General features: G+C 39.3%; 9 protein-coding genes across 9 annotated transcripts; 8 read left to right on the plus strand and 1 right to left on the minus strand.

Annotated features, from left to right (window-relative positions):
* The first annotated feature begins 2,167 nt into the window (after positions 1-2,167).
* LOC143478027 (olfactory receptor 52D1-like) lies at positions 2,168-3,103 on the plus strand. Its single transcript, XM_076976946.1, has one exon. The coding sequence runs from the start codon at positions 2,174-2,176 to the stop codon at positions 3,101-3,103; it is 930 nt and encodes a 309-aa protein (XP_076833061.1). The 5' UTR covers positions 2,168-2,173.
* Positions 3,104-4,788: 1,685 nt separating this feature from the next.
* LOC143477956 (olfactory receptor 52D1-like) lies at positions 4,789-5,721 on the plus strand. Its single transcript, XM_076976853.1, has one exon. It carries the CDS (start codon positions 4,789-4,791, stop codon positions 5,719-5,721), a length of 933 nt encoding a protein of 310 aa, XP_076832968.1.
* A 3,187-nt stretch (positions 5,722-8,908) lies between these two features.
* On the plus strand, positions 8,909-9,847 carry LOC143477958 (olfactory receptor 52D1-like). Its single transcript, XM_076976855.1, has one exon. The coding sequence runs from the start codon at positions 8,915-8,917 to the stop codon at positions 9,845-9,847; it is 933 nt and encodes a 310-aa protein (XP_076832970.1). The 5' UTR covers positions 8,909-8,914.
* Positions 9,848-16,977: 7,130 nt separating this feature from the next.
* On the plus strand, positions 16,978-17,919 carry LOC143477375 (olfactory receptor 52K1-like). Its single transcript, XM_076975957.1, has one exon. It carries the CDS (start codon positions 16,978-16,980, stop codon positions 17,917-17,919), a length of 942 nt encoding a protein of 313 aa, XP_076832072.1.
* Positions 17,920-20,750: 2,831 nt separating this feature from the next.
* Positions 20,751-21,683, plus strand: LOC143477376 (olfactory receptor 6K3-like). Its single transcript, XM_076975958.1, has one exon. The coding sequence runs from the start codon at positions 20,751-20,753 to the stop codon at positions 21,681-21,683; it is 933 nt and encodes a 310-aa protein (XP_076832073.1).
* A 1,324-nt stretch (positions 21,684-23,007) lies between these two features.
* On the plus strand, positions 23,008-30,557 carry LOC143478422 (uncharacterized). Its single transcript, XM_076977386.1, has 5 exons — positions 23,008-23,034; positions 25,504-25,673; positions 27,596-27,771; positions 28,160-28,261; positions 28,392-30,557. The coding sequence occupies exons 2-5, from the start codon at positions 25,512-25,514 to the stop codon at positions 29,188-29,190; spliced, it is 1,239 nt and encodes a 412-aa protein (XP_076833501.1). The 5' UTR covers positions 23,008-23,034; positions 25,504-25,511; the 3' UTR covers positions 29,191-30,557.
* On the minus strand, positions 30,348-38,026 carry LOC143478423 (transcription factor AP-2-epsilon-like). The gene is made up of 13 exons (XM_076977387.1): positions 37,962-38,026; positions 35,760-35,792; positions 35,439-35,557; positions 35,084-35,116; positions 34,487-34,576; positions 34,256-34,327; positions 34,090-34,178; positions 33,894-33,996; positions 33,627-33,726; positions 31,814-31,868; positions 31,418-31,608; positions 30,821-30,950; positions 30,348-30,723 (listed from the first exon to the last, which is right to left on the minus strand). Exons 2-13 carry the CDS (start codon positions 35,764-35,766, stop codon positions 30,555-30,557), a joined length of 1,158 nt encoding a protein of 385 aa, XP_076833502.1. The 5' UTR covers positions 35,767-35,792; positions 37,962-38,026; the 3' UTR covers positions 30,348-30,554.
* Positions 38,027-40,337: 2,311 nt separating this feature from the next.
* LOC143477377 (olfactory receptor 1D2-like) lies at positions 40,338-41,276 on the plus strand. The gene has a single exon (XM_076975959.1). The coding sequence runs from the start codon at positions 40,338-40,340 to the stop codon at positions 41,274-41,276; it is 939 nt and encodes a 312-aa protein (XP_076832074.1).
* A 3,662-nt stretch (positions 41,277-44,938) lies between these two features.
* On the plus strand, positions 44,939-45,880 carry LOC143477378 (olfactory receptor 51I2-like). The gene has a single exon (XM_076975960.1). It carries the CDS (start codon positions 44,939-44,941, stop codon positions 45,878-45,880), a length of 942 nt encoding a protein of 313 aa, XP_076832075.1.
* The last annotated feature ends 10,116 nt before the right edge of the window (positions 45,881-55,996 follow it).

Raw genomic sequence — 55,996 nt, forward strand, 5'->3', positions numbered from 1 at the left:
CGGAACCTCAAATGGGCCCCTCCCCACACACAGTGAAGAGAGGTGCAAGAGAGGAATTACATAAAACAAAGCACGCTAGGACAAAATGAACACGCAAAGACAGAGAACACAAACAAACGGACAGGACCCACCGATGCACGCGCTCTGTGGAGTGCGACACGCCCACTCCAGCTCTCTCTCTCTGACCGTTTTCACAATGGGATCCGCAGATCTTTGGAGAGAGAGAGCTATGCGCGAGTGGCTTGCGCGTCATGCCCACATGCCCGACGCATCTCTCTGGTTCGCAGTCGCTCACCCCCGTCACCACGGGATATCGGGTGAAAAGGAGCAGAGAGACTCTCGCGTCTCACGCGTTCCAGCGCGCAGCACGCATCGGTGGACCTGTCCACACACACACACAAACACCACCAGCGAGACACACACAACAGCACACTCACACACTCGCTCAAGTCCGCGTCGTTATTCATACAAAACAAAACAACGTACACACACACATACACACACACCGACGATAATGAACAACGGACGAGCGTACTGTGAGGTACCGGTGGTCTCGCTGGGCGAGAGCGGAGTCTACTGGTCCCCAGCTCTAGTCACCGCCGTGTGACTTACGGGTCTTACACAAACAACATTTAAACACGGCGGGACGAGTGGGGACAGACTCAACACACTCTCAGACAATACACAACAAACACACAGCACGTAGACAAACACTCACCACGAGACATGACCACGAACAAAGGAGAAAGTAAAGGAGACTGGCGGCTTCCGAAGGGTGGCTGGTTATTCTGTGACGGGCAGGGGTGAGCAAATAAAAAGGAAGCGATCACGCCAAGTCTCGGATGGTTTAATAGAAAGTGTGCAAACCAAAAACCCGTGCATTGTTCCAAATGTAGGAAATAATAACCAGCAGTCAACTGGTACAAAGACAAGACATATATAGACGAACAAACGACCCTCAGGTGAGACGGATCACGGGTCCCGCCCACCTGAGGGACGAACATCACGTGACCAAAAACAGGACCGCTGCAGCTGTAACCGGGGGCGACCGGCAGGGGGCCCCCTCACAACGTGACATATTGACAGTAAGTCCTATACTTTTAATGATATATTGATTGAAATTCATGCCACAAAACTTGATTACTTTTACTCTTTACTTAAATTATGTAATAAAATAAGCCAGATTATCTCTATTTTCTATATTTAAGTATATATATATATATATATATATATACTTAAATATAGAAAATAGATATATATATATATATATATATATATATATATATAACCTAGTTTTCTTCTGGGAGTACAGTAATCCAAAATAAGCTTTCTCCTAGTAATTAGCATGATACCAATGGTATCAATCAATCAATCAAATTTTATTTATATAGCGCTTTTTACAACAGTTGTTGTCACAAAGCAGCTTTACAAGTGCCGAGTCCTAGCCCCCAGTGAGCAAGCCAAAGGCGACAGTGGTATATAAATAGACACTGTAAGCAAGTTTCACTGTACACACCCATGTGAAGGTGATATGAGAAGATGGTATAATACATTTTCTTATTTTTCTTAAATATGTGATATTTTCATTTATACATTGTATAATTATGTTAGTTTGGAATTATTGAGTTTGTTAATCAGACTGACATCTTGCTAAGGAAATATGTGATTTAGAAGTTCTTTAGAAACTTTCTTTCTAAAGATTTATTCTACATCATTACGGTTAGGAATCACGATTCCTAATGGGGCTGATGTTCTCTGTTTGAAGTTGCAGTCAGAGCTCTGTCTGTGCATCAGAGAAAATCAGCATGCTCCAAAACTGCTTTGTCTATTTAAAACAATTCTGCATACAAGCTGCTTTTTATTGTTCAGACATTTCTGATTGTGCTGCGGAAAATAAATCTAGACGTAATTAAGATAAAATGTAATTACCAAACCTTTCTATTATACAATGTAAAAAAAGCTGGTAATTATTTTTATGTGGATTTATGCTGTGCCTTTCGGAGAAGCAAACAGATATATGTTTATGTAAAGGAACAGACTGTTCTGGAACCAAATCACAGCTACAGGCTCATAGACAGATCCTGTCTTAAAACGAAATGTGCAGCACCTGGCTATAAGAGACTGCTCATAATTAACCTTTATTACCTGTTTTCCATTACAGATAATATCCTCAATGGAGAATGCTTCCAGCATTTTAATGTTTACTCTAGTGCAATTAGATGAAACAATGGAAAACAGATATATGCTTTTGTCTTTGACTGCCTTGTGTTATCATTTTATTTTGCTGTGTAATATCACAATAATCGTTTGCATTGCCTCAGATAAGGGGCTTCATGAACCCATGTATATATTTTTATGTAACTTGTGTGTAAATGCGCTGTATGGCACTGCTGGCTTCTATCCTAAATTCATGTATGACTTACTGTCCCAAATTCCATCAATTTCATATTCAGGATGTATGTTTCAAATATTTGTTATTTATTCATCTGTTTTATGTGACTATTCAATTTTAACAGTTATGGCATATGACAGGTATGTGGCAATATGTAGGCCTCTGGAGTACTACTCAGAAATGACAAATATCAAAATTGTAAAATGTATTATTTTTTGCTGGCTTGCGCCATTGTCTTCCATGGGTATTCTAGTGTTGTTAACATCAAGACTCACTCTGTGTGGATCAAATATTGGCAAGCCATATTGTGAAAACTGGGCAGTGGTTAAACTGGCTTGTTACTCTACAACAGTCAATAATGTGATTGGATATGTAGTTATTATCATATATTTGGGGCATGCAGTATTGATCTTGGTTTCATATATTCAGTTGATTGAAAAATGCAGAAAATCAATAGAAGGTAGGTACAAATTTATGCAAACATGCATGCCACACCTGCTTGCACTGTTCAATATTACAGTTGCATTGTTGTTTGATGTGCTTTACAGCAGATATGGTTCAACATCTTTCCCTCAAAGTGTACGCAATTTTTTGGCCCTAGAATTTCTTTTTATACCTCCAATTTTAAATCCCATTATATATGGACTAAAACTGACCAAAATCCGAAAGAAGTTAATTGGATTAATCTCCAGTAACAATGCTGTTGCATAACATGGACATACACCCATACCACCACCTCAGCACCGAATTCTTATATTTACAAATAGGCACATCATGATATTTTGGTGCTCTTGGGGGCCCACTGGTGGTGCGGGGACCTTATGCAGCCATGTAATTCGATACCTTGAGCTGGCTCTCTGGAAGTAGCTTGAGTGCTGTGTACTGTACTGTTCAAAAGACTTTGTAGTAGCACTTATTAACAGGTCTCTATTAAATTGTGAAGATACTCCATTTTTAAGGAATCTACAAAATAAAACATTTTAGAAAACAGATGTCATTGGTCAAGTAAAAATACCCCTGAAATTTGTACATTATTTTGGACACCATCCATACCATGCTCAGTTAATGTCGTCAGGCCTGTTTGAAACCTTTTTGTCTCCCGGCTCCACCTTTTAATGTCCTTCAATAACGTGTGTAACATAATGAAATGATATAGACTACGCAGGCGAGATGCATTTTCAGAAGAGTCAGACAGTTTCAAGAGAGGTGGACGATCGATTATTTATTTGTGGAGTTCAACGCGACCACAACTTGTCTGATATGCAAGGAGAAAGTTGCCGTGCTTAAAGAGTATAACCTTAGGCGTCAATATACAACCAAACATGGAGAGCAGTATGCTAGTTATGAAGGACAGGAGAGGGAGAGACGAGTCGCTCAGCTTCGAAAGACACAAGCACTAAACAAACACAAAGCAACCACTGAGCAAACCCTGAACTAAATGTATTTGAATTACTGTATGTGTACATTGTTTTTATATATTAAAATAAATATTTTATATATAAAAATAAAAGATTTTTCCTTTTCTCACTGCTGTTTGTCACAATCATTTAATTTGGCCCCTCATCAAAAAAACACAGCCTGGTTAGTTGCCCCCAGGTACTTTGAGTTTGAGACCATGAGAATCACCTTTGGGAAAAAATATTGTTATACATTATCTTTTGCCTCACAAAAGAAAAACTGCCTGTTACAGAGTTAAAAAAATTTCTTGGCCACATTTTTTCTTGAAACACAGTTTGAAAACAACAACAAACAACAACTGGCAAATAAAGAGTTTGTTGGCTCTTTTAGCTCAGGGGACTCTCGAGGAACTTGAGGACAGTCTCTTTAGAACAACACCAACGTATATAAATATCCTCCCGTTAGAAGGACATGCAGTTGAATGGACAAGATTGTACAAATTATTAATGTATATTTAAAGGCTTTATTTTGACAACATTTTATGTCACTGAATACTAAAGCATTGTTTAAATATGCAGATGACTTTTGTTCCACCTGATCTAAAATCAGGAATAAACATTAAATTAGACTGCTAGTGTTATTTCTTGAATTCAGAGTGTTTCTGTTTCATTTAGTGCTTTACACATTGAAGTGCAGGAACTAAAATTAAAGTTTAAGTAGTTTTTTTAAATTATAAATACTTGAAATGCCTGTCCTGAATAGCATTATCATAATCTGCAAGTTCCACTTGAGAGATATATAATCTGAAATCATTTATACTACTTTAATAGGTGAAGTGTAATACATAAAGGTGACCTTAATTTCGTAATATATAAACATTAATCTGTGACTATAGATAAAATTCAAATAATTCTGATTTCTAAAGCAAGCAAATTAATAAAATGTTATACTTTAATCCAACTAATAATCCTATTTACTTCCATTCCAGATTTTTCCAAATGGCGAATGTTTCCAGTGTCTTAGAGTTCACACTCTCTGGATTAAATGAAACAACTGAAAACAGATACTTTATTTTTGCTTGGACAGCCCTGTGGTATTATCTAACCTTAATGTGTAACATCACTGTAATTTTTGTTATTGCTTCAGATAAAAGCCTTCATGAGCCTATGTATATATTCTTGTGCAACTTATGCATAAATGCACTTTATGGAACTGCTGGCTTCTACCCAAAGTTCTTGTATGACTTACTCTCCACGATTCACGTGATTTCATATGCAGGATGTATGATTCAAATATTTGTTATTTATTCCTCTGCTTTGTGTGATGTCTCAACTTTAGCCATTATGGCATATGACCGGTATGTGGCAATATGTAGACCCCTAGAGTACCACTCAGAAATGACAAGTTCAACAGTTCTAAAATGTGTACTGTTTTGCTGGCTTGCACCTTTGTGTTGTATGGCTCTTGTAGTCTTTTTAACATCAAGACTAGACTTGTGTGGCTCAAGTATTGAAAAGTTATATTGTGAAACTTGGGCAGTTGCTAAATTGGCCTGTTACTCTACAACTGTGAATAATATTGTTGGGCAAACAATAATAATTATTTATTTTGGACATGCAGTGTTGATTGTTGGCTCATATATTAAATTAATTGGAACATGCAGAAATTCAAAAGAGAGCAGACATAGATTCATGCAGACATGTATGCCACACCTGGTTGCACTGTGCAATATTACTATTGCACTGTTGTTTGATGTGTTTTATAGTAGATATGGTTCAATCTCTATGCCACAAAGTCTGAGAAATTTCTTGGCATTGGATTTCCTATTCATACCTCCCATTTTAAACCCTTTAATTTATGGATTCCAGCTTACTAAAATTCGAAAAAGAATCACAAGACTGTATTTTAGAAATAATGTAGGCATATCCTAAACTGTCATTAAATATATAATGCAGAAGAGTTTTCCAATAAATCCATTTATTGACAGCATTTTTAAATACATTAAATTAATTTGCTAAATGGCCATAAGCTTCAAACTGAAAAAGTATTTAGTGTTTCAGCTTAACAGTGACACACATAAGTGGAGTCAAATGCAGGTTTGCAAGCAAAATAAAATATTTCTATTTTTATGATTTCTTCTTTTCATGTACTATGACTGAAGGGCCCTTGAGCAAGGCACTTAACCCCAAGTGCTCCCCTGGCACTGGGCTAGGTTACCACAGCCCCCTAGTGATCACTAGTGTGCACTTTGTAAGTTGCTTTGGATTAGAGTGTCTGCTAAATGCCCTAAATATAAAATGTAAATGTCCCACCATTTGTTATAAACAGGTTTCTGTCACTGTGCCTTCAAGAAAGATACAAGATAAATAGAGGCGGTATTCTATTGTCCATAATTTTTCAGTGCTGAAAAATACCTGATAATTGAATATTAGTAAGTAAGTAATTTTTTTATATAGCACATTTAAAACCAAAGTGCTATAGAGATTACATGTTAATACTGTGTACACTTCATTCAGTACATAAAACATAACATGCACAAAAAAGACATTAAAAACATTAAAGAGAAAAATAATCATCATCTAAAGTGCTCCAATTGTCTAGCTAGTGCTGAATGCAAGTTTATAAAAGTGTGTTTTTAATCTTATGTGAAAAATGTTGGCAAGTCTGATGTGCATAGGGAGATCATTCCAGAGTTTGGGAGCAGCCCAAAGTAGACACTCTGTACTAACACCGATTGGTTTCGATGTGGCAGAGCGACAAACCACCTTTATTTTCATAGTACATCACATCAGGATTTGTGGTGTCACTGGATATTAGAACTTTAAGCATTTGCTTTCAAACCATAAATTATTATAGATTCACTTGCACATAATGTTTTAAGGAACTTGGCAGAGATGTTCCAGACATCTTGAACTAACCACAGATCTTATGTGGATATAACCACAAATCCTTCTATGTCTTCATGTAATCCCAGACAGACTCAATGATGTTGAAATCTCTGCTCTATGGTTGCCATATCATCACTCCTTGTTGTTTTTTAAGCTGAAGATAGTTCTGACACTGGTAATAGGTTTTGGATCATCCTGCTGCAGAATAAATTTGAAGTCAATCAGATGCCTTCCTTAATGGTTTTGCTTTGTGGCTAAATATCTGCCTGTATTTCTCAGCATTGAGGACACCATTAATCCAGACCAAATCTCTAACTCCATTTGCTGAAACGCAGCCCAATATTTGCAACGAACATCCACCATGTTTCACTGCAGGCAAACATTATTGTACCACTCTACAGCTCTTGGGCTAAATTTCAGTTTCAGCCAAATATTTCAAATTTTGATTCATCATTCCAGAGCACCTGATGCCATTTTTTTGCACCCAGTTCCAACGTTTCTTATATAATTGTGTCACATGGCCTTGTTTAAAAATTGAAGATATGGCTTTTTGGTTGCAATTCTTCCATGAAGAGAATTTCTGGCCAGACATTTCCAAACTGTAGATGAGTGTACCTGGGTCCTACTGGTCTCTGCCAGTTCTGAGCTGATGGCAAAGCAGGACATCTTTTTTATTTGAAGGGAGTTGAGCATGAGTTACGTTTCATTAGCTGACCACTACATTTATGGTCCTCAATGTCACCCATGTCTTTCGGACTTTTCAGATGAGCTTGTACAGTGGATCTTACAACCCCAGTCTTCTTTGAAGTCTTTGCCTGGGAGAGACCTTGCTGATGCAGTTTAACTACCTCGTGTCTTGTTGCTATGCGCAGTGTTGGTAGGGTATATGACCTGTGATATGAAAATATATTCCACATGCTTACCTTTTTAGCACAGTTTTGCTGTTCCTTGCCCAGTTTTAAGACTCCTACACAGTTGTTTCTCTTTTGGTTATTGACTGTGTTTCAATCTACACATGACAGTAATGATCATTATCACCTGTTTAGTGTAATTAGTTAATCACACCCCTGACTATAATCCTATGGAATCACTACCTAAGTTTACCTAGAAGAATTGATGTTGATTTGTAGATAAAGGATGGTCACACCAAATGCGAATTTTATTTAGATTTCTCTTTTGTTAATTCACTTTGTTTTTTTGTTAATTGACAACATTTTATTGAAAAAATTGACAAAACCATTAACTCTTTAGTTTAGTCCTCAAATTAACCAGTTTATGCCCCACAGTGTGAGTCTGCCATATGGAAATTGGTTAAAATAGCTTTATTATAGAATCTCAGGGACATCCAGGCACTAGGTGTCAGTATAATGACTTTCATAATGTAAAGAAGAATAATTGGAAAAACACTAATTGTTTCTTTAATACATTATCATTAGATTTTTTTTTATTTATTACCTATTGTAATAGGTTTTCGTGAACTATCTGGATTCTTGAAACAGAATTTGCAAACCACACTTGGCAAATATTAAACAATTAGAATTTCATCTTTTTGTGTATTCTTTGTTTTTAACTGGGGGCAGTCTCAAGTGAACTTTAGAAGAGCACCAAAGTATATAAATGTCCTGATCCAACCATCCCCTCTTTATACAAGGACATGCATTTGAAGGTACAAGTCTGTGCAATGTATTAATGTATATTTAACAGGGCAGTTCATACTTTATTTTGAAAAATGTCACTGAATACTAAATCAACATTATTGTTGTCAGATTAGTCACTGTTTAAATTTGCTGATTGTTGTTTTCCTGAAATCTGAAAACCTGAAATCAGGTATAAACAGAATAAATATAAACAGACTGTTGTTTCTTGAATTCAGAGCTCTCTCTGTGAACAAGTGTCTCTTACTGCTTAATTCAGTGCAGGAACTAAAACTAAAGTCTAAGCAGTTTTAAAAAATAAAAGTACTTGAAATGCCTTTACAGGATAGCATTATTATCATATGCCAGTTCCACTGGAGAGATCTATGTTCTGCAATCATTTAAACTACTAAAAGGGCAAGTAGCCTAATTTATAAATGTGAGATTTATTTCTGAATGTACACACATTAATCTTTGTGACTATATTTCTGAGTAGCTATAATTCAGTGCCAAAAGTTTCAGATTTCTAAAGGAAGAAAGCAAAGTAATAACAAGTTACTCTTAAATAATCCTACTTATTTCCATTCTAGATTCTGCCCAAAATGGCAAATGTTTCCAGTGTCTTAGAGTTCACACTCTCTGGATTAAATGAAACCACTGAAAACAGATACTTTATTTTTGCTTGGACAGCCCTGTGGTATTATCTAACCTTAATGTGTAACATCACTGTAATTTTTGTTATTGCTTCAGATAAAAGCTTTCATGAACCTATGTATATATTTTTGTGCAACTTATGCATAAATGCACTTTATGGAACTGCTGGCTTCTACCCAAAGTTCTTGTATGACTTAGTCTCCACGTTTCACGTGATTTCATATGCAGGATGTATGATTCAAATATTTGTAATTTATTCCTCTGCTTTGTGTGACTTCTCAACTTTAACAGTTATGGCATATGACCGATATGTGGCAATATGTAAACCACTAGAGTACCACTCAGAAATGACAAATCCAACAGTTCTAAAATGTGTCCTGTTTTGCTGGCTTGCACCTTTATGTTGTGTGGCTCTTGTAGTCTTTTTAACATCAAGACTAGACTTGTGTGGCTCAAGTATTGAAAAGTTATATTGTGAAACTTGGGCAGTTGCTAAATTGGCCTGTTACTCTACAACTGTGAATAATGTTGTTGGGCAAACAATAATTATTATTTATTTTGGACATGCAGTGGTGATTGTTGGCTCATATATTAAATTAATTGGAACATGCAGAAATTCAAAAGAGAGCAGACATAGATTCATGCAGACATGTATGCCACACCTGGTTGCACTGTGCAATATTACTATTGCACTGTTGTTTGATGTGTTTTATAGTAGATATGGTTCAATCTCTATGCCACAAAGTCTGAAAAATTTCTTGGCATTGGATTTCCTATTCATACCTCCCATTTTAAACCCTCTAATTTATGGATTCCAGCTGACTAAAGTTCGGGAAAGAATCACAAGGTTGTATTTCAGAAACAATGTAGGCGTATCCTAAACTGTAAACATTTATCATGTAGACGTTTTGCAATAAATCCTTTTATTGTCATGTCTAGAGATTTTTTAAAGAAGTCCAAAATAGTAAGGTAAAGGGCCATATGCTTTATTTAGTCAGAAAAAGTTATTCCTCTTAAAATGGTTACATGTACATTCAGAGTCAGCAATAACTCATCTTGGTGCATTTACGATGTATACAAGATAAATGTGATGAATATTGGCTGCCCTCCACACCCAATTTCCATCACACTAGAAAATATGTTGCATGGAACAGCATTTTTCAGCTCTGACCTGCCACACTTGTGTTAGTTCAGCATGGACTGCACATTCACATTCAACCGTGAAGTGCTCAATAGTAGTGAGAGGAGAGACCTCAACTATCTCCAGCACTACTGGACCTTCTGAGGGGAACATGTGAAAGGTCGTCTGCCAAAATATTTTGGCTACATGGGCAGGACCGCACATCTTACATCACCACACACAATGGCTACCTATATGAAATGCATGGTCAGTGTGGCATTGTTGATTGACTAAATAACATATATTGGTTTAAAATTACTTAATGTTAGACTGTTTTTCTAATAAACAAACATAGCAAGGAGATTAATGTACAAGGGGAACTATGGTCTAGACCAGGGCTATTCAACTACGGGGGCCAGATCTGGCAGAGAGCTCTGACCTGTGGGCCAGACAATTTTCCGACCTATACCAATACTGTCATAGAAGTGTCATGAACTTAATTTGTTGGGGGGGGGGCATGGTGAACTTAATTTGTTGGGGGGGGGGGGGGGGGGGTGCCGAATGTAATTTGTTGACATGGGGGTGGGGTGGGGGGTGGTGAACGTAATTTGTTGAGGGGGGTGGGGGTGGGCGGCGAACGTAACACTCGTGACCAGGGCCGGCCCTTCCATTAGGCGACATAGGCAAATGCTAGGGGCGCCAGCTGTCCAGGGGGGCGCTCGCGTGCATGCATTTTTTTTTTTTTTTTTTTTTTTTTTTTAACAAATGAACAATTAATAAATGTGAAAACAAGCAAAGTCCACATAATCATAATTTCATTGTTTAATAATATTAGTCAAATTAATAATTCTTATAATAACAACACACGACACCTATCACCCGCGCGCCAACCCGCCCTCCCCCGCACGCTCTGCACACCTCGTTACTGTTTCTCTGTACACCGGAGAGTGAGTGACATCTCCCTGTAAAGACCTCAAAAAGGCAGAAAAACAGGTAATATAATGGTAATATGTGGTGAATTAACACTATACCATTGGCGAATCATCAGGGACTTCAACGCCTTCTCTGAAGGTTAATTGATCTTAAAAAGGATGCTTTATCTATTATATGTAATATATGTTAATAACGCTTCACTAATAATTTGTATTTTTCCTATAAATTGGCTTTCAAATCCACTTTTCGTACTTGTGCTGGAAAAAAACCTCAGCAGTGTGTCACGTCCAGCCCCTCCCTCCTCCCTGGTCCCGCCTAGCTCCTCGCTCCCATTCGTTCCTACCCCTGTCTGTCACGCCCTCGTCATTAGTACACACACCTGAGTCTTGTTTCACCGTCTTGTTTTCTGTGTATATAACCCCCCTAGTGTTTCACTCCCGTGTCGGTCATTGTATTTGTGTTTGCCATGTTTCCTGCACGCTCCGGTCTATACTTCTCTCTGCGCTCAGTAGCCTGTACCCTCCCTTCGTTTCTCCTGTGTGCTGGTCTGGTTTGTTCTGTCTTGTCTTCCCTGTTTTAGTTCTCATATCTCTTTGCTGGTTTTTGTAGTTGTTCCTTGGTAGTTGTGTTTTCCTTCACATCTTGTATATTTCTCCCTGTTATTCTGTTCCCCTTAGTAGTTAGGTTCTGTTGTAGCCTTTGTCTTTCGCTTCTAGTTTGTGTATGCATTCCCTGTGTGTTCTAGTCTTTTTGCCTTTTAGTCTTTCAGTTATTTCAGTCCTGTTTGTGTTATGGTTGTCAGGCTTTAGTATTGTTTGTTCATCCATTATTGTAGTAGTCCTTCCTGTAGTGTGTCTAAAGTTTATACTTCTTGCATTGTGTTTTAAGTAGCGCTTCTATTAGTGTGTTTGCTTGGTTGCCGTGCTGTCTAGCTTGTTTGGTCTAGTGTGTATTCTCCTGTCCTTAGTTGTTCTCTCTTGTTCCTTTTGGTCTTTGTTTAAATTAATAAATTACATAGATACTTGCGTTTGCGTCACACCCGCCCTCCTTTGATTCGTTACAAAATGACCGACCCTAGTAACGTGACGCAGCAAGAGATGACCACCCCTGAAAACCAGCAGGATTACTTCCATACCCTATTGGATAATCCACAGTTGTTATCGGTCAAGGACACCAACAGCGACCCTGTTGCTCTGCCATCTCGTGCTCCTTGCCCGGAGGTTTATGATGGTGAAACCATGCCAGCTGAATGTTTTGTTTTAGAAAGCAAAAGGTATATTCGGTTGCTCACCTGTCCATCACCCCCGGATGACGTACTGATTTTATTTTTGAGATCCAGGCTCAAAGGCAAGGCGTTAGAATGGGCCAACATTATTCGGACCACCCACCGAGAGGAAGCATGGAGGGTAGATGGGTTTTTTAACCTAATGCGCCTCAGGTTTAGTGGGGTTATCCCTCAGTTCTCCTCTCCACGTAGTGGAAAACGCCTTCCTGGTGCACACCGCAAGAGACTTTTTGGGGGGAGTTACATCCCAGACCTTGAAACCCTCAGGTCCCAGCTGACAGACCCCATCAGCCATGTGGGAAAGGTTATGGGCAAGAGGGCTGGCATCCACTCGTCTGGCAGAACCTCCAGTGTCGCCAAGGTCTCCACGCCTACCGGCTTCGCCCAGGTTTCTATACCAGGTGGTGTCTGCCCGGCGGCTCCGCCCCCCGAAGACGTCAGCCCGGCGGCTCCGCCCCCCGAAGACGTCAGCCCGGCGGCTCCGCCCCCCGAAGACGTCAGCCCGGCGGCTCCGCCCCCCGAAGACGTCAGCCCGGCGGCTCCGCCCCCCGATGTCGCCTGCTCAGTGGCTCCGCCCCCCGATGTCGCCTGCTCAGCGGCTCCGCCCACTGACGACGACGTCATTCTGGTTGCTCCGCCCCCTGACGACGACGTCATTCTGGTTGCTCCGCCCCCTGGCGACGACGTCATTCTGGTTGCTCCGCCCCCTGTCGACGACGTCGTCCCTGCGTCTCCGGCTCCTGCCGACGACGCCTGCCCGGCGTTCCTGCCTGCTCCAGACGGCGCCTGCCCGGCGTCCCCGGCCCCAGACGGCGCCTGCCCGGCGTCCCCGGCCCCAGACGGCGCCGTCTCCTCTGCCCCCGGTGACGTCTCCTCTGCCGCCTCGGCCCCCAGGCTCCCCAGGGTCTCTTCAGCGGCCGAACTCCCCTGGGTCCCGTCTGCGTCCCGGCTCCTTATGACGCCCCTTGTTCCTCCTGTTCCCGCGACCCGGACGTGGTCGTCTCTGCCTCCTGTTTCCGTGACCCAGAAGGGGTCGTTGCCTGTTCCCGCTGCCCGCCAGGGGACCCCGCCTGTTCCCGCTGCCCGCCGGCGGACCCCGCCTGTTTCTGCTGCCTGCCAACAGACTCCTCAGGTCCCCATGCCTCGTTGGCCTGACCTGTTGGTCCCTGCAGTCCCTGACCTGACTCCTCCTGCTCCCATGAACAATTTCCTGACTGCGCTGGTCTCCACTGTGACTGCTTTGCCCACCAGTGGGCCTGTGACTCCTGCAGCCCCTCTCTGTGTTGATGTTCCCCGTGACTGTTCTGTTTTGCGTCTGCCTGTGCTCCCTTTTTTGCCCTGTCCTGTGCCTGGTTTCCTGTTGGTCCCTGTCCCTGTGTGTGTGTCCGTTCGTGTCCACGTCCACGTGCCCGTGTCTGTGTCTACTGGTTTCCTCCGGGTCCCTGTGCCCGTGTCTGTTCCCCACGTCGTCACCCACTTTGTTCCCGTCCCGATCTCCGTTGTCCTCCACCTGTTGTCGTCTGCATCCCGGTCCCCCCTTGTGTCCTGCCCTGTGCCCCTGATCCCATCTGGTCCAGCCCCCTCGGTTCCGCCTCCCGTTTCTGTTCCCAGACCGGCCGCTTCCAGTCCTGTTCCCATGCCTCGTCCCGTTCCTCGCCCCAGTCCTCCTTTGAGCCTGGTCCGTGGTCCCTTGCGTCCGTCCTGTCCCGTGTCTGTTCTCCCTGCCCTGGCCCCGACTGCCGGTCCCCCTCTGCATTGTGGTGTTCCTGTCCCCAGCGTCTGTTCCTCCCTCCCTGTTTGGCGTGCCCCGGTGTTGCACGCCTTGAGGGGGGGTTCTGTCACGTCCAGCCCCTCCCTCCTCCCTGGTCCCGCCTAGCTCCTCGCTCCCATTCGTTCCTACCCCTGTCTGTCACGCCCTCGTCATTAGTACACACACCTGAGTCTTGTTTCACCGTCTTGTTTTCTGTGTATATAACCCCCCTAGTGTTTCACTCCCGTGTCGGTCATTGTATTTGTGTTTGCCATGTTTCCTGCACGCTCCGGTCTATACTTCTCTCTGCGCTCAGTAGCCTGTACCCTCCCTTCGTTTCTCCTGTGTGCTGGTCTGGTTTGTTCTGTCTTGTCTTCCCTGTTTTAGTTCTCATATCTCTTTGCTGGTTTTTGTAGTTGTTCCTTGGTAGTTGTGTTTTCCTTCACATCTTGTATATTTCTCCCTGTTATTCTGTTCCCCTTAGTAGTTAGGTTCTGTTGTAGCCTTTGTCTTTCGCTTCTAGTTTGTGTATGCATTCCCTGTGTGTTCTAGTCTTTTTGCCTTTTAGTCTTTCAGTTATTTCAGTCCTGTTTGTGTTATGGTTGTCAGGCTTTAGTATTGTTTGTTCATCCATTATTGTAGTAGTCCTTCCTGTAGTGTGTCTAAAGTTTATACTTCTTGCATTGTGTTTTAAGTAGCGCTTCTATTAGTGTGTTTGCTTGGTTGCCGTGCTGTCTAGCTTGTTTGGTCTAGTGTGTATTCTCCTGTCCTTAGTTGTTCTCTCTTGTTCCTTTTGGTCTTTGTTTAAATTAATAAATTACATAGATACTTGCGTTTGCGTCACACCCGCCCTCCTTTGATTCGTTACACAGTGAAATAAAAAATCAACCAATGAGAATATTTTACACCGTTGTTTCTAGGTAAAAGAGAGAAAGGCCCTTTTACATTGAGAACTTTTATTATAGATTGGCAGTTTTATCAACCAATCATATTATCGAATTAAAATCGTGGGGGCGTGCTCCAATGGTCTCCTTTTTATTTGAAACAAATCCAAAATGTTGCCAATCTGTAGCTGTTGTGTTTTTCTTTGAAACCAGCTCGCTTGACTCACAACACTCAATCGTCATTGTGGCTTTTTCCCCTCTGTATGATCTTAGTGAAAAGAGTCATCATACTGCCCAATCCTAGTAGGTGCTATGATTAGCTTAGCTTAAAATAAATATATACTAAAACACACATATGCTCCTCTGTTCATTGCGAATGCACTTTTGAAATAATAATGTTGCAGTAGGCAAATTGCCCTGATTTGCACTGGTGGTAGTTGTTGTTTTTTTATTTTTATTTATTATTTATTATTAATATTTAAAAGTTGTTCTTTGCACTACGTTATGTAAAATAGTTTTAAAATATTTTTGTGCAACACCTTTATTTATTGCTTGTTATACATAGAGCATGTCTTACATTCAGTTTATTAACACATGCAATCATGTTGGCTGCAGCATCTGTCACTAGACATTTAGCTTTGTCCTGTATGCCCCACTGCTCCATGAATCTTGTATGAGCCAATGACAAATTCTCAGCAGTATGAGTGCTTGGAAAATGCTCTATCCCAAGCAAAATTGTCCCAAGCTGGTCCTCTCCATCAATGAAATGACAGGTTACGGCAAGGTATGCTTCCATGTTGATGGAAGTCCACATGTCTGATGTGAGGCTGACAGACACAACTTGTTGGAGTTTCTCCTTGGCTTTCTCATTAGCCTCTTCATACTGCTTGTCCACCATTGCCTTCAGAGTCTGTAAACACAAATATGAATATGTACCCTATTATTCTTATTAGTGTAATGTAATGTAATGTAATCTGGTTATTGTTACTACTAAGTTGATTACCTCCTCAGCTCCAGTATGGTGAGCTACTGTTAAGTCATAGATGGCTTTAGAAGTATGAATACTATTCAAATGCCTTAACTAATATTTCCTGACAAATAAATTCTTCGTTATTCATATGTGATGTACCTTTAGGAAAAGTATACACTTTTCCATATCCATTGATAATGTAATTTAACTTTTTCTGTCTTTGCCATGGTTAGTTGTTGCATTGCTTTTATTTCCAACTGGAGGGAAATGCCTTAACTTTGAATATGCATAGGCATGACAGCTAGTCCCTCCCTTCTCGCAATGTCCTTGGATCAATACTAAAATGCCGTAATCTAGTAAGAAAAATTAATGAAGTGGAAGTCAGAATTAGGAGTTGGAAAGAAACCAAAACGTCGCTACAACAAATATGCTTGGATTTCTACGAAAACGTCAATCTCAAGGAATCCAAGAACTAAGTACATAAGTATAGAGCCGGAGTGGCTAATCGGGAGATTCGGGAGGATTCCCGATGGGCCGGCTCATGTCAATCTGTAGTTTGGGCCGATTGGGAGGGAAACCTTATTTGGCCCTGTATAATTATATTAAGTAAAGCCTAACATCTGTTTAGCCTTGAGTTTGTTTAACCTTGCTCTAACGTGTGTCACTCAGTTATTTTGCCTCACGCCTCCGGTTGTAGAGTTAGGATTAGTTCTGTCTTTGGAAGAAATTAATACAAAATCTATAGCGCATAAAGTGACCACGCAGAACATTTTCTTTATACTGTTGAAGATAATTTGCTTACAAAAGGGATGTGTTTTAGTGTTTCTTAATGGCCAGGTCCAGTTGAAAACTGTTGTTGAAGAAAAAAAAAAGTATTAGTGACCATTTTCATAATAAGCCACACCTACAGATGACCAACGTAGACCAGAAATGTAATGAGGTGGCAGATTGCAATGTGGTTGGATGCTATATATTTCAGGTAGATCTAAGGCACTCAAGTTCTTTTTGCAGAGACGCACTTTATAGCTCTTTCCTACAGTCATTTTATCACTGATTGTATATTGATACAATGGAAAATGGAACCTACTTTTACTTCACTATGTTTGAAGATATGGGAAACTTAAGATATGTTTTCTTCAGTTTGAGTTTCATTGTGTACTGTTTAATCATATCATTCAATATAATCATAATTTTTGCAATTGTTCTGGAAACTGTGCTTCATCAACCTATGTACATTTTGATTTCATGTTTAGCTGTAACTTCTCTTTATGGAACTGCTGGTTTGTTTCCGAGATTACTATCTGATTTATTGCTATATTCACACTCAATCTCTCGTTATGCATGTCTGGTGCAAGCTTTTGTCATTTACTCGTATGCATCATATGAATACACAATCTTAACTTTAATGGCATATGATAGATTTGTTGCTATTAGTCAACCATTACAGTATCATAGCATAATCACTACCAGGACTCTTTCTTTTATGATTGCTCTGGCATGTATATTTCCACTGCTTTCTATTGGCAGTGGAATAATATTAAGTGCTAAACTGAAACTGTGCAGACATGAGTTAACAAAGTTGTATTGCAGTAATTGGGGAATTGTAAAACTCTCCTGTGAGAATACTGTCTTTAATAATTTTTTTGGTTTTGTAGTTCTCATAATTACAGTACTCATCCCCTTGAGCTTCATTTTGTTTTCTTATATTAAAATTCTCATAATTTGTCAGAGAAATTCATCAGAGTTCAGAAGAAAAGCTTATCATACCTGTTTACCTCACATGGTGACCTTTGTAAATTACTCAATTACTACTGTGTGTGAGGTGACTTTTAGCCGCTATGATGATGGAATTTTTCCTCAAGCAGTTGCTGTTATTTTGTCACTGGAGTTTTTGACAATACCTCCACTTTTAAACCCTCTAATTTACGGCTTAAAATTCCCAGATATTCGCAGAAAAATTAGATGTATTCTAAGAACACCCAAATTGTGCTTTAAATGTGAATTGTTTTAAATGTGAATTGTTTGACATATTTTACTTCACTGGCATATGACATTGGTGATATTGGTAATGTCACGGTGAGGGGGCCGGGTCGCCACCAGAGGGCGCGCATCCCGGCCAGCAGCCGATCCCAGCACACACCCCCGCGCACGCAACCACTCCCACAGTCGCAATCACCATCATACTGAGCACCTGTTTCTTGTTTACTTTGCTCTTCTTAAGCCCGCAGGTCGTCTGGTCCAGTGCTGCACATTGCCGGTACATGAGTGTCTCTGGTCTCTGCGTGTCCGTCACTGCGGTCCCTACCTGTGTGCGCGCTACGAGCTTTACCTTGCATCACTTGCAGTGCGTGCTTTAGGAGCCTTACTAGTGTGCGCTACGAGCTTTACCTTGCATCACTTATAGTGTGTGCGCTAAGAGCTTTACTGGTTTGGTTGCCATGGACAATAAACATCCTTCTGTTCAACCTCCATCTCCGGCTGCCTCTGTCCCGACGCCTCCGGCGTCACAGGTAATTTGTTTGTGAATATGCTTCTTTTTGAGAGAGATATGTTGATCATCCAGTAATCAATATGCTTACTCTGTGTGTGTTCAAAGAAAGTTCAATAAGAAATATAAATTACAATAGGTTTCCCACACTACGTGTATGAACCCTAAAAATATTCACAATTTCTAGCTTAATCTGTTTGCCCAAATGTATTGTTCCAAAGAGACACAATATCCTCATGCGCTGATGGAATGGAATTTCTAATAGTATGGCTAAACACCTGATTCTCATTTGTGACAATGTTTGCTAAAATGACATCTGAATAAAAAAAGTTTTCCCTTTAACTGAGCATTTGTTCTCCCCAGAATTGTAGGTCATGTGTGCATTTCCCATTTTCTATGAAAGATGTGTCACAGGCTTTTGTAGCCTTACTTTACCATCTCTCTGCAAATGCTGAAATGAGGCAAAATTCGTTTCCTATCAAAAACTTGTTTTGACAAACAAGACTTTCCAGCTACAGCAGTCTTGTCTCCTCCCAGTTCCAATCACAGGCTATGCGCGCATGAATTATTTATTTTTCCCTATAAGAATTATGTCTTTTTTCACCTCATAGGTATCAACTAATACTTTACTACAACAATTTAACTGAAACATTTGATTGTGCAATTTGCAACATTTTAACACACTACCTCAAATGGCAATTTCCCTTACAAAAATGTACATGCTGGTTCCAAACATGGCATAATCACATTTGTGCGTCTTCCATGAGCTTTCGAAAACTGTACATCCCCCCCCCCCCCCCCCCCCGCTTAATTCACCCGAGGAAAAGTTCCTCTTGCGATACTGGTTTGCCATATTTTGTTATATATGATATGTCAGAAATGCAAATGTAATGGTTTTAAAAAGGTTTTTCTGGGTTTCTGAGAGATATCAATACTTAGTTTTTATGATATTTTCTTCCAATGTATGGTACAATTAGGAAATTAAGTAAATCAATGGCTCGATTTTCGACTGACGGAGTGCAGATGCAGAGTCAACAAAAACTAATCTCGTTTGTAAATTTGGAGATCAAGTAGGCTGTTGGAAAACACTTGCACAATTGGCATTCTTAAAAGTTATGCTGTTCTTAAATCTACAAGATCATTCATTGTCGGTAGACACACCCCTGTTTAACTATACTGGGAGTTAGATAACAAACATACCAACATGAACGAGGAACCGAAACCAGGGAAAATTTTGAACAGCTACTTAGAAAAGGGATTAATGAGCGACCATAAACTAGAGCACTGTTTTACGCAAGCAGGCATTAACAAACAAGAGTAGGCCTACATGAACTAGAACGGAAAACTACACAAACATTACCCATGAGACAACCGAGAGCCCCGAACAGAGTACAAAGTATCTGTACTGTAGAACCACTAGAGCATAGAGCATAGACTAAATAACAGGGGTGTACTGGCATGGGCACAGATGGAAATTCTTAAGTGAGGGGGACCAAGCTGTACAATATATATACATATGCTTGTAGATGCTAGATTTCGGATGGGGTCAATATAAATCTGGAGGGGACATGTCCCCCTCGTCCCCAGTGCCATCTGCGCCCCTGTTTACTGGGACAGACTCCCTTCTGTGGTCCTGTTGTTCCCAGCACATCTAACGGTGGCAAGTGTGAATGTTGTTGGGCCTGGCTTCCTTTGGTGGACTACAGAGGTGTCAATTCCATGTTCAGAAAGTAAAAGTCCTCACCAGGATTTTGCTCAAGCTTGCTAGATTTTCTAATTAGTGCCATCCAGGTAAAATTTGTGGAATCAACACAAACCAGGAAGCCTGAGCAAAATCCTGGTGAGGACTTTTATTTTCTGAACCTGGAATTGACACCTCTGGTGGACTAGCTTAATACCTTCGAGGTATGGCATTTCTTTTGGCGTCTGAATATTGGTGAGTGTTATGGGCTGAGAACTAACGTGCTCTGCTGTTAGGTATTCGTGTAACGGACTTAGCATTGGAGTTCAATGGTTGAGAATGGATTCATCCATTTTCAGTTACTTCTTATGGGGAAAATTTTTTCGACTGCATCGCTTCTCGACACTCCTTCCGGAACAAATTAGCATTGAGTTCCGGGGTTCTACTGTATTTGATTACATTTTTATTAAAATGTTAAAGCTGTTGCATTACTGTCCATAATAAGCCACACCCACAAATTGCCAATGTAGACCAGAAACGTAATGAGGTGGCAATTTGCCTGTGGTTGGATGCTATATAGTTCAGAAACATGTAAAACACTTGCATTGTTTTTGCAGAGGAGCACGTTGTGGCTTTTTCATAGTCATTTTGTCTCTGACTGTATATGGATACAATGGAAAATGGAACCTACTTTTACTTCACTGTGTTTGAAGATTTGGGACACTTGAGATATCTTTTCTTTTTTTTGAGCTTCACTGTGTACTGTTTAATCATATCATTCAATGTAATCATAATTTTTGTAATCGTTCTGGAAACTGCACTTCATCAACCTATGTACATTTTGATTTCATGTTTAGCAGTTAATTCTCTTTATGGAACCGCTGCTTTGTTTCCAAGATTACTATCTGATTTATTGCTATATTCACATTCAATATCCCGGAATGCATGCCAGTTACAAGCATTTGTCATTTACACATATGCATCATATGAATACACAATCTTAACATTAATGGCATATGACAGATTTGTTGCTATTAATAAACCATTACAGTATCATAGCATAATCACTCCCAGGGTTCTGGCTATTATGATTGCTCTGGCTTGTATACTTCCACTGCTTTCTATTGGCACTGGATTCATTTTGACAGCAAAACTAAAACTGTGTGGATACGAGTTAACAAAGTTGTATTGCAGTAACTGGGTAATTGTAAAACTGTCCTGTATCAATACAGCATTAAATAATATTTTTGGTTTTATGGTTCTCATAATTACGGTATTCATACCCTTGAGCTTCATTTTGTTTTCTTATATTAAAATTCTCATAATTTGTCAGAGAAACTCATCAGAATTCAGAAGAAAAGCTTATCACACCTGTTTACCTCACATGGTGACCTTTGTAAATTACTCAATTACCATTTTATGTGAGATCATTTTTAGCCGCTATGAAGACGGTGTTCTTCCTCAAGCAGTGACTATTATTTTATCTATGGAGTTTTTGACAATACCTCCACTTTTAAACCCTCTAATTTATGGATTAAGATTCCCAGATATTCGCAGAAAAATACAACATTATTCCAAGAACATCCAAACAATCCCATCTAACTAAACATGCATCTTATTTTAAATGTGAATTTAATGGCATCAAATTTCATTTAAATTGTATATGATATAGTCATGTTTATTATGTTTTTTTCTAATTTATTGCTTAACATTTGCAGATATTCACAGAAACATTCAACATATTCTCAAGTCTATATACTTTTATATATCTAGACTTTCACCTGGTTGGCTTAATTACAATTTGACTTAATTGTTGCATGCTATAATCATGTTGATTTTGTTTTGCTGAACATGTATGTATTGTTTCATCAGAGAGATGGCAAGCATTGTGTAGTTTATGTGTTTCTAAATTATAAGTATTTAATTGTTGGTGGCAATGTTTAAGCCAGGTACATTTTTACTTGCTGCTAAATTGGTATTTTTTAAGGTTTAAGATTTTTATGATATTCTGGGGGGTATAAGGCCTATGGACAATTCTTTAAAGTTATAGGGTGTATTTCCTATTAGAAGGGTTGAACAACTTTACATTTCTGGAACATATAGTGATTTGTTTTCTGCAAATTCCTTCCAAGTCTATGAGCTAACTGGAAGGTGTTATGTACAAGTTTGACAAATAAAATGCATTTCAGGTTAGTTCAGAGAATATCCTTTGTAAAGATGTATAATGCTACATAGTGTCATGTTCTGCATGATTACAGCACCCGTATAAAGCACCCGTGACTCTAAATGTTGGTAAATATAGGCCCTCTATGCCTCTGTATATGCCTGTGTGTCTGTGCTCACATCTGGTGGAAATCCCATGTGTTCATTGGAGACAGTGTGTTCCAGTTTTGGGAAATTTCTTAGGCTAAATGCTACCACAACAATCTCTCTAATTATTCAAAAAATCACTAGCATAAGTGAAATTTCTTACTGCGAAGGACATCACCCCTCTTTCTTCCCAACCATCAGAGGGCCATTATCCAACTTTTTAATGTACATTTTTGACAGAGTCCCTGTGATTACAGTGAGCCAAGGGGTGGCTACACAACCGAGGGCATTACTACTGAAACAAAAGAACAGAGCTCATGGAGAAACAAAAACAGAAAAAAATCTACAATAGATCAATAGATGTTGCTGTGGGAACTGCAATGCAATTGAAGGGAAGACAGGGAAACATTGCAAATCTGGAAAACCCATTTCCACCTCAGCATGGTGTATTCTGCCGCAGATGGGAGTTTTAGTTACTCAAAAGTGTTCTGAGGGCAGAACGAAAAATGATTGGTTCGGAGAGATAACCAATCACATTGTAGAGGAGGCGGGAGCGAAAAAGGCGGGCGCGCCCCCAAAAATCGAAAACCGACGGGACCAAAAAAAAAAAAACAAAGAACTGTTGCGCCTGAGAAATTTACCAAAAGGTAAGAATTTTTCATTTCGATTTGTTTTAATTGCTTATTTGGGCTTATATCGATGAGTTAGGTTGAATCAAGTAAGGTAACCTTATAAGGCTAACGAGGTAAACACTAGCTAGCTAATTTTTAACCTCGATTAACAGTAGTTTCACTAATGTTAGCTAGATAGCTAGCAATTTCAATTACGTCTGAACGCCAACATTATTTACAGACTAATAAAAACATAGTTAGCTAGCTTGATATAGTAGATGTAGTTAGGGAATTAGCATGTAACACTTGCATTTTAGTGCTTGGCTAGCTTCCTAGCTAGATTTCCTATTTGTCATTGACAGTGAAAAATCCCAGTGTTGACTCGCCAATAGCTTTTCTAGCTATTTTAAATATGCGTTAGCAACGGGTTTTTTTTGCTAAACGAGCCAGATAAATGTAGCGTGTAGTGTAGTGCTGCTCTTAAGGCAGGAGAAATGTTCCGTATAGTGTAGTGCTGCTCTTAAGGCAGGAGAAATGTACTGTATAGTGTAGTGCTGCTCTTAAGGCAGGAGAAATGTTCCGTATAGTGTAGTGCTGCTCTTAAGGCAGGAGAAATGTACTGTATAGTGTAGTGCTGCTCTTGAGGCAGGAGAAATGTACCGTATAGTGTAGTGCTGCTCTTGAGGCAGGAGAAATGTACCGTATAGTGTAGTGCTGCTCTTGAGGCAGGAGAAATGTACCGTATAGTGTAGTGCTGCTCTTGAGGCAGGAGAAATGTTCCGTATAGTGTAGTGCTGCTCTTAAGGCAGGAGAAATGTACCGTATAGTGTAGTGCTGCTCTTAAGGCGGGAGAAATGTACCGTATAGTGTAGTGCTGCTCTTAAAGCGGGAGAAATGTACCGTATAGTGTAGTGCTGCTCTTAAAGCGGGAGAAATGTACCGTATAGTGTAGTGCTGCTCTTAAGGCGAGAGAAATTTTCCGTATAGTGTAGTGCTGCTCTTAAGGCAGGAGAAATGTACCGTATAGTGTAGTGCTGCTCTTAAGGCGAGAGAAATTTTCCGTATAGTGTAGTGCTGCTCTTAAGGCAGGAGAAATGTACCGTATAGTGTAGTGCTGCTCTTAAGGCAGGAGAAATGTACCGTATAGTGTAGTGCTGCTCTTAAGGCAGGAGAAATGTACCGTATAGTGTAGCGCTGCTCTTAAGGCAGGAGAAATGTACCGTATAGTGTAGCGCTGCTCTTAAGGCACGAGAAATGTACCATATAGTGTAGTGTTGCTCTTAAGGCAGGAGAAATGTACAGTATAGTGTAGTGCTGCTCTTGAGGCAGGAGAAATGTACTGTATAGTGTAGTGCTGCTCTTGAGGCGGGAGAAATGTACCGTATAGTGTAGTGCTGCTCTTAAGGCGGGAGAAATGTACCGTATAGTGTAGTGCTGCTCTTAAGGCGGGAGAAATGTTCCGTATAGTGTAGTGCTGCTCTTAAAGCGGGAGAAATGTACCGTATAGTGTAGTGTTGCTCTTGAGGCAGGAGAAATGTACAGTATAGTGTAGTGCTGCTCTTAAGGCGGGAGAAATGTTCCGTATAGTGTAGTGCTGCTCTTAAAGTGGGAGAAATGTACCATATAGTGTAGTGTTGCTCTTAAGGCAGGAGAAATGTACAGTATAGTGTAGTGCTGCTCTTAAGGCAGGAGAAATGTACTGTATAGTGTAGTGCTTCTCTTAAGGCAGGAGAAATGTATCGTATAGTGTAGTGCTGCTCTTAAGGCAGGAGAAATGTACCGTATAGTGTAGTGCTGCTCTTAAAGCAGGAGAAATGTACCGTATAGTGTAGTGCTGCTCTTAAGGCAGGAGAAATGTATCGTATAGTGTAGTGCTGCTCTTAAGGCAGGAGAAATGTATCGTATAGTGTAGTGCTGCTCTTAAGGCAGGAGAAATGTACCGTATAGTGTAGTTGTAACGTTTCTCGCGCTGCGTAGCGAGGAGACGGACACAAATGCTGAGAGGAGCGAGATTTATTAAAGGAAATACCATACTCATCGTCAGATAGCCAGGCAGGGTCGATAGCAGGAGGGCAGTCCGAGAAACACGCAAAGACAGGCATTACAAGACAGGGAGCACGGGAAACAGGAGAAACACAAAAACGGTCGGGTACAGAGAACAGCAATGGGACAGACACGATCACAAATCAATTCAAAATACCGGACAAAGGACAAGGGAGACTCAGGGGCTTAAATACATGGAAACTAACTACGAGCAGGTGTAGACAATGATACAGGGGCGTGGCAATAAACAAGGGAATTACGAGACAAACGAGTGGGGCGGGATGAACAGATACGGAACACAGACACGAGGGGTTCGGAGTGACAGCTAACGGAGGGGGACACGGTCATACGTGACAGTAGTGCTGCTCTTAAGGCAGAGGATGTATATTGTATAGTATAGAATATTTAGAATAGGTCTTTGAATGTTACTTTATTTTAATTTATTTTATTTTATTTGTTTAGGGAAAGAAATGGAGAATATTTGGATTGAAGGTGTCAAACGAAAGCTGAAGAAGCTAACAGATCCTGAGATTATCCAAGACGTTGTTGTTATTTTTGAAGAGGAGAAGAACTTTATGCAGTCTTGTATCAAAAAATTGGAAGAGGAAACTCACAGCTACTTTAAATCTCCTGTATGTACTCGAAAGGGCTACTACTATTATGCCTGTGAGATCCAATAAAGCAACAGGAAATAGCAAAGGGAAACCAACCAAAACCAGGGCTAACTCTTGCAGGGCATATGTCTCTTTCAGTATAATCAAAGATGCTGGATTCACAGGTGCTGTGGTGCATAAAATGCTCAAACACAATGGACATGATGTTGGCATTCAAGAAGAAAGTGTAAAAAATCTGATTGATCCAGAGCTACAGGCTTTCATTGATATGTGGCTTGAACAAGGGCTATCAGTCTCGGAAACACTTCTGAAAAGTGTGGAATGGGCAGAACGGCATGGACATATGGACAAACACAATCGTCGATACTATGTTACACCAGATGATATAAGAACAATCAAAAAAAGCATCAATGCCCTAATTTTTCCTGACGTGAAAGACTGTGTCAGTGTTGACATTCTAGCCACATCAAAGCTAAAGGAAAACATTTGTTTTTACCAGCCTTTAAGTGATGAAAAACCCTTGATAATTGTAGTACAGACACAGTGTACAGTGTATCACAACAGTGAGTATACCCCTCACATTTCTGCAGATATTTAAGTATATTTTCATGGGACAACAGACAAAATTACACTTTGACACAATTAACAGTAGTGCAGCTTATATAACAGTGTAAATTTATTCTTCCCTCAAAATAACTCAATTTACAGCTATTAATGTCTAATACAGATACACTATCTAATGTCTATTTAATGTCTAATACAGATACACTGAATATTTATTTCATTTCATTTCTTTGTAGGTCAGTGATGATTGACAAGGACCTGAAGGAGCTCAATGCCATAAGACAGATTTTTCCTTCAGCAAAGGTCCTCATTTGCTGGTTTCATGTACTGCAGGTAGATTTCAGACCAATTTTAGAAATTTATGTTACTGCAAATTACTGCTGGTGACATAAAGGGTAAAACAGTAAATATTTTTTGTAATATTTCATAATATTCCATAAAAATCCATAAACATCACAACCATGATGTAAATCTTCTGATTTCTTTTAACATGTAGGCTGTGCATAGGTGGTTGATAAAAAGGGATGGAGGGAACCTGTCAGTGGAGAAGAGAAATATGGTGATTCAAGCAATGGTGGCAATGAAGATGTGCTTATCAGTAAGACTCTTTGACACATATACATTTAATAGGGAAACTTTGGAAAAGAAGTCACCCGTGTAATAGCCCAGATCTTAATATTTTGCTATTGTCACGCTACGGTCCCCAAACCCTTCCTTTGGGGCGTGTGTTAACGTTGTCTGCGTCTATTCGTCTGCGTCTGTGTACCTCCGTGGGTGCGGGTGGTTATTTAATTAAAATTAAATAATTTTAAATGTGTCATATTTTTCATTAATATTAGTTGAAAAATGCAAACACCAGAAATGGGTTGACATAAAAACTCTAGTCTGTAAAACAAATTTATTTAAACATTTCAGAAACACACATCAAATACAAATATATTTTTCTTAAAAAACAGCAGTCTGCTGTTCCTGCTTTTGCAGTATTTGCTGTGTATACGTGTGCAACAACTTCCTGTGCATGTTAGTTATATACAGTGTATATATATATATATATATATATATATATATATATATATATATATATATATATATATATATATATATATATATATACATGGTGGGGGAAGAGCATTCTTGCTCTCTTGATTACCTTTTCCTCAGCCTTTTAAGTGATGTCCTCCTCCCCAACTTTTACGACAAGAGGGGCCCCTGGTCGCCGTGGTGAAGTGGCCTTGCCTATCTCCACTACAACACTTTAGTCTCAATTATGTTAAGACAAACTTGCCTTAAGATTATCTACTCCTGTTTTCCCTGGCTTCAGTTTGTAAGATCTTGTAATGTTGTAAACATGCTCATTTAAAGTTTTTGTTTTTCAGGAAGAGGAGTTTAATAACACTTCTGCCACAAAGTGCAAAGAGCTGGATTCCAACCTTGGTAGTGCACATGTATCTACCTACTTGAAGACTCAGTGGATTTCTTGTGGGGAGCTGTGGTCCAGTTTTGGTAGATTATTCAATCACGAAAACAGCGAGACAAACAACAAGGCAGAGAGGTAGGATTATACCTGTTTCTTGTAAGAAGGAACATTCCTTCTCATCACTGAAGCACATTCACAATTCCATAGGCAAATGAATGTCTTTTATAAAATCAACATGCACACCCATACTAAAACACGAAATGACAAAGATAACTATTTTTAGGAAGTGTATTGCCTGAGATTCATATTTTACATTACCATGATGTGCCAACCCAGTCTGGGCACTTTTAAAAAACTTACTCCAAAATCTAGATTCTCTATCTGAAACATGCTGGTATTAAAAAACTAAATTTCATTGGTCATAGATTACTTAAAACGTAACTAATAATAATATTTCAAATGTATTTACTGTTCTGATGCTGTTGATTTACTGTGGTAATGTGGTTATTTCTTCCTTTCATAGATTCTTTCTCACAATGAAATATCAGTTCCTGAAGGGGAACGCTAACAGGCGGATAGATCAGCTCCTTTGCTTGCTGTGTGGCAATGTTCAGAAATATTACTGGTATGTAAGATTATTGTAGCATTTACTATTGTCTTAAAAAACAAAGTGTCCATATTGTATTAGATGTTTCCTGCTACACTGAATGATTTCCATTTGACTGATTGCTTCTGATTTTTTGTTTTTTCTTAAGTTACATGGATGACCTAGCAGACATTGGACGAATCAAGGGAGTCAATACCGATGACTTCTCTAATGCGGTCCAGTCTATGATTGAGAAGGGACTAGACTCAAAAGTTAACATAACTGAAACTGGAACCTGTTTTGTTCCACCTGATACGAGTGCACAGTCTCACAGTGTTGATTTGGTGATGGTCAAGTGTGACTGCAGAAGATCCAAAAGTGGTTCTATGTGCAAACATATTGTTTTCTCAAGAGTAGTGGCACAGCAGCAAGGAATAGATATTCAAGACCTCAGGACTGCTGTTGCTAGAAAAATCATTGATAATCATTCATACATCTTAGATGATAATAACCTAACAGTCTTTCATAGCGATGGGAGTGTAGGAATTCTCAATCACAAAAGTCCACAATTTTGTACATGTGTAGCTAATAGTCACAGTGAGAAATGTGTCTGTATTTTAGTTCACAACATCCTCTACCTGCCACCGACACCTTGCAAGTTGATCTTAAATGATGCAGATTGGCAGAAAAAAAACAAGCCAAATACAAAAGCTGAACTGCAGGCCATGTTGATGGACCTAATTGAATGGAGCCAATCAGACAAGTATACTGAGAACAGGGAGCTGTACAAGATGGTGGAGAGGTCACACAAACTAGTTTTTTCAAACTTCAGCATTCAGTCAAGGAAAAGAAAAACAACTGCACTACATGCCTATCGGCAACAAGTAAAAAAGGCAAGATGTACAGTCAGTATGAATTACGTTTGTAGACAGAAAAGCAGAGCGAAACAAAGGAAAAATAAAAATTAGAGCTGCAACACATTTGAAAGAATTTAAGTCCATAGTGGAACATAGTGATAGTGAACATAGTGTATTTAAATTTTCTGTACATGACAGCTGTACAGTGTGGCAGTCAACCCTTCGGTTTTGTTGACCTCACGTTTTTTACTTTAGTGTTCCCGGTCTTCAGAGACCGGTCTGTTTTAACACACAAAAAAAAATTTCACCACCTTGCAAACATAGGCATAACGTGTGTGTGTCTGTAGGTGTGTCTGTGTGTGTCTGTGTGTGTAGGTGTGTGTGTGTGTGAGTGAGTGTGTGTGTGCGTGTCTGTGTGTGTTTAGGTGTGTGTGTGTGTGTGTTTAGGTGTGTGTGTGTAGGTGTGTGAGTGAGTGAGAGTGTGTGTGTGTGTGTGTGTGTGTGTGTGCACGCGCGCATGTGAATTCATGCACATGAGTGGCATGTCACACTCAGATCAGAGTGTGCCTTGCAAACATAGGCATAACATGTGTGTGTGTCTGTGTCTGTAGGTGTGTGTGTATGTGTGTCTGTGTGTGTAGGTGTGTGTGTGTGTGTGTGTGAATTCATGCACATGAGTGGCATGTCACACTCAGATCAGAGGGGCCTTGCAAACATAGGCATAACGTGTGTGTGTGTGTGTCTGTGTGTGTAGGTGTGTGTGTATATGTGTGTGTCTGTGTGTGTGTGTAGGTGTGTGTGTGTGAGCGAGTGAGTGAGCGAGTGAGTGTCTGTGTGTATAGGTGTGTGTGTGTGTCTGTGTGTGTTTAGGTGTGTGTGTGTAGGTGTGTGTGTGTGAGAGAGCGAGTGTGTGTGTGTGTGTGTGTAGGTGTGTGTCTGTGGGGGTGTGTGTGTGTGTGTGTCTGTGTGTGTAGGTGTGTGTGTAGGTGTGTGTAGGTGTGAGTGTGTATGGGGATGTTTTCTGTCTCATAGATGAATATATTCTGAATACCCATTCACTTCCTGTGACGGTCACGCTTGACCGGCAACAACACAGATGTAAAACATTGGTTTAAAACACTCAAAATTCAATGAAAAAGATGATCATCACTTTTATATGTTCCAGTGCATAGTGTGGAGGATGGCATAAGGCCTTGTAGCAATCAGATGTAAAACACAATATTTATGAGTGGTTTAAGTTGTAAATCGGTCAGATTTGACCCGAACACGACAGGAGGGTAAAGACTAAATACAAATAAAATGGGAAGAAAACCTTGCTCCTCTTGAGTCTTTATTTAAACACTTCTTTCCACTTTAACATACATGTTTTTTCCATGTTCCTATCAACAATGTACTCACAAATTATGTAAATATGCAAGGACATAAAGTAATAAACTATTTTTGCAAATACAAAATAAAGAGGTAAAAAAAAAAACCTACTCATCTGTGTAATCAATTGATTTCAGTGCTCTCATTTTTTCTTTAAGACATGCATCAATTAATGCAAAAGTGCCTTTTATAACAGCAGGGCCAAGACCATGAGTTGACAGATCAAATGTTTCCCAATTGGCCTCTAAAGCATTCTTTACAGCATCCAACGTCTTCCTGCAATTGAAATGAAAAACAGTGTTTAACTTTAATTAATATTTAAACTGATCATTGATTCTTTCAGTTAATGCCACACATAGTATTTCTTTATTACCTACAGTCCTCTGTTTTGGCCATGGCAGCATGGACATTGCCACTTTCCATCAAGGCTTGACCCACTTTTTTCTGTGGGATGAATTTTGTTGCCAGGTACATTATGTCACCAGCTAGGTCACTGCATTCATCTAAAATGTAATAATTGCACTTAACACAAATATTTAAAATACATAACAGGTAAATAAACCATGTTGGGATGTGTAGACATAAAATTATCAAAAAGTAGGTATTGTAAAACAACCTAGGGGCTATTAATGTCCCCAAAATAGGCTGTTTTGGTATAACTGAACATCCCATAATCAGTCTTGCATGCATACCATGAAAAATGTCTTTGTTAAAGTATAAATTCTTAATATAAATAAGAATGATTACTTTGTAAAGTTCTTACACATCTCTATTATTGTTTCAGAAACTTATGTTCCTGGTTTACTACATCCACTCCAGATGTATGCCTGTAATTATACCTTAATATTAATTTAATACCAGTTAGAGTTGAGAATTAAAATGACAATTTAATTATACAAAACCACAAAAAACAAGGCTATTGGTACCATTATTCCCATTACAGTTACTGCTACTTCCACTCCACTGATACCTTCACAAAGTTTGGAGCACTGGGAAGTTAACTTTGTGCGCTTTGTGGGCTTAACCCCCAACTCTGCCAACTTCTCTTCAATGTTTCTTTTCTGTCCCTTGGCCTTCCTTAGATAAGCCACTACAGTGTTTGCAGAGTAGCTCTCTGGTAGGGAGCATCTCCTCTGCAGTTCATCTGAAGTGACCAGGTACCTAAAATACCAACACATCTATAATTATCAGTATTTCATTATATTGATAGTACAAACTATATGGGGTTCCAGGAATGCTAAGACTTCAACCTTGTAAATAAATGCACTTACTTTTGTCTTTTCAAAATATAATGGGACTGAAAAGTCCCAAGTAGCCATCTGATCATAATTTATTTAAATGCATTTCATATAACATTTTCCTTTACCTCTTTGCCTGGTGAAAGTCTGAAACCTTTAGAGCACTTTCCACCAGGAATCCCCCTGTATGGGTGAAAAAAGAGTTGGGAAACTACTAACGTGAAGTACACGACATGCTTTTATTGTGATAAAAATGAATTGCTGTCTATACATAACAAGACTCATTCTAAAATTACCAGCATGAATTTATTTATGCAAGACTTAAAGCTCTGGGGTGGGTTTCCCGAAACGTTTGTAGCGCTAAGTACTTCGTAACCTCATATGAAACGTACGAGGTTAAGAAGTACTTAGCGCTATGAACGTTTCGGGAAACCCACCCATGATCAGTACAATTATCACTTCTCAAATGTTTTAATAACTGAAGTGTGGTAGCATCAAAAATTGCAATAATTGGAGAAAGGTGATCTTTGATCTGTTTTAAATAAGACTGCTTAGCATGAAAAGAACATAAAAACCATTGGTCCCTTTGGTTGGGATAAGGAAATTGGAAGACTGATATTCATTTAAGGGATGTGGTAGGTCTGCTTTTGGCAAGTTAATATATTTGTCAAAATGAACATTTAAACTTTTACTTGTCTGATCTTGGTTGTGTTCTTTCCTGTCTCCTCCCTGAACTCTTGGGATGTCTCTGTTACTTTCTCCAGAGCTGTCTCCTCCCTGAATTCCTGGGTTGTCTCTCTTACTTTCTCCAGAGCTGTCTCCTCCCTGAATTCCTGGGTTGTCTCTCTTACTTTCTCCAGAGCTGTCTCCTCCCTGAATTCCTGGGTTGTCTCTCTTACTTTCTCCAGAGCTGTCTCCTCCCTGAATTCCTGGGTTGTCTCTCTTACTTTCTCCAGAGCTGTCTCCTCCCTGAATTCTGAATCCTGTGAGGTCTCGGGTATTGCTGTCTCCATTATTCTGCTCTAATGCATGCCATGCTTCAAAAATGTAATATTTAAACATAAAATAAAAAAAAAGAAACAGAGCATGGTACATTCCAAAAGTATGAACCTATATTCTCCATTTACAAATCATTAAAATATCAGTCACGTTTTCAATATAACTTACTATATTATATAAACATAAATGTGTACCAAAGTGGATACTATGTTCATCTGAGAAAGATAAACTAATCCAATGCTGCAGAATTCACAATTTCTAAAATCCAATACCTATGCAAAACACACACTTGTCCTCTTGATTCTTAGGCAGACATTTTTCATGGAAACTTGCTGAACAAGAAGAACATTTTTCCTGCAAAATTGATTGGCATGCCATGTGGTTAAATAAAGTTTATCCAATTCCAGTATTGAAGGGCTATACTTTCATATTTGTTTTAGTTTTTACTTGGTCAAAATGCATTATTTTAATGCCTAATTTCAATTGAATCTGGTTTATTTCAGCAAACAATAAACAAACACACACAAAATTGGCTTACAGGTTTTGATATGGATAATTTTCAGTTTAAGTACAAAATGCTTCTAATTTTAGATTAAAATAACATTTTATTTTTATTTATTATTTTATTTGCATCACTTGCCTTGTTCTTCTTAGATACCCTCTTGTGACAGATGCCACAAATTCCTGACCTGTCTAAAAGCACATAAACATGTGCTGCCTTATTACTCTTTTAACAGGGACCAATCAGTGGATTCACATTTCATTTTTTGATCTTTAATTAAGTTTAGAAAAACTCACGTTTTCACTTTGACATTAAGTGTAAATTGATGGGCAAATTTGCAATTATAAACATTCAATAATTAGCACAATAGTGTGCAAAAAGTCACATACTTGGTGACAGAATATTATCTAAATCCACTGTACCTGTGCATTTGTACTTACCAAGTGAACTGAGAAGAAGCAAGCTGAGTCTTTCTCTCTCTTCTTGTATAGGTGGACATGTTATATATCCGTCTTCCCCTCCCAGAAAGGTCTCAGCAAACTAAAGTGGTTCCAAAAAGATGATTAACTCAATCTGTCACACAATGTCACAAAATGACTTGATAGAATATGTACTGTATTAACAGAAGTTCTAGCAAAACCTGACTGTCAAAAGTGATAATGTTTCAAAGTTTCATGAAAATAAATACATCTTAAAAAATCCTTTACCACAGCTGTGAAAACACCACAAGAAACACCGTCTTTCTGAAGAGTGTGATTCCTTTTTGACCTTTTCCATGGTCCTGGATATCCTTTTGCTGCAGCAAATGTGCTAGAATGATAGCAACAATTTACATATATAAAGAACAAATGGGAAAAAGGTTTATATAGAAATACAGAAAATATAGAAATGCCTTCTCCCTACCTCCAGTGTTGTGCTATTTTATGATAGTGTTCATCCTGTTCTCCAAGTGAATTAAGGTAAGTTATCCTCCGATCCACAATGCTGCAGTGCTAGATGAAAGAAATGAGACATTTTTACAATAAAGAATTTGCTTTAAGCTGGCTGCCAATTTACTTGAGTGACTTACAAAAAAAGTCCAATGATTCCCGCCCTTCAAATAGGGACCAACAACCTCCCTTGCATTTTCAAAGATGTTTCTCTTAATAGAAGAGGAAAAAATACAAAAGCTTATTTTGAGCAAAACAATAACCATAGTGACCACCAGTAGTAGTCTAGCAAAACATATCTGATGCAATATTCTACCTATAACACCTAAGGAACGTACTCGCCAATTAAATGTTTGTCAAGTAATTCTTACCTTGACAAAATAATGGCTTCTGGCTCTTGCTCCCCCATCCAGAATATGAGTCAGGGTATGAGCATTAATTGCCACTACTCCTGGTCGCCTCTACAAAGGCAATAATGGGTGTACACTGAATGTCTTAAGTACTATAACCAAGTCCAAATAAAACAAATGTGTCTTGGTATAGAATGTAGGCAATCCACATAATGGAGAACTTTTGTATGTTCATTACAATACCAAAGAGTCTCTGAAATATACATTTAAGCAAAAATATAATATGATGATACTTGGAAGACATTTGTACACAATACAAGTTTTCTTAACTTTGCTAAATACAGACCAAAAAGGCCCAGTACTGTCACATATAAAATATACTACCAAATACTGAGAATTATTTAACATAAGCTAGGAATTCTTTAAGTACTCATAATATCCATTATGTGCTAAGAAAATCATACTGTGGAAATCACAAGGAGCATTAAAAATTTGATAGTGATTTCCACAGCATGGTTTTCACACTGTGAAATTGTCATATTACGCATTCCTACATGCGTGTTTGTTTGTATTATCTTTTGCCTTTTGAATAAAGAGATGTAAATAGCAGTCTATTACCATACTAAATAGATGAAACAAGGCATCCATGATCTGAGGAGTCATAACCCAAAGAGTAAAAAAAGAAAACAAAAATTATTAGAGAGAATGGCCAGTAAACTTGACAGATAAGAATGTTTTGAGAGTTCAGGTCAGGTTTTCAATAAATATAGATGTTTGAGATGATGAACCACACTAAGTATGATGGTAACACCATAGATCATACTCAAGCCTATACTGTGATGGGTGGCATGATTTTGATCTGAAACTGCTGGCTAAGCTAATGTTAAAGATACAAAGTAATTTACATACACTCAAGGTAATTATTTACATACACGTATAGAAACAAAAGTAGAATTATATAAACATCAGATACCTCATCAGATACTTCATTGTTGCTCTCTATAAGGGATTGAAAACTTCCCACATAAAGTGGATAGGGCCCAACACTTCCAATTTTGGTCTCCCTTCCTCCAGACATCACAGTTTGTAAGACTGCATCGGTAAAGGTTTAATGTTAAAACATTTTGCAAAGATTGTTGTATAAAATTTACAAGCCTATACATTTCTCTCATATGCCAAATAGCTCTCTTAAAATGCTACCACACTGGAAGACATCCCTTGTATTGTTTATACCTAATTAACATGGTATGTTATTAAAAGGCACATGCACTTCATGCTGCAAGTTCATGCTTACCATTCATTTTTCCCTGCAGACAGTTGACGATTCCTTGAAAATATAAAGAAATAAAAAGACGGATTAGTATTAAAAAAAAACAGTTTTCAATATAATTCTAAATCACATTGACTAAAGATCATTTTAATCAACCTCCATAAACAAATTATGACACAAACAATATAGTATCTGTGAAAACAAATATCTGTTAACACAATAGTTGGTCTCAGCTTAGCCACTATAAGCACCTCTGCCTTAAGAGCAGCACTACACTATACGGTACATTTCTCCTGCCTTAAGAGCAGCACTACACTATACGGTACATTTCTCCTGCCTTAAGAGCAGCACTACACTATACGATACATTTCTCCTGCCTTAAGAGAAGCACTACACTATACAGTACATTTCTCCTGCCTTAAGAGCAGCACTACACTATACTGTACATTTCTCCTGCCTTAAGAGCAACACTACACTATATGGTACATTTCTCCCACTTTAAGAGCAGCACTACACTATACGGAACATTTCTCCCGCCTTAGGAGCAGCACTACACTATACTGTACATTTCTCCTGCCTCAAGAGCAACACTACACTATACGGAACATTTCTCCCGCCTTAAGAGCAGCACTACACTATACGGAACATTTCTCCCGCCTTAAGAGCAGCACTACACTATACGGTACATTTCTCCCGCCTTAAGAGCAGCACTACACTATACGGTACATTTCTCCCGCCTCAAGAGCAGCACTACACTATACAGTACATTTCTCCTGCCTCAAGAGCAGCACTACACTATACTGTACATTTCTCCTGCCTTAAGAGCAACACTACACTATACGATACATTTCTCCTGCCTTAAGAGCAGCGCTACACTATACGGTACATTTCTCCTGCCTTAAGAGCAGCACTACACTATACGGTACATTTCTCCTGCTTTAAGAGCAGCACTACACTATACGGTACATTTCTCCTGCCTTAAGAGCAGCACTACACTATACGATACATTTCTCCTGTCTTAAGAGAAGCACTACACTATACAGTACATTTCTCCTGCCTTAAGAGCAGCACTACACTATACTGTACATTTCTCCTGCCTTAAGAGCAACACTACACTATATGGTACATTTCTCCCACTTTAAGAGCAGCACTACACTATACGGAACATTTCTCCCGCCTTAAGAGCAGCACTACACTATACTGTACATTTCTCCTGCCTCAAGAGCAGCACTACACTATACTGTACATTTCTCCTGCCTTAAGAGCAACACTACACTATATGGTACATTTCTCGTGCCTTAAGAGCAGCGCTACACTATACGGTACATTTCTCCTGCCTTAAGAGCAGCGCTACACTATACGGTACATTTCTCCTGCCTTAAGAGCAGCACTACACTATACGGTACATTTCTCCTGCCTTAAGAGCAGCACTACACTATACGGTACATTTCTCCTGCCTTAAGAGCAGCACTACACTATACGGAAAATTTCTCTCGCCTTAAGAGCAGCACTACACTATACGGTACATTTCTCCTGCCTTAAGAGCAGCACTACACTATACGGAAAATTTCTCTCGCCTTAAGAGCAGCACTACACTATACGGTACATTTCTCCTGCCTCAAGAGCAGCACTACACTATACGGTACATTTCTCCTGCCTCAAGAGCAGCACTACACTATACGGTACATTTCTCCTGCCTCAAGAGCAGCACTACACTATACAGTACATTTCTCCTGCCTTAAGAGCAGCACTACACTATACGGAACATTTCTCCTGCCTTAAGAGCAGCACTACACTACACGCTACATTTATCTGGCTCGTTTAGCAAAAAAAACCCGTTGCTAACGCATATTTAAAATAGCTAGAAAAGCTATTGGCGAGTCAACACTGGGATTTTTCACTGTCAATGACAAATAGGAAATCTAGCTAGGAAGCTAGCCAAGCACTAAAATGCAAGTGTTACATGCTAATTCCCTAACTACATCTACTATATCAAGCTAGCTAACTATGTTTTTATTAGTCTGTAAATAATGTTGGCGTTCAGACGTAATTGAAATTGCTAGCTATCTAGCTAACATTAGTGAAACTACTGTTAATCGAGGTTAAAAATTAGCTAGCTAGTGTTTACCTCGTTAGCCTTATAAGGTTACCTTACTTGATTCAACCTAACTCATCGATATAAGCCCAAATAAGCAATTAAAACAAATCGAAATGAAAAATTCTTACCTTTTGGTAAATTTCTCAGGCGCAACAGTTCTTTGTTTTTTTTTTTTGGTCCCGTCGGTTTTCGATTTTTGGGGGCGCGCCCGCCTTTTTCGCTCCCGCCTCCTCTACAATGTGATTGGTTATCTCTCCGAACCAATCATTTTTCGTTCTGCCCTCAGAACACTTTTGAGTAACTAAAACTCCCATCTGCTATTCTGCCTCCTATTCTACATCCCAAGCCCCACTGAGCATTTCTACTGTATCAGTTACGCATCAACAGAAATTGGACATTTCTAAAATGGTGTGTGAAACTCAAGTAAAACACAAACATAAGGCAACTTGAATGAACCAGTGATAAACCAGTGCATTACACATTTTTACTTGGACGTGATTGCATTGCATAATTCTCTGAGTGTGATATTTACACTATATTGCCAAAGGTATTCGATCACCAATCCAATTGAATTTTCAATCCAATCACTTCCATGGCTATAGGTGTATAAAATTAAGCACCTAGGCATGCAGACTTTTTTTTTACAAACATTTGTGAAAGAATGGGTCGCTCTCAGGAGCTCAGTGAATTGCAGCATAGAACTGTGATAAGATGCCACCTGTGCAACAAATCCAGTCATGAAATTTCCCCACTTCTAAATATTCCACAGTCAGCTGTATTATCAGAAAATGGAAGTGTTTGAGAATGACAGCAACTCAGCCACAAAGTGTTAGGCCATGTAAACTGATGGAGCGGGGTCAGCGGACGCGGACAAGTTGTCAACTTTCTGCAGAGTCAATCACTACAGCCAAACTTCATGTGGCCTTCAGATTAGCTCAAGAACAGCACGCAAAGAGGTTCATGGAATGGGTTCCCATGGTCAAGCAGCTGCATCCAAACCATACATCACCAAGTGCAAGGCAAAACACGCGGCCACTGGACTCTAGAACAGTTGAGGCACATTCTCTGGAGTGATGAGTCAAAAATCTCCATCTGGCAATCTGATGGATGAGTCTGGGTTTGGTGGTTGCCAGGAGAACGATACTTGTCCTGATTAATAAAGAATTATGGTGTGTGATTGTTTTTCAGGAGCTGGTATTGGCTCCTTAGTTCCAGTGAAAGGAACTCTGAATGCTTCAGCATACCAAGACATTTTGGACAATTCAGATTGGAGCTGGCCCCTTCCTCTTCCAACATGACTGTGCACGTGCTGTGGATGAACTTGACTTGCCTGCACAGAGTCCTGACTTCAAACCAATAGCACACCTTTGCGATGAATTAGAGCAGAGACTGAGAGCCGGGTCTTCTCATCCAATATCAGTATGTGACCTCACAAATGTGCTTCTGGAAGCATGGTCAAAAATTCCCATAAACACACTCCCAAACCTTGTGGACAGCCTTCCCAGAAGAGTTAAAACTGTTCTAGCTGCAAATGGTGGACCAAAGTCATATTGAACCCTATGGATTAGGAATGGGATGTCACTTAAGCTCATATGTGATTCAAGGGATGAGTAAATACTTTTGACAATATAGTGTATTTCTTTCAGAGAATTAATTCATTTAGTCAAAATTCAATTGGTATTAGAGCATGGTGAATGAACTGGTCCAGGCATGTTAACTGTGCTAGTGAGGGAGAAAGATGCAATTTATAACAGGTCCTCATAGCAAAATTTAAATAAATAAATAAATACCATGTAAAAAGGATGAAGAAAAGAAGCAAACTGAAATTTATTCATTCCGATAGTTCTATTGGCCTGAATAGACCAATGACCCAGACCAACTGGTGTGGACAAGCTTCTTTTATCACAAAATTATGTGTGTGTATATCTTTTATGAAATGTATCCCAAGTTCTAAATTCAAATGATGTCATTTAGATAATTTGTTTGCAGATCGTGAGAACAGGTGCAGTTTTTCTAGACCTCATATAATGCAAAGAAAGGTTCATATTTTTGTCAATAACAAAATATTAATGTTCTAATTAATGTACACATTACAATGATTTTTCTTTGATCTAGTGGAAGGCTTGTTTCTGTTAAATACAAAAATCAATATTTAGATAAAGCATATAAATGTGTATCCTTCATCTGTGAAATGTATTGCACAGTTATTGAATAATGATCAGTGTCTGAAAACAATCATTTGTCTCTCTCATTTTTACATTCACATAATTTCTTCGTGAGGTGTTTTCAGTATATCTCAAAGGATTTCATCCACTTAATATGTAAAATATTAAAACATCACATGACGATGAGACTGCCAGAGTGAGCATAAAAGCAGAGACCAAAAATGTCAGTGGGACAAATGGCTATTATAGAATTGGCAGTAACTATTTTATGAGTTACAGTAGAATATAATGTTTTTACTTCTTTACTTAAAAAAAGCTTTGTAAAACAACTCATGAATTATGGAAAATTCTTCTGAAAGCATCATGTTTGTGCTCCAAGGACTTAATGACACAAGGACAAACAAACAAATCTACTTTGGATTTGGTCTCTTGATTTACCTTTTGACTCTCTTTGCAAATTTTACATTGGTTATTACAATTGCTTTAGATAAAATGCTACATGAGCCAATGTATCTGTTTGTATGCAACTTGTTTGTTAATGGAATATATGGTGTCTCTGCTGTCTATCCAAAGATCCTTGCTGATTTGATATTAGATTCTCCTGTTATCTCATATACTGGATGCATAACACAAATATTCATAATTTACTGTTATGCTTTTTGTGAATTCACATGTCTTACAGTGATGGCCTATGACAGGTATGTAGCAATTTGTAAACCCTTGGAGTATCATACCATCATGACAAACCAGATGGTGGGAAAATTGCTAATTTTTACCTGGATATACACATTGATAGAGACACTTATTGGATTTGGATTAACAGTCCGACTTACCTTATGTGGTAAGAACATTGAAAAGCCTTACTGTTCTAACTGGGAGGTTGTGAAGCTATCATGCACAGATGTGACAGTTAACAACCTGTATGGGTACTTTCTAATCCTTTCTCATTTATCCCAAGCTATGTTCGTCATTGTGTCATATATTCAAATTATCAGAGCTTCTTTGCGGTCCAAGACAGAACGGATTAAATTCATGCAGACATGTCTTCCCCACTTAATAACCCTCTTGAACTTTACCCTTTCTATGCTCTTTGATTCTCTGTATTCTCGCTATGGTAAAAGTAACGGCCCACAAGCTGTTCGTGATATCTGGAGTATGGAGTATCTCGTTGTTCCACCTCTCCTAAACCCCTTAATATATGGACTGAAAGTGACCCAGATACGACACAGCTTTCTAAAATTGTGTGGCTACAAACTTAAAGCACTGAGACAGAGGTGAGATTGGTTCTGATAATACTTCTGTCTTGATGCAGGCACACTCAACAGTGGCTTTGCCTGGCAGAACACAACTATGATGTTTTCTGGTATGAACATTGCTTCATATTTGCTTAGAGTATTTTAGAAATAGCATAATATAAATCCTTGTCAAATGTTAATCCTGTAAGAGTTCTTCAGGCCAAACCCCCCCCCCCCCCCCCCCAAAATTGTCTGACCCACCTGACCCACTTATCTTAGTCTCCAGAGCTGTTAAGTGAAAACTGCAACAGTAACCTTGTTACTTCTGCATTTCAAAAGGTTATTATATTTATAAAAAGAAAAAGAATTCAGTCTTCCTGTAATATTAGTAAGCCTACTTAGACAACATGTCACAGGTGTTTGAATTTCCTTTGTTGATTTACATAACTGTGTTGTAGCTTACTTTGTTTAGTGTAATGGATAAATGTATTGGAGAGTTAAGCCACTTCTTTATAAATTCTAAAAGCTTCTGCTAAAGTTTTGATTATGATTAGCTTCCTACTAGTTGCAGATGATAGGGGGGGTGTCAGTAGGTGGGTAACTGAGAGTGAGGGAGGTAAGTATTTGTAAAATTTGTAACAACATTTGTATACTATTTGTAACAATTGCACACAAATGACGGAAAATTCATCCAGACAGATGATTGTGGCTACAGAGATAATATTATAAATAATATAATACAAGAGCATTTCAAATGTAAACCCAGGAGAGCTCTTTGCTCATTAAATTTGCTAGAACTGCAGATCTTAACAAATTCTTTCAGATACATCTGCATATGCCTTAAGGAAGTGTTAAGGAAACCAATAACAATATAGTTCAGAATATCAAACTGCTTCTCATTAAGACATGAAACAAATTTTACACAATGAAATGTTCCTAGGAATTAAACCTAAAAGCTTTCCAGTATAACACACAGTTTCTCTCCAACTTACTTACTTGTTTCAGGTTCTAGCCATGTTACATTTTCATGTGTGAGTACCAGTGCTGGGTTTGCCCACAAACAACAGTGAAGAGAGTGATTTGCAGTATTTACAGAGGTCACTTTATGTTATTATATTATTATATTAGAACATTTTGAACTAATTTATTTCACGATATGTAAGTAGTATCATTGCCCGTGGAAATCTGCTTGTGTGGAAATTGTGCCTTCAAAAAAACCTAATTTGTAAACATCACCATATAGACATTTGTACATAAAAATGTATATGTGAACATTTTAATCCAGACCAAACATCACCAAGTGCAATGCAAAGCATCGGATGCAGGGGTGTAAAGCACGCTGCCACTGGACTCTAGAGCAGTGAAGGCACGTTCTCTGGACTGACAAACCGTGCTTCTTCATCTGGCAATCTGATGGACAAGTCTGAGTTTGGCAGTTGCCAGAAGAATGACTGCATTGTGGAAAGTGGAAAGTTTGGTGGAGGGGGGATTATGGTGTGAGGTTGTTTTTCAGGAGCTGGACTTGGCCCTCAAGTTCCAGTTAAAGGAACTCTGAATGCTTCAGCATACCAAAACATTTTGGACAATTCCATGCTCCCAACTTTGTGTTCCTCTTCCAACATGACTGTGCATCAGTCTGCTGTGAATGAACTTGACTTGCCTGCACAGAGTCCTGACCTCAAACCAATAGCACACCTTTGGGATGAATTAGAGCAGAGACTGAGAGCCGGGTCTTCTCATCCAATATCAGTATGTGACCTCACAAATGTGCTTCTGGAAGCATGGTCAAAAATTCCCATAAACACACTCCTAAACCTTGTGGACAGCCTTCCCAGAAGAGTTGAAACTGTTCTAGCGGCAAAGGGTGGACCAACGTCATAAGTCCCTATGGACTTAAGCTCATATGTGATTCAAGGAATGTGAGCAAATACTTTTGGCAATATAGTGTATTTCTTTCAGAGAATTTGTTTAGTCAAATTTCAACTGGGACTTGAGCTTGGTGAGTAAACTGGTCCAGGCAGGTTAACTGAGCTAGTATGGGAGGAAGATGCAATTTGTAACAGGTCCTCTTAGAAACATTTAATAAACCGAGGCTGGTTTGGACCCATATGTAGGTTTAATATAAGAGGACAGATTAAGAAGTGGCATGGTAATACACAGGCAGTGGTCAAAATCCAGATAATCCAAAACAGTAAAGAGGTAACAGAAGGGCCAGCCAAAGGCAAGGTTGGAGAAACTAAGGCAGAGATCATACACATGAAACCGGATCAGAGAATAATTGCGTGGTATGCAAGCACAGAAGGAATGGCAATACTTTGCGGTGTGCATGAGGGCTAGGTGGGTTTAAGTATACATGCAAATTGCAATAAAGAAGAACAGCTGATATGTCTAGAACTCTGGGGAGATGGACCTTGGGAGGTGAGACAGGAGAGTGCAGGACCTGACAATGAGAACAGGTGCAGTGTTTCCAGACCTTATTTGTTCTTGTGATGGAGCAGAAGCAGCAGGAGGTGTTAAAGGCATTTGTTGAGCTTTATTGTCCATAACAGGCAAGATCAGAATATCAGAATCAGAAAGACTTTATTATCATACATTGTACAAGTACAATGCATGAAATATAGTTCCCTGGGGCCCAGTGTTAAAGCACCGGGAGCCCAGAGCAGCCGCTGCATCTAGAGCACCGCCAGCTCTGCATGGGGGAGAAATATAGAGAGATAACACTTGGAGGAGACAAAAAATATAAACACAGATTATTCTCACAACAGGACAACAGTCTGTGTGCATACAAAAAATCCCCATAGCACATACAAGCATTGATAACACAGACAGTCAAGCAGAGAGACGCGTGATTCATTCAGATGGGGAAGGGGGAGCCAGAGGCCTGGCACACAGTTTTTGTGTCAAAGTTTGTGGTGGAAGGTGAGAGCCATCTCTGACAGGGCAATTTTCGTGGGCGTTCAATAACTGACCCCACTCTTTAATTTCCCAGCAAAAACCAGGGAAGGGAGTGTAGAAGCAAGAGAGAAGTAAGAGATAAGTGCGACTACCTCTCTTGAAATCTGGAAGAAGATAGCAAACACTGTAAAATAAAGGTGCAGAAGTGAAGGACAATTAGGAGGAAACAAACACAGTGACTCGAGGTGACAGGCTCACGGCAGGAGTGGCCGTCTCCCCTGAGCCCAGGTCCTGGCCTACCGTGACAGTTCTAATTAATGTACACACTACAATGATTTTTGTTTGATCTAGTGGAAGGCTTCAAAACAAATTTGATGAATTAGGAATAGCGGACAAGAAATTCCTTTAAAATAAAAATCTTGCAGAGGCACATTTGTTAAATACAAAAATCAATATTTAGATAAAGCATATGTGTATTTTTCATCTGTGAAATGTATTCCATAGTTGTTGAATAATGATCAGTGTCTGAAAACAATTGTTAGTCTCTCGTTTTTACATCCACATGGATTTTTTTTCATTTACTGAAGTTTTAAGTAGATCTCAAATGATTTCATCCACTTAATATGTAAAATATTACATCACATGACAATGAGACTGCCAATGTGAGCATAAAAGCAGAGACCAAAAAGGTCAATGTCACAGTGACTATTATAGAATTGGCAGTGCCTTTTTTATGGGGTTTTTTATGAGTCCAGTATAATGTTTTTACTTCTTTATTAAAACAAAAAGCTTTGTAAAAAAAACTTATCAATGATGGAAAATTATTCTGGAAACATCATGTTTGTGCTCCAAGGACTTAATGACACAAGGACCAACAAACAAATTTACTTTGGATTTGGTCTCTTGATTTACCTTTTCACTCTCTTTGCAAATTCTACATTGGTTATTACAATTGCTTTAGATAAAATGCTACATGAGCCAATGTATCTGTTTGTATGCAACTTGTTTGTTAATGGAATATATGGTGTCTCTGCTGTCTATCCAAAGATCCTTGCTGATTTGATAGTAGATTCTCCTGTTATCTCATATACTGGATGCATAACACAAATATTCATAATTTACTCTTATGCGTTTTGTGAATTCACATGTCTTACAGTGATGGCCTATGACAGGTATGTAGCAATTTGTAAACCCTTGGAGTATCATACCATCATGACAAACCAGATGGTGGGAAAATTGCTCATTTGTACCTGGACCTACGCGTTCATAGAGACACTTGTTGGGATTGGATTAACAATTCGACTTACCTTATGTGGTAAGAACATTGAAAAGCCTTACTGTTCTAACTGGGAGGTTGTGAAGCTATCATGCACAGATGTGACAGTTAACAACCTGTATGGGTACTACTTAATAATTTCTCATTTTTCCCAAGCTATGTTTGTCATTGTGTCATATATTCAAATCATCAGAGCTGCTTTGCGGTCCAAGACAGAGCGGATTAAATTCATGCAGACATGTCTTCCCCACTTAATAACACTCATGAACTTTGCCCTTTCCATGCTCTTTGATGCTCTGTATTCTCGCTATGGTAAAAGTAACGGCCCACAAGCTGTTCGTGATATCTGGAGTATGGAGTATCTCGTTGTTCCACCTCTCCTAAACCCCTTAATATATGGACTGAAAGTGACTCAGATACGACACAGCTTTCTAAAATTGTGTGGCTACAAACTTAAAGCACTGAGACAGAGGTGACTTTGCCTGGCAGAACACAAGTATGATGTTTTCTGATATGAACATTGTTTCATATTTGTTTAGAGTCTTTTAGAAATGACATAATATAAAACCTTGTCAAATGTTAATCCTGTAAGAGTTCTTGAGGCCAAAAAACCCCCCAAAATTGTCTGACCCACACGCCTCTTATCTTAGTCTACAGAGCTGTTAAGTGAAAACATTGTTCGTTCTGCATTTCAAAATGTATGATTTTTAGGTTATTAGATAATTCAGTATTCCTGTATTATTAGTTAAGCTTACTTGTCACATAGATGTTGGAATTTCCTTAATTTATTTACATAACTGAGTTGTAGCTTTGAGTTTTGTGTAACGAATGAATGTGTTGGAGAATTAAGCCACTTCTTTATAAATTCTAAAAGCCTCTGCTAACATTTTCATTATGGTTAGTTTCTTACTAGTTGCACATGATAAGGGGGTGGGGGTCAGTAGGTGGGTGACTGAGAGTGAGGGAGGTGTGTATTTGTAACATTTGTAGCAACATATGTATACTATTTGTAACAATTGCACACCAATGATGGAAAATCATCCAGAGAGATGATTGTGTCTAGAGAGACTATAATATTCTAAATAATATAATACAAGAGCATTTCAAATATAAACCCAGGAGCGCTTGTTCCTTTTGAAGCGTTGAATAGTGTGAATCAGCACACTGATGGCCCTCGTAAGAGAACTCCCAACGTGAAAAGTGGCCGAAGCGCTGAGCACCAGGATGCTTAAGCACCGTCGTGGATAGAGTGGTCACTTGTAGCTGGATTTTAGGCTCTTGGTCTGGCTGCAGGACTTCAAAGGTCTGCGCCTAAGGCAGCACGTTGATAGGCTGAGTTAAAAAGGCAGGCCCAGTAAACCATATCTTGTCTTTCAAGCGGGTTCCTGGGATCCCCCGGGTTGCGATGTCTGCAGGGTTGTGCTGCGTGTGTACGTTTTTCCACTGTTGTGGCAGTGTGCTTTGCCTAATTCGTTAGACCCGGTTGCTCACATATGTATAGCAACTTCTTTTCTCATTTAAAATGTACCCAAGTACAATTCTGCTATCTGTGTAAAATGTGACCGTGTCAAACCCGGATGTCAATTTCAGACATAATGGTTTTAGCTAGTTCACTGCCATAACTGCGTCACACAGCTCCAAACGGGGCATGGTGTGTTCAGGTCATGACGCAAGTCTGGCTTTACTTGATCCGTTCACTTGGCTGGCATGGACCTGTGGGTGTAAGCTCTGAGGATCCTTAATTTTTCCAATTCTTGGAGAGAATCCCTCCAACTGTCCATGATTTCACCTTTCCTGCAGGCAGTGGAACATCCCAGTCAAAAGTGTCAGTGCGAGTTCCCGAAGGATTGTCACTGGAGTTACAAACATGAGAGGGTCATACAGGCTGTTCACTGTGGAGAGGACTCCTTGATGGGTGAAAGGCTTCCTCTCGTTCTTCATGCGGTTGGTGAAGCAATCTGACTCCATGTCCCAGTGCAGTCCGAGGCTCCTTTGCATTAGTAGACTGCCAGAGGCCAGGTCCAAGTTGAGGTCCTTTAGTTCTGTGGCGCGATCTATACCAGGAAAGGCTTCCATTATCTCCTTATTGTTCAAGGCCAGCTTGTGCAGCCTGAGGTTGGAGCAGGCCAGCATAGCTTGGGTCCTTTTAAGCAGACTTATTGAGATCTGGTCCTGGTAAGAGCGCTTGATTTCATTACGTTCAATCAGTGGTGGCAGTGGTAGCGTGACGCCGCCGTCAAGAGGTTCTACCATGAAGCCACATGCTTGTCTGCCTTCTGCTTCTATCGTTCCTGCACATGTCTTTAGAGAGTATGGCGAGGGGCATCCTGAGATGTTAAAAAGACTGAAGAACTCGGACCTTGCGAGCGATTGGTTACTTTGGTCATCTAATATAGCATACATGCAAAGTGCAGCATCAGAGTTGGTGTCTGGGTACATCTTACGAGGCATATTTTTGAACAGGAATGCCCAGAGATGCTCTTTCCACACACCTCAGTGCATAAGGCTGATACAGCAGTCTCCCCGCCATTCTTTGGGATGGAGTCTTCCGAGCTGTTGGCATTTGTTGTTGGGTTGGGGTGTAGTGCTGCGACATGTCTGTTACTTCCACACTGTGCAGCTTACCTCATCGTTACAGTTCCTTGCCAAGTGTATGGCTTTACAGCACTTGTAGCACACTCCATGTTTCTTTAAGAGTGCCTTTCTCTCCTCTATAGGCTTATCTGTAAACCCACGACACTTTTGTAAGAGATGGGGCTTGTTATGCAGGAGACAATGTTTTGCTGGGTCCTCTCTACTGGTGTACTTACTTGTGGAAATGTGAGTGGCGCAAGGAGTGAGCTAAGCATCAAAAGACACCCCTGTCTTGAGGACAGCTACTGCTCTCTGACTCTCTATCTTCGTCACCTGCTTGATATGACCAGGCTGCTTGTTATTGAGTGCTGCCTGCGTAAAGCCTGGGTCAATGCACATCCTTGCTTGTTGGCACACGAAATTCACAAAGAAGTTAAATGGAGGATAGGGAGTCCTGTATTGCTCCTTGTAGTTGAAACCTTGCGTGAGCCACTATTCCTGCAGGTAGAATGCGGGTTAACCCCACAGGGTGTGTATAGATAGTTAAGGCCAGTCAGGTCCCCATCCATTTTAGCAGCTTGAATTTCTAGTAGTAAGTCCCCCAGTTATCTTGGTTTGCGTCCGTCCTTGTTCTGCACTCTAGGGAAACTGTCCAGCCTTTTGAACAAGGAGTTTTCGATTACCTCTGGCACCCCATAGTACTCATAGAGCCAATCCCATACAGCCCTAAGTCCGGAATCTGGATAGTACACATGAACAGTTCTTATGCGCTTAGCATGTTCGGCTGAGTCTTTTGCTAACCATTTCACAAGAAGGTCAAGTTGCTCGCTAGCTGATAGGTCAAGATCTGTTGTATAGAGTCCAGTAGACATAAGCTCACACCGGGCCATGAATCTAACAAGATCTGACATTCCTCTTGTAGCAGAGTGAGATTGTTGGGGCAATCTCACTAATTCCCTCCCTAATTGTAAATTGCGGTGGAGCCGTGCGAGTCGCGGGGCAGGTTTATAAATAGCGGCGGTGTGGTTACTGGGGCAGACTCCCTTCTGTCATCCCGCTTCTCCAGCACCTTTAATGGTGCCAAGTTATTGTTGTTGGGCCTGGCTTCCTTTGGTGGACCAGCTTAATACCGTCAAGGTATGGCGTTTCTTTTGGCGTCTGATTATCGGTGAGTGCGATGCGCTGAGAACTAACATGCTCTGCTGTTTCGTCACAGTTCGGTGGGCGCGTCATGAGAATTACTGCGCTGATTTACCACGGGTGGGCAGTTGCTATATGCCCTTTGAGAACAACCTGGTTAGGTAAGGTAGGCCTGCTGATTATCGGCACTTTTAATGAAGGTATTTGTTTTTAATTCATTTTCCTTTGTTAGTCATCACGCTGTTCTGAAGAATTCGCAGTGGCTGTCGGAGCAATGAGCGGATTCCAGTCATAAGGGGGAAAGAAGACAACAGCATTATAGACTTTCGCCCAAGGATAGTTTGCTGCGTGGTTCCAGTAGCCGGCAGTGCTGCTGTTTTGTTTTGCTTTGATTCGTTTTATTCAGTTTTGTTTTGTGCTGTGTTTTGTTTGGGGGCGTTTGTGATTCACGTTGTCCGAGTGATCGTGTGTTTCGTGTTTTCTATTTGTTTTCTTGCTACGTTTTTAGGCTTAGTTTGGCGGCGACCTTTTTCTTAGTTTACATGTTTGATTTGGTTGAGTGTATGGTTTTTATTTCTTTATCCCTTTTCCGTTTGCAGTGATTTGGTGGTGTGATTTCTTTCGTGGTTTCTTTAAATAGTGTTGGTGCCAAACTGCGCTGCAAAGCGTTTGGTTTTTCGTGTTGTGTTTGTGAAGGGTGTTGTGTTGGTGTGTTTGTGAGGAACTTTTTCTTTTGTTTGTCTACTTATTGGTCCTCTCATTGTCGGGGTTTTGTTTAATTATTTGATTGTTTGTGCAGGGCAGGAGCTGCAGGCCGGACAGAGGCAGATGTCCCAGGTGGTGGAATCTCGTGTACGGGTTTGGTAGGGAGTGAAGAGTATTGAGTGTGAAGTGTGGTCACAGTGAGCGTACAGTATAGAGGTGATCCGCTAGCTCCCATCTTAATTACCAAGGCCGCAGCCCTGTTCCCTCTTGTTTTACTTGTCATTGTGAGTCTGTGTAAATTATATATTTTTATACGATCCATAAAGAGTGATCAAATTATATTTTTATATTAAAGAAATTATTGGAACTACCTCTCTGGTCCAGTGGTCTTGAACTTGTGTCCTTTTCTTTAATGGTCTTAGTTGGTGCTGAGGCTTTCATTTGCCCCAGTATAATTCCTTGGGGTGAAATTCCCCTAGGTGGCGTAGTCATGCATCTTCTTTTTGGGTTTTGTTAGTTCTGCTCGCCACACTCTGTTTTCATTAAACTGGGCATGCACAGGACTTCTTTGCTGGTAAGTAGCACTGGGTTCTAAACAGGTGTTGCCTAATAGTCTGTGTGTAGTGTCACTGTAATTGTTGTCTGGAGGTCGTTGCGCTATTTGAGAGTCGTCGGTTTGAAGCGGTCGTAGCGCACAATTCTGTAATGCCTTGAACATCAGGCGGACTCAGCATTTGGGGTTGGTGTATGTGAAATGGTGTAAAGTTCTGCCGAGGGGCGATTTACTTGTAGTATGATAAGGCCCAACAGTACTGTATGTGTGTACTCAGAATTTTGCAAATCTGGACTGCTAACAGGAACATTATTGAATATTCCTTCGGCATGGTCTTTGGTGCACGCTTTTATATCGTCAGATGGCACATCAATGTCACTGAAATCCTGCTCAATTTCCCTTTAAGCGGCAGCCTCTAAGACGTTTGCCTTGGCAGCAGTAGACGCAGCTCATTTTTCAAGGTGAACTTCATCTAGTTTCAATTCCAGAGTCAGAATTTTCTAACTCCAATTCTGTTCATTTTAATTTCAGCACATTCTCTTTTGCAGCAAATGTTATTTCAGTCTTGCCTCTGCTTCTGCGTGCGCTTGAACAGCACCTATTTTGTTAGCGGAGGGGCTCTAAGACTTTTTGGATGCACTAGGCGTGTTATACCTGGTTCTAATGGACCCTGTAGTTGAAGCCTTTCCCAACATCTTAAACTTGATCTTATTGTAACTTACTCGAAAGATGAACTAGCTTCGGTAAATCCATAGGGTGAGTTGCTCCCGTGGTGAAGCCCTAAGCTCCGAACGCAAAGATTAGCCCGCTAGAAGTCCTTTTTTTACTATGCTGTCCTGTCTCGATGCCTTGTCAGAGTCGGCAGCCAGATAACTCCTCTCCCAAATAAAACACGGGAACACAAGTCTCGATTGACCTTTTATAATATTGGGAACAAGGTGAAATGAGGGTGACTTCAAAGGAAACCTCGAAAACTCACCAAAAAGAAATCAACACCACGCTCTGCTTTTTTTTTTTTGCCACCCATCTCTATCTCATTTTTTACTAGGGCTGTGACGAGATGTCGCGAGATGTAACTCAGCTAAATTTCTCGTCGCGAGACGAGTGCCCCTGCCACTTTCATATTGTTTGTTTGGCAACATTTTGGGTACACGGCGGAAATGATAAATGGCAAGAGAGTGACTGATAACACACATACCATATGCAAACATTGTATGAAAATAATTCCGTACACCTCCACCGCAGCCCATCTCGGCAACGCAATTGCTCTTTCTCACGCTGTACGCATGGAAACGTTCGTTTTTTCTATACTGTATTTACGATTAAAGCGTATCTAAATCTAGGGTCATGCTTAATGACAAACTGCTTTACGATGGACTTTTCAGTCTCTAACCCCGTCATTAAGCGGGACTCAATGTAATATTGTTTGCGCTTGAAAAAATGAGAAATCTTTTATTTTATTAATTTTATTTTAACTTTTATGAAATTTCATTTTTATTTCAATTTGTAGAGGAAGAAGTTTATTAAAAGTTCATGCTTACATCTTGCATGTTAAGAGTTATAATAAAACATTTTAAAATGGACGTCATATAATTTGTCATTTTAGTTTTCTTAAGATCTCTTCTTGTCTTGTTCTCGTGAACCCAATATCGTGTCTTGTCTCGTGAGCTAAGTGTATCGTCACACCCCTACTTTTTACATCATCAGCCAACCCCCCACAGAAAACATCAACATCTGCCAGTAGATGGCAGCACATTATACAGGCCTAAGAAGGCCTGCTGTGACTGTCCATTCCTTAAGAGATGTTTTGGGCCGGTTTTCAGCAAGGTGGTGAGGGGTATTATGACCCCACAAGATTGCAGAACTTGTGGGGTCATAATACACACACTGCCAAAATGTTATATTCCAAGTAAAAATATTATCATATAGATAATTTATTTGCAGAAAATGAGAACAGGGCAAATTTTAAAAAGTTGCAGAGTTTTCAGAACTCATACAAAGATACATATTTAAATTATAAGCAAGACAACACAAATTTTTCAGCTAATGAACCAATTGCACTGATATTTTATTGCCCCAAATGGGAGGCATCTTAAACTAACTGGAAAACTAATTTATTTATATATTTATGCTATATTTATGTTGCTGGGGCTTGTTCACACAAAAAAAAATCCCTCTTCTGTGTATCCCTCATCTGTGAAATAATTAATAAATAGTGAAATAATGATTAATTATCAGTAGCTGAATAGTTCAACTCTCATATTTTTATTCAATTTTAATTGCTTCATCACAGCTATTTTATTTTTTTTTATTTTATTTTTTTTATTTTTATTTTTTTAAATTTTTATTTTTTTTATTTTTGTACATATAACATGACAATAACAATACTCTGGGGTGAAGAACATATGACCAAAGGGTAAAGGAGAAAAAAAGGGAGGAAAGGGGGGAGGGATTTTTTAAATATTACAGTTTTTTGTGTTTGTCCATGAGTGTATGATTGTATGTGCCCATGTGTGTATAGGTGTGGTGAGGTGAGATATATGCAGATATATAAGTTAAATATTTGCTGTTTAGTGTTCGTTTGTGTTAGTGTGTGCATTCAGGTGCACATATACATATAAGATCTTTAGTATGTTTTATGTTTACATGTATTGTATTTGTATGTAAGGGGGGGTGTGAGGCTCACAGGCTAAGGTAACAATGTCATTTCAGAAGAGAAGTTAGTGTTGAAACCCATATGGACAGAGAATCTGTATCTGTGTGTGTATTAGAAGCGGGTGTATTATCAAGAGTAATATAGTCCAGAAGAAGATTTTTCCAGAGTGAGATGTCGGTTTTATGTCTTGTTTTCCAGTTCATGAGGATTGTTTTCTTGGCGATGGTTAAAGCTATAAGAAGCATTTTCGTATTAGTGCTATTAAGATTAGTGTTGGCTACGTCATTCAGTAAGCAGAGGGAAGGGGATAGTGGGATGTGGGAATCAAAGATGACTGATAGGGATTTTATAATTTTTTCCCAGAACTGTTGAATGGGTGTACAATGCCAGAAAGCGTGGATGTATGTGTCAGGGGTATTTTGAGAGCAATTAGTACAGATGTTAGTAGTGAATCCCATTTTTGATAATCTCTCATTAGTATAGTATATTCTGTGAAGGAATTTTAATTGTAATAATTGTAAGTTTGAGTTATTAGACATACTGTAAATATTTTTGCATATCTGGGTCCAGAAGTCGGCATCGGGGGTGATCAATAGGTCCACTTCCCATTTGGATGTGGGGATGTAGAGAGAGTTATCGGCTTTGGAAATTGTTTTGTATATTTTAGATAGTAATCTAATCTAGTAATTTTTTGGGAGTTAGGTTCATTAATGCAGATATTAAAGGTGGATGGTTTATGTTTATAGTTAATTTATTGTACCCTGCTTGTATGGCTGATTTAACTTGTAAATATTGAAGGAATTGATTACTCTTGATGCCATACCCCTGGATTAAACTGCTAAATGGGACTATGGTGTTATTGTGGAGAATATGTTGTAGGTGCGTTATACCCTTGCTTGACCATGTATGGAAGTGTAGTGTCTTTTGGTTGCTTAAAATGTCAGGGTTGTTCCAAATAGGGGTTAATTTAGATGGGGATAAGGGGGACTTAGTAATTTTATGGAATTTCCACCAGGCTGACAGAGCAGATGATATTGTTAAAGACTTGAAACAGGGCAGTGATTTAGCTGATTGGCTGAGGAATGGAAGATCTGAGAGTGGAATATTGCGACTGTGGGCTTGTTCAGAGTCTAGGAGAATATTGTCTGATTGGTATGGGTGAATCCATTTAAATATAAATTGCAATTGATTGGAAAGAAAGTATTGATAAAAATTTGGGGCGTTAAGTCCACCTTGTGTTTTTGGTTGTTGAAGTGTGTTTAGTTTGATTCTTGGTGGTTTATTTTTCCAATAAAATTTGATGATTATTGAGTCGAGTGAATTAAACCAGGAAGTTGTTGGGTGAGTGGGTATCATGGAAAAAAGGTAATTGACCTTAGGGAGGATAGACATTTTAACTGTAGCTATTCGACCAATAAGAGATAATGGAAGATTCATCCATCGATGTATATTGTCTGTTATGGTTTTGAGTAGTGGGGTGTAATTGAGAGTAAATAACTCAGACAGTTTGGAGGAAATGTTAACACCCAGATAAGTGATATGAGATGTGCAGATGGGGATTGGGGGTGGGTTAGTTGTCATATCCCAGCTATTATTGCATATTGGGAGAATGGATGATTTTTGCCAATTGATTGAGTAGTCAGATATATTAGAAAAGATTTCTATGAGGTGAATAGTTTCACTTAGTGAGCTGTGGGGCTTCTGTAAAAATAGTAAAATATCATCTGCATACAGAGAGATTTTATGATGAGTATTGTTTGTTTGGATACCGATTATTGAATTATTTTGCCGTATGGCTGCTGCAAGTGGTTCTATAAAGATAGTAAATAGATATGGAGAGAGTGGGCATCCTTGTCTACATCCCCTGTGTAATGTGAATCTTTGTGATATTAATCCATTAGTAGTTACCGTGGCTGTTGGTGAAGTGTAAAGAATTTTAACCCAGTCAATGAATAACTCTCCAAATCCAAATTTCTGTAAAGTGGATATGAGGAAGGACCAATTTACTTTGTCAAATGCTTTTTCTGCGTCTAAGCTGATGATGATTGTTTCTAGTTTTTGTTGTATTGAGTAGTCAATTAGATTGAAAAGTCTGCGTGTATTATTTGATGAATGTCTGCCTTTTATGAATCCGGTTTGATCAGGGTGAATTATGGATGGGATAATTTCGTCAAGTCTGTGTGCGAGGGTTTTTGTAATAATTTTAAGATCGACATTTAGGAGAGATATAGGTCGGTAGCTAGATGGTAGAGTTGGGTCTTTATTTGGTTTCAGAATGAGTGAGATTGAAGCACTGTTCATGTGGTCCGGGATTATTGAGCATTGTTTTATTTCTAAGACTAATCTCTGAAATAAAGGGTTGAGTATGGTCCAAAAATGTTTATAGAACTCAGCAGGGAAGCCATCTGGCCCGGGTGACTTATTATTGGGCATGTTCATGAGGGATGTTAAAAGTTCTTTTTCTGATATTGGTATTTCAAGTGAATTCATTTGGGCTTGGTTAAGGTGTGGCAAGTGGATATTATCTAGAAAGGAGTGTATATGTTCTTGTTTGTTTTCTTTTGTTGATGAATATAAATTTGTATAAAAGGTTCTGAAGATATTGTTTATATGTTCTGGTGATTGGGTTGGCCTCCCTGTTGAGTCTTTTATAGAGGCTATTGTAAATCTTTCTTTATTTTGTTTGATTTTATTAGCTAGATATTTACCTGATTTGTTATTATGGTGGAACTGTTCTTGACGGAGTTGTTGGATTTTAAATTGTGTTTTTTTATTAATAATTTCATTTAATTCCATTTTGTATTTTCTTATTTCGTTTTCAAATTCATCTTGAGGGTTGTTTGCATGTAATGTTTCAAGTTGTTTTATTTTATGTTCTAGTTCTGTTTCATGTTTGGCCTCTTTTTTCTTTTTATAAGAGGAATACGAAATTGTTACACCTCTTAGTACAGCTTTTCCTGCTTG

The sequence above is a fragment of the Brachyhypopomus gauderio genome, chromosome 16 (assembly GCF_052324685.1).
Source record: "Brachyhypopomus gauderio isolate BG-103 chromosome 16, BGAUD_0.2, whole genome shotgun sequence".
Classification (NCBI taxonomy): domain Eukaryota; kingdom Metazoa; phylum Chordata; class Actinopteri; order Gymnotiformes; family Hypopomidae; genus Brachyhypopomus; species Brachyhypopomus gauderio.

Excerpts from the sequence above, each read along its gene's own strand:
- LOC143478027 (XM_076976946.1), top strand. The coding sequence starts at position 2,174 with ATGGAGAATGCTTCCAGCATTTTAATGTTTACTCTAGTGCAATTAGAT.
- LOC143477375 (XM_076975957.1), top strand. The coding sequence starts at position 16,978 with ATGGAAAATGGAACCTACTTTTACTTCACTATGTTTGAAGATATGGGA.
- LOC143477376 (XM_076975958.1), top strand. The coding sequence starts at position 20,751 with ATGGAAAATGGAACCTACTTTTACTTCACTGTGTTTGAAGATTTGGGA.
- LOC143477377 (XM_076975959.1), top strand. The coding sequence starts at position 40,338 with ATGGAAAATTCTTCTGAAAGCATCATGTTTGTGCTCCAAGGACTTAAT.
- LOC143477378 (XM_076975960.1), top strand. The coding sequence starts at position 44,939 with ATGATGGAAAATTATTCTGGAAACATCATGTTTGTGCTCCAAGGACTT.
- LOC143478423 (XM_076977387.1), bottom strand. Across the intron at positions 30,951-31,417 it reads GTGCTCCAAACTTTGTGAAG|ATGAATGCAGTGACCTAGCT; the intron begins GTATCAGTGGAG and ends ATTACATTTTAG. Across the intron at positions 30,724-30,820 it reads GCCAAAACAGAGGACTGTAG|GAAGACGTTGGATGCTGTAA; the intron begins GTAATAAAGAAA and ends TTTCAATTGCAG.
- LOC143478422 (XM_076977386.1), top strand. The coding sequence starts at position 25,512 with ATGGAGAATATTTGGATTGAAGGTGTCAAACGAAAGCTGAAGAAGCTA. Across the intron at positions 25,674-27,595 it reads ACAGCTACTTTAAATCTCCT|GAAGAGGAGTTTAATAACAC; the intron begins GTATGTACTCGA and ends TTTGTTTTTCAG. Across the intron at positions 28,262-28,391 it reads AATGTTCAGAAATATTACTG|TTACATGGATGACCTAGCAG; the intron begins GTATGTAAGATT and ends TTTTTTCTTAAG.
- LOC143477956 (XM_076976853.1), top strand. The coding sequence starts at position 4,789 with ATGGCGAATGTTTCCAGTGTCTTAGAGTTCACACTCTCTGGATTAAAT.
- LOC143477958 (XM_076976855.1), top strand. The coding sequence starts at position 8,915 with ATGGCAAATGTTTCCAGTGTCTTAGAGTTCACACTCTCTGGATTAAAT.